Source organism: Tachypleus tridentatus, chromosome 13 (genome assembly GCF_004210375.1).
Source record: "Tachypleus tridentatus isolate NWPU-2018 chromosome 13, ASM421037v1, whole genome shotgun sequence".
NCBI lineage: Eukaryota > Metazoa > Arthropoda > Merostomata > Xiphosura > Limulidae > Tachypleus > Tachypleus tridentatus.
Window position 1 is genome coordinate 77456970 of NC_134837.1, and position 60948 is coordinate 77517917.

General features: G+C 33.6%; 1 protein-coding gene across 3 annotated transcripts; it reads right to left on the bottom strand.

Annotated features, from left to right (window-relative positions):
• Positions 1-18659: 18659 nt before the first annotated feature.
• Positions 18660-45485, bottom strand: LOC143238568 (uncharacterized). 3 transcript variants are annotated; one of them, XM_076478916.1, is made up of 8 exons: positions 45410-45485; positions 34153-34359; positions 31849-31954; positions 31039-31245; positions 26926-27204; positions 25449-25568; positions 24311-24458; positions 21466-21604 (listed from the first exon to the last, which is right to left on the bottom strand). In XM_076478916.1, the coding sequence occupies exons 2-7, from the start codon at positions 34168-34170 to the stop codon at positions 24367-24369; spliced, it is 822 nt and encodes a 273-aa protein (XP_076335031.1). In that variant the 5' UTR covers positions 34171-34359; positions 45410-45485; the 3' UTR covers positions 21466-21604; positions 24311-24366. The 3 variants fall into 3 exon arrangements, with proteins under 3 accessions (XP_076335030.1, XP_076335031.1, XP_076335033.1); XM_076478918.1 differs by lacking the exon at positions 45410-45485 and adding an exon at positions 40249-40355; XM_076478915.1 differs by lacking the exons at positions 26926-27204; positions 31039-31245; positions 31849-31954; positions 34153-34359; positions 45410-45485 and adding an exon at positions 18660-20358 and having other exon boundaries at positions 21424-21604.
• Between the last annotated feature and the right edge of the window lie 15463 nt (positions 45486-60948).

Genomic DNA, 60948 nt, shown 5'->3' on the forward strand with positions numbered 1-60948 from the left:
AATGACATATTAAGAAAAAAATTATACTTTTCAAACTTATAATAAATAGTGATTTATAAACGTAATAAAATTAACCTCAAACATTGATTTCAAACGTTGTTTGCGTGTTTATTTAGAGCATCTTAGTTCAAGGAGAGAAACCTACATACAATCACTTGTAATGCCGTATTCATTATGAGATTAACAAGGTCTTTTTTATCTTGGGAGACGTATTGCAAACCAAGTCGAACATTTTGAGTATTGTTCACTCAAATTAACCAAGAATAAATATCTGCAAAAGCCACGAAACGGCTATTAGAACTGAAAATAAAAATCGAAACACTGCACAGTATGTTCTAAAAATCATATGTGATCAATCTGAAATGAAAATTGTACGTAAATAAGTAACATTTTACCGAAATATCAGACGTCAATTGTAGAAAAATATTATCGTGGTTCGTGTTTTAAAGTCTTTCATTTCACGGAATTACATCGATAGTATTGCCAAAACTAAGTTAAGCAGGAATTTTCTGCTGTAAAAATAACTTAACTAAAAATATGTTCACTTTACCTTAAAATAAAACAGAAATGCTCAATACAGCTAAGAATATCTACTTAAAATAAATTTATAAACTTTAGCAATAAAATATTAATAAACTGTGAACATCAGTAACCATCCCTTACAAATACGCTATATAGTTTTGGGGACGATTATTTTAAGTGAACAGTAACCACTCCTTACACATACACTATATAATTCTGTAGAGGATTATTTTAGGTAAATGGTAATCATCCCTTACAAATACACTATATAGTTTTGGAGACGATTATTTTAAGTAAACAGTAATTATAACTTACAAATACACTATATAGTTCCGTAAAGGATTATTTTGAGTAAATAGTAACCATTCCTTACAAATACACTATATAGTTCTGTAGATAATTATTTTAAGTAAATAGTAACCATCCTTTACAAACACTTTGAATTATTCTGTAGAGGATTATTTTGAGTAAATAGTAACCATTCCTTACAAATACACTATATAGTTCTGTAGATAATTATTTTAAGTAAATATTAACCATCCCTTACAAATACACTAAGTAGTTCCGTAGATAATTATTTTAAGTAAATAATAACCATCCCTTACAAATAAACTATATAGTTCTGTAGAGAATGATTTTAAGTAAATAGTAACCATTCCTTACAAAAATTTACATTACATACCAGACACGAACATGATAATCTCCTTGCATTAAACAACTTTCCTACTTAAAGACGTGAAATGTTAATAATTTATGTTACCAAGACCAAGGAGTTCTAAAAAAAATGCAAAATAACCGATAATAAACTCTAACAATGGTAAAAAGAAAGACAGTTTTTACGTTCTTTTAGAAAAAACAGGATCTATAATTATTGAAGTTGATAAGGGTAACTGCTGCATTGTACTCACCAGATGAACATCGAAAGATTGGTGAATCATAAAACATTATCTAAGACGTTTCGTTAAAACATGATCCTGCTTTCAGCATTGAATAGGAGCTTAACAATATTTTCGTGTAATTCATGTTAACAATAAAATCACAAAGATCTAACATCAAGATCCGAGTTCCCATAATTTTATCTCATCACAACTTTGTGGAGTATCAAACAAGTAAAATAATCCTGTAATATCTATTTTATGTTACATTTAACCTCAAACTTCCGAGCTTCTCGTCAGAACTTTCAAACTTTCTCCCCAAGTAACACATACACCTTAAAAACTTAATTCATTTCCTTTAGAACAATTAATCTCTAACTGTCTGTCAAAACGTTATTTTAATACGTTTCGTGGATCTTTGATAGATTGTTTAGGCAGAGTATTTATAATGAAACTTTGTAAAATGGACGTCAACTGCCTAATGTGGAGACACAAATGTAGAGGACGACGTTTCGAAAGTCTTCTACACTTGTGTCTCCACAACAGGCAGTTGCCGTCCATTCTACAAAGTTTCATCACGTTTCGTCCTTGTTTTAATTTTCATAAAAGTTCCTGTTCAAAAGTTAAAAACATATTTGCCATTTAGAACCATCACATCTATGTATCACTTCTTCAAATTCCTAGATATTTATCGAAATCCAATCGCTCCCAATGGAAAAACAAATTTTCCAGAATGCCTTACAATGTCCATATGAAATACCGTCGTTTCACCCATTACTGCAAAACGCTATACTCAACAACCTAAAGAAATGACTATATCAACATCTCTACAGTAACTCATTGATTTATAACATATATTTAGCTCTGTTTATATGGTCCTTTTGTCTGGACAGTCTTTATGACTTACTTCGTCTTACTTCTTAACAACCAAAACCACAATATACAATTCACGTCCAAACTGAAAACAACAATTAGTTATCACTCCTGAGTGCGAGGTGATCAAAATTTGATTTTATATAGGATTTCCAACATCATTTTACAGTAAGAATAATCATGATAACGGGTACAAACATTACATGCCAAACCACCCTATTCAAGTCAAGAGAAAGCATTTTAACTAACAGATAGGATCATCAACATCTCTTCAAAAGAAAACCTAATAACAGAAATCAACTTTCTTGAAGCCTGGCATGGCCCTATGGTTAAGGCGCTCGACTCGCAATATGCGTCAAAGAACATGCTCGCCCTTTCAGCTGTGGGGACATTATAATGGGACAGTCAATCCACACGTCGTTAGTATTAGCATTTTACTTGGCAGTAAGAGGTATTGACTAGCTGCTCTTCCTCTAGCCTTACGCTGCTAAATTAGGGACGGCTAGCGCAGACAGCCCTCGTGTCGCTTTTGCGCGAAATCCAAAAAAACAAACAAATCGAAATCATGCTTCTTCAATAAACATGCAGAAGATATATTTCTTTAGGTGATAATTAAGGACACAGTAAAATCCACTCTCAACATTATTTTTCCACCATCTAAACGTACAGATAAGGTTATTTGCCGTATATACTGAATATCGTGGAAAATCTAAGACATTTGTTTAGAAAATATAACACCATACTCTTGTCAAATGTCCTCTCTACCGTTACGATCATTCTTATCCAAGTCAAGACAAGCTGAAACCAAACAAAGACAATGTAGTTTATGACATTAAACGAAGCTACCTCTTCGTATCCAAACGTCTTAAGAACAAAGGATATATCAATAATTATTAAACATCTAATTAAGCGCTAGTAAGAAATTCTAGAGATAACAACATCACCAATTTTATAAAAAGATACTAAAGTTGTAGACGGGGAAACTAACGTGAAGAAAGATATATTGAAGGGGTCATTACAATTACATAACAATAGTGAGTTATCCACTGAACATCAAGAGACCATTACAATTACATAACAATAGTGTGTTATCCACTGAACATCAAGAGACCATTACAATCACAGAACAATAGTGTGTTATCCACTGAACATCAAGAAACCATTACAATAACAGAACAATAGTGTGTTATTCATTGAACATCAAGAGACCATTACAATCACAGAACAATAGTGTGTTATCCACTTAAAATCAAGAGACCATTACAATTACATAACAATAGTGTGTTATCCACTGAACATCAAGAGACCATTACAATCACAGAACAATAGTGTGTTATCCACTGAACATCAAGAAACCATTACAATAACAGAACAATAGTGTGTTATTCATTGAACATCAAGAGACCATTACAATCACAGAACAATAGTGTGTTATCCACTGAACATCAAGAGACCATTACAATTACATAACAATAGTGTGTTATCCACTGAACATCAAGAGACCATTACAATCACAGAACAATAGTGTGTTATCCACTGAACATCAAGAAATCATTACAATAACAGAACGATAGTGTGTTATTCATTGAACATCAAGAGATCACTACAATCACAAAACAATAGTGTGTTATTCATTGAACATCAAGAGACCATTACAATCACAGAACAATAGTGTGTTATCCACTGAACATCTAGAGACCATTACAATTACATAACAATAGTGTGTTATCCACTGAACATCAAGAGACCATTACAATTACATAACAATAGTGTGTTATCCACTGATCATCAAGAGACCATTACAATTACATAACAATAGTGTGTTATCCACTGAACATCAAGAGACTATTACAATCACAGAACAATAGTGTGTTATTCATTGAACATCAAGAGACCATTACAATCACAGAACAATAGTGTGTTATCCACTGAACATCAAGAGACCATTACAATTACATAACAATAGTGTGTTATCCAATGAACATCAAGAGATCATTACGATCACAAAACAATAGTGTGTTATCCACTGAACATCAAGAGACCATTACAATTACATAACAATAGTGTTTATCCACTGAACATCAAGAAACCATTACAATCACAGAACAATAGTGTGTTATCCACTAAACATCAAAAAACCAATACAATAACAGAACAATAGTGTGTTATTCATTGAACATCAAGAGACCATTACAATCACAGAACAATAGTGTGTTATCCACTGAACATCAAGAGACCATTACAATTACATAACAATAGTGTGTTATCCACTGATCATCAAGAGACCATTACAATTACATAACAATAGTGTGTTATCCACTGAACATCAAGAGACCATTACAATTACATAACAACAGTGTTTATCCACTGAACATCAAAAAACCATTACAATCACAGAACAATAGTGTGTTATCCACTGAACATCAAGAGACCATTACAATCACAAAACAATAGTGTGTTATCCACTGAACATCAAGAGACCATTACAATTACATAACAACAGTGTTTATCCACTGAACATCAAGAAACCATTACAATCACAGAACAATAGTGTGTTATCCACTGAACATCAAGAGACCATTACAATTACATAACAATAGTGTGTTATCCAATGAACATCAAGAGACCATTACAATTACATAACAACAGTGTTTATCCACTGAACATCAAGAAACCATTACAATCACAGAACAATAGTGTGTTATCCACTGAACATCAAGAGACCATTACAATTACATAACAATAGTGTGTTATCCATTGAACATCAAGAGACCACTACATTCACAGAACAATAGTGTGTTATCCACTGAACATCAAGAGACCACTACAATCACAGAACAACAGCGTGTTTCTCGTTGAATGTAGTTCTTACTTCCTTTGTTAAAAATAACAATGAACTGTTCAAGAGATGATTCACACACATATATATCCAGCGAACGATAGAAAATAACAGTAACAAGATCTTAGCTTTTAATCGTTAAGCTGTTTAAATGTTTTTCTTCCTTATTTTATGTGTGTGTTATTGTTTGTTAATAAGCACAAAGCTATACGAAGGATTCATCTGCCTACCACGTGTATGAACACCCCGTTTCTAAAGGTGTAAAACCACAGACATACAGCTGTGCCACTAGAGGGCCATGTTTTATATATTATTATTATTCTGTCAGTAGTTCCACTTGGTATAAAGTATTTTCTCAGTTAACTACATTGATCTACCTGCCACGTTTCTAATGTGCTCTGAGCTACAAAGATGCGACCTTAATATTTGTCTTAAGATCAAACTGTCTGCCAGTTCTTAACGAGTCTCAGTCACTATCACAGCCAGTCATGTCTTAATCACTGTCATCTGTTTGTTATATCATGTCTTTCTTTTGCCAAATTGTATGATTATCAATCAATTTAATTTATCTTATTTAATCTCTTTTATTTTTTGTGCCAGTCTATGTGTATGTTATTTTATACAGCAAGCAACCTGATTTCCATCGTGCTCCATGAGGTCGAATATCCGGTATCATATTATTCCTATTGTAGACGATAACGTGGCTCGAGTATCAAATAATTAAAAAAAAAAAAACTAATTGTATTGAAGCAGCAGGCAGTAGAAAAGCTTACTTTCAGAAATCTCAAGTAAAATACAGACAATGCAACAAAAACTTATCGAAAGTGAAAGAACTTCTGCCTTTTCAATATAAGACTATTACTGTTGATATTGAAACCAACAGTGTTCTCGAAAAGAACTACTCTTTTGTTTTTATGGGGTACCATATAGCCACAACCGTATATGTAAAAGCAGTAATTAGTTACTGGTAGCCAATTAGTGCTAATAAGGAAGAGAAAAAAAAAGGAAGTTCCGTAACTCAAGTGTGACAGGATTCTGCTTTTTAAGGTTATTATGGAGAAAGTCTTGCTGGTCTTGGTGTCTATTCAAGACTAAAGCATTGACGTTGAAAACGTGCACCAAATAGACTCTTAGGCAGCTGACAAAATAACATCTGTATATATTGTTTTATTTTGAAAAACAATATTATTGGTATTTCAGGTACACAGTTTTCACGTTGATCGTTGGTAAGCCGAGTAAAGCAGAGTTATGCCTGAAATAGTTAGGGAATATTATTTTTAAAACAAATTTATCTTTCTATGAAAATTTACGCTTTACTATTTTTATGATAGTCTTGAATGTGATTACAGGCTGTTTAATAATTCTTAGTTCATTATTGCAATATATTATAGTTAAACTTGGCACGGAAAAAAATTTACTTTGTAGAGGGCATATTATTTAGCTCTCGGTAAATCTCTACTAAATGTTCTATTTAAACTGTTTCCTACAGTTAGTGTAACACTCAGGTTTTTAACCTGACGATACGAACTATGTGAAAGAACTATACAGTTGCAATTCACAAACGGGAAAGGCTTAACGTAGCCTGTTGGTTAGGATGGTCAATTAGCGAACTGTAGGTCGTTGGACCAAAATCCGCATTTCAATATGTTCGCCACTTCACCCGTGGGAGTGTTATGTTGTTATAGTTAATCTCGTTATTTCTGGTAAAAGACAAGTCTAAAAGTTGGCGGCGGTTGCTGCTGGCCATTTGCCTTCACTCTGATAGGCTGTTCAAAAGTGGAAACATGAATATAGCTTCAGTAGTTTAATTACAATACAAGAACAGTTCGTTCTATAATTAAGGTCAGCTGTATCCTGCTTGAAACAACATTGTCACTACCAATGTAAGTTATCAAATGCACCAGCTTTATCCTGTTTTAAACAGCATTATCACTGTATAAGTAAGTTATCATGTGTACCAGCGTTATCCCGTTTTATACAACATTGTCACTATCTAAGTAAGTTATCAAGTGCACCAGTTTTATCCTGTCTTATTTGACTTGAAATGTTGAAGCCTGGGTTTATCTAAGTGATTATTATGCTCTGCTGAAGGACAAATTCAGCACGACATCTTGCACTTCAGTTCCATCTTAAGTTCAAGGTTTTCTACCGGAGATTTTCTAAGAGATTGAACTATTCTTTACATAGGTATTGAAATATGGTAATCACCTTTGTACCAGGTAGCAGCGAATATTTTTATATCGTTGGCTGTGATTTAGTGTGCTACCACATTGTTCAGCGAAACTGTGCTAAAGTAACTCAAACTAGAATATATCTCTGTCACCTTCACATTTCAGTCATTCATTTCCATAATTAATTAATTAAAGTAACGACGCTTTAACAAGATCGTGAAGTAAACATTTGACAAATCCCGAATTTTTAAAATGAATTATTTGTATGACTAATTTAAAGAATGTGATTTTTTACACCACGATTCTTTATAAACCGAAATATAAAAAAATCTTTTTTGAAATTATTTTAAGTTTCTTAAATAAAAAATTAGCTTATTAAAAAACCTAAACCACGATAATAGCAATGAATTAAAATAACCTGTCGCTAAAAAAGTACAATCTCATAAAAACCTATTTCTATCACTCGTTCTACTTGGGTAAACATGACCTGGTAAAGCACTTAAACTGGAATGTTAAAATTACAATAACTTGTAGTTTCAGGACAAAAAGGTTTGATTGGCTGAGACGGTTTAAAGTTAGCAATTATAAATATTTCTTAAATTTCTTCTACTCTATAACTAGCAATGCTAACTTTATTATGTACGCTTCATGTTGAGCATTCTTTAACACATGCTTACCTGAACTATAACTATATCTGGACATAGTAACACTCATCAGATTCATCTCATAAAGTTGAAATTATTACGTACAATTGAGGCTGTGCATTCCTCAAAAATGGTTACTTGAACTGGAAGCCGAATATTTATATGCAAAAACGGCTCGTTTGGGCTGAGAAAACACTTTTACATAGAAGAGCGAACAACGTTTCGACCTTCTTCGGTCATCTTCAGGTCATCGACGATGACCGAAGAAGGTCGAAACGTTGTTCGCTCTTCTATGTAAAAGTATTTTCTCAGCCCAAACGAGCCGTTTTTGCATATAAATTTTCTCAACAAGTGGGTTTCTCGTCATCACTGGAAGCCGAATAATTATAATTATAGATATGTTTTTAATTAGGTAATAAAAATAGCCAGAAATATAAAAGATATCTAGAACTATCGTATTTCCAGAAAGGTTTATCATGCTAGTTTTTAAAATTTTCGCATCTGATAAACATAAAGGTTTAGTTTCATACTTAAGTCTAACCTGTCACATTTGAAGTTTTTATACGATAAAATAAAAGTTCAGTTTGACACCTGAACTTACCAAGTTTTACTTGAAGTGTTGATATTATCAATATAAAATATCTGTTTCTAGCCAGTCATGCATGAAAAACACATTGGAGCTGATTGTATCAATTTATAAACCCATTAAGAAAGTTTCAATTTCAACTAAATGTTATGTATTTCTTATATCATCTTATGGTATAATACAGTGAAAACAAAATAAACAGTAAATACATCGTGTGAAACAATTCTTAAAAAAAATGAACCGCGTGTTGCTTTATCATACCGGACAGCATAATAAGAACAGAATGAACAACATGTACTTTATCATATAGAACAATATTACATAAGCAGAGTGAACCGTGTGTTACATTATCTATAGAACAATACAATAAAACCAGAGATAACAACATGTTACTCTATCATGCAGAGCTGTTTTTAAGTAAATCAAAAAGCTACACAATAGGTTACTGAGTTCTGTCCACACCGGTTTTCTAAAACCAGCTTCTAGCGTTGGAAGCCTCTCGGACATGCCGCTGTGCCCCTGGGGAGCTATCATACAAAATAATATTATAAAAACAGAGTGAACCACATGTTACTTTATCGTATAGAACTTTGTGCTAAAACAATGAGAACAATATACACGCACATGATTCTCCGTTTCATGGTAATTTATATTTATTTTGACAAATTAACTGAAAAAACGTTTTGTTTTTTACAATCTCAAATCTGTTAACTAAACAAATCACGAGAGCTGGTACCTGTTAGTGACCGAGATAAGTTCAAGGTCACATTTAGAGTGAAGTAACACAAACACCGAACTCAGACAGCCTCAATCATCTTATTGCTTTCTGTGCCATAGGAGCCATCTTGGAAGAACCTACAAAGAGTTTCCGCTCTTTCTTTTATCTCAAGGGATTGAATGATATATGAGACTATTATATATGGCACTATTCTCAGGGTTATTCATGATGAGAGATGTAATTAGTAAGGAACATTATTTTGATTTCTTCCTATTAAGAACGTAAAAAAAGAAGTAACTTGTACATACCTGTATGATCGATTAATGATATATAAGACTACACTGGTTTGTTTTTTAAATTTCGCGCAAAGCTTTGTTTTTTTTTTTATTTCGCATAAAGCTACTCGAGGGCTATCTGTGCTAGCCGTCCCTAATTTAGCAGCGTAAGACTAGAGGGAAGAGAGCTAGCCATCACCACCCACCGCCAACTCTTGGGCTACCCTTTTACCAACGAATAGTGAGATTGGCCGTCACATTACAACGCCCCCACGGCTGAAAGGGCGAGAATGTTTGGTGCGACGGGGATTCGAACCCGTGACCATCAGATTACGAGTCGAACGACTTAACCCATCTGGCCGTGCCGGGTCGACTACACTAGTTAACGACCTGTTATTTTTGTTCAGTGTCTTACAAGACACATTGCGATGTGTATTGCTTCTAACAACTTCAATCCTATTGCTTCTAACAACTTCAATCCTATTGCTTCTAACAACTTCAATCCTATTGCTTCTAACAACTTCAATCCAAAGAAAAACTAATTAAAAGTTTTCTATCATGTCTAAATTTCCAGAAACGAAACACATAATTTTGTTTTTTGTAAAAAGGCACTTGATTGGTTAGTTTAACAATTTACTGTTGATATCAAAAGCAAAGTATAAACGAGGATGACTACGTTTGCTTTTACGATGTATATCGTGGTATGTAGTCGTGGAGAGCAAATTTATTAAGCATAACGAACTGAAACTACAGCGTTTTCTCCTGAACACTGTGTATTCACTCAAGACAATTCACTGTCTGACAAATACTTATAAAATGTTATAAATTTGTATTGGCTATAATATGATTATACATGAATAAAGTATATTAGAAAAATAATTTATCATATACATTATTATTATACATGAATAAAGTATACTGGATAAATAATTTATCATATAATTTTTTGTTTTTTTAATTTCGCGCAAGTCTAAACTAGGGATATCTGCGCTAACCATCCCTAATTTACCCTGAAGCATTTCAACCTTTCATAAGCAAGAATTAAAAATTATGAAAATTGTTATGGTTGGCTAACACTGAAGAAAATATTAGGACAATACATTAAGTAAGCCAAAGATTTCTAATATTAAAGGAATGTTAAGCGCAATGTCTAAGGTTCTTGATGTCAGAAGATGTTACTCGTTATAATAGCTTTGTAAAAGGAAGGAAATAAAACAGACTAAATTATAGGTAATAACATCACGTAGCCATATAAATGTCCAATCTGAGGCTTTACTGTAGTCAACGAACATTCCTATGCCTTTAGGGTAAGCTAGTTTCTGGGAGAACTTTCCTTATGGTGCGTGAAATACATTTCAGGTACTCTACGATCATCGCTGCACTTGTCTTTCAATAAAAAAAAAAATATATGATTTAAAAAATTAAAAGTGTCAACCATTTATTCACGTTATTTCACTGACTGCCTCCGAGAAAACACGAAGTTTTCTGAAGCATTTAGTTTCGCTAGTAATATATCATGGTAACAATAGCGAAGCAATATTTGTAACAGCTTTATAAAAAGTGAAAAGATATTTCGTGGAATTAGAGCTTAGAGCCAGGACCTTTAGCCAACATGGTCATTGTTTTGTCACTGAGTTATCTAAGAATTAAAACAATTCCCCATCTTTCTTCACAAATAAAACATTTTTTTTTTATTACTGTGAGTGTAAACTACACGCTTCGCTGAGTAGGCCAGATATTTAGTGGGTTGATTTACCACAATACAACTAAATTATACAAGTTTTCCTTTACAAAAATGTTTAAGTAAGGCGATTTCCTTTAAATGTAACAGTCTCGTTGGATTAAGGCGGACCTACATATCCCTATCACACCAAACATGCTCGCCCTTTCAGCGGTAGAAGCGTTATAACGTGAAGGTCAATCCCATTATTCGTTAGTAAAAAAGTAGCCCAAGAGTTGGCGGTGGGTGGTGATGACTAGTTGCCTTCCCTCTTGCCTTACACTGCTAAATTAGGACAGCTAGCACAAATAGCCATCGTGTAGTTTTGCGCGAAATTAAAAAACAAACATATTCGTTGTATCGCCAAAAAATAAATCCAATCCTGGCACACCTGAATTGTTGAATAGCAAGAATTTAAAAATAAAATAAAAATAAGAACGACCTTTAACACTTCATTTTTTTTAGTTGCAAGTCTCGTTTTCTGGATAGTTCTGATGCCACAGCTTAATTCACATTCTTCTGTTTACCAATGAAATTAGGCCCGGCATAGCCAGGTGGTTGAGGCACTCGACTCGTAATGGGAGGGTCGCATGTTCGAATCCCCGTCACACCAAACACGTTAGCCCTTTCAGTCGTGGGGGCCTTATAATGTGACTGTCAATCCCACTATTTGTTAGTAAAAGAGAAGCTCAAGAGTTGGCGGTGAGTGAAGATGACTAGCTGCCTTCCCTCTAGTCTTACACTACTAAATTAGGGACGGGTAGTGCAGATAACCCTCGTGTAGCTTTGCGCGAAATTCAAAACAAAACAAACCAAACTTACATATTTGAATACGAGTGTATTATATTATTGGTTTCCTTGGATACCATAGATAAGAGAAGTAAGAAACAAAACTGTGTAAGATCGTTTGTTCTTATGATTTACACTTTTATCAAAATGTCTATCACACTATAAATTTTGAAAGTCATCAAAGAAAAAAGTTCGAACCACACACTTCTTACTAAGCTAGTGTGACACCTAGTTGAAATTTTAACAGAATTATAAAGGTTACACCGTTTTTTTCAGTAGTAGCACGTATTCTACTACTGCTTTTAATGGTAAAAGGCCTGTAAGTATAACCACTAAAATCTGTATGACTCTTAATATAACAAAGAACCTGAAACTAACTGTCAACAACATACAACTTTGTAACTCAAATAACCTTTCATTTTTAGGACTTTTCTTTTAAACTATAAATAAAATTGAGGTCCCTGAAAAAAATCGAGTGTGACCTATATGTCATTTTGCGGGACTATGAATCTTCGATGCTGTTTCCGAAAAAAAAAAAAGAAATCGCGCGCTATATTTTATGACTGTAAGCGCACCTTACGAGTAACAATCAAGAGTTCACACGGATGTTATCGAGTAATTACCATCCATCTAGTGTAGTCCTCCGATGGTAAGTCTACAGAGTTACAATCAGAGGTTCGATTTCCCTCGGTGGATTCAAGAAATAGCCCGATCTGGCTTTTCTATAAGAAAAACACGCAGCCCTCTGGTGTATCACTTCAAAGTTAAAATGGCACTTGTGAGGGTTATCGTTAACACACAAAACGTTCATAAATATCTATTATATTTATTTTTTAGTGAAAATCCAAAACAAATATATAAAGATACTAACCAAAAAAATATTTGAATTCGGGGATTAGATCACCTTTTTATAGCTATTTAAATGTTTTATTTAAGGTTTATAAGCATTCTTTAACTTGAAAATTAGTTACCATGAGCGCCCACAGAAATATTTTTGATGTGAGCAAAACGTGAAAGTAAGTCAACAGACTACATATAACGTGTTATGTGTGCCTGAACGTAAAGACATATTTACAGTTTTTATAAATACTTACTTTAACTACAATATTAAGATTACAATTTTTAGCGAAAATAAGGGGTCAAATTACCCCCTCTTTCCCTTTCCTGTGGGATCTTGTGTCAATTTCATATTAATGGTATAGTTGAGGTTTTGAAATATGTAATTGACTTTACTCTATCTTTTCAGATACATACATTGTTCTGTGATTTTTTGTGTACTGTATATCTGTGTTTCATTAGTAGAATTTGACAATGTATATAATACATTTGATCTGTACTGTATATCTTTGTTTCATTAGTAAAACTTGACTATGCATATAATACATTTGACCTGTGTACTGTATATCTTTGTTTCATTAGTAAAACTTGACTATGTATATAATACATTTGATCTGTGTACTGTATATCTTTGTTTCATTAGTCAAACTTGACTATGTATATAATACATTTGATCTGTGTACTGTATATCTTTGTTTCATTAGTAAAACTTGACTATGTATATAATACATTTGATCTGTGTACTGTATATCTTTGTTTCATTAGTAAAACTTGACTATGTATATAATACATTTGATCTGTGTACTGTATATCTTTGTTTCATTAGTAAAACTTGACTATGTATTTAATACATTTGATCTGTGTACTGTATATCTTTGTTTCATTAGTAAAACTTGACTATGTATATAATACATTTGATCTGTGTACTGTATATCTTTGTTTTATTAATAAAACTTGACTATGTATATAATACATTTGATCTGTGTACTGTATATCTTTGTTTCATTAGTAAAACTTGACTATGTATATAATACATTTGATCTGTGTACTGTATATCTTTGTTTCATTAATAAAACTTGACTATGTATATAATACATTTGATCTGTGTACTGTATATCTTTGTTTCATTAGTAAAACTTGACTATGTATATAATACATTTGATCTGTGTACTGTATATCTTTGTTTCATTAGTAAAACTTGACTATGTATATAATACATTTGACCTGTGTACTGTATATCTTTGTTTCATTAGTAAAACTTGACTCTGTATATAATGCAAATTGATCTTCTTAACGTGATAGTAAAAACACAAACAAGTTCTCACAGTTGTGATGGCATGTTTTTTTATCCTTCTTTTATCATGTGGATATTTTGAAGTTTAAAATTCCTCTGCATGTTGAAGAGATTTTAAATTGTCGTTTTAGTGTTCGACTTTAGATATTTCGAACAAATTAATACTTTACGACGATTAAAAGACGTTCATGAATCAATCCAACGTAACATATGTATCGAAAACAAACATCTCAAAATATAGTTTGGAAACGTTTCAGACAGATAATGGGTGCTTGAATGGTAATAAGTGACAAACAGTGTAGACGTTGGGAACTGTAAGTTACATAACCCAAATACCTTACTTTATCTGTCTAAAACTTTAACGTAAGGGTTTTAAATACATGCTGGATTCCAGTTTTAAGCCTTCTTCCAGTTGCAGTCGCGAAAGTAAATGTTATATGTTTGGTTATTTCGTAGAATACTGAAATGTTTTACCTCTAGAATAGCGAGTTCTTTGATATTTTGTTTATCAATATCACACCTAATATATAACGATTATAATTACACAGTGTCTCTGCAAACTATTATTTTGCTTTATATTAAACGTGTCTTAATCTATTCAAGAACTGCGTGACGGTATGTTATATTGTAACATTGATTACTGACGTTTTGTTATCATCGTATTCTGCGTCCTTACGAAGTTTTATGCTGCTCTGACATATTTGTCCTGCACTATTTTATGAAATGTTAGAATCGTTGAAAAAATATTGAAATTGTTCGACATAGAATATCAAGGAATGTAATCATTCCCAGACCGAATATCAAATCCATCTACCAAGAAACATAAGAATCTTCTCTCAGTACAAGTAATGGTTCTTCCATGTTCAGTGCATAAAGCTTATAGAAATGTATTGTTTTGGGTAACTTATAAGCCTGCCATTAAACATTTTGAAATTCTTTGATTGTTATCAAGCACAAAGCTACACAATGGATCATTTCTACTCTGCCAACCACGAGTATTAAAACCCCCATTTCTTAGCGCTGTAATCTGCAGACGTACCCCTGGGGAGGTAGCAACTTATTGATTTGCATATTTTTAAAGAAAATAATAGTGTTATAATACGTCTGAGGCAGGTCCCTATATATATGTGATTAATACAATTAAATTATGGCCTATGTAAATTATTTTTAGTATAAATATCGTTGTTTATATTTGTTTTGGTTTTATACATAAAATATTTTTTAATACAAATGTGGAACGATTGCGTATCCAGATTGCATCAGTAGTTTTTAAGTTTATTTGAAACGAATTTATTAATGTTATGTTTACATGAACAGATATTCTAGGAAATCCCCGAGCCATTAGAACAACATTGAATTATACGTTACTATGGTTACAGATAATGCCAATTATACTGCTGGAATGAGTAAACAACAAAACTCACCATCTCTTTCTAAACACCTGTTTAAATTTATTAAAATTTTCTAAATACGACTTTGTGAGTTGAGCTGGATCAAATATCTTGTACAGATCACGTGTCAGTAGCACGTGGTGTGCCACTTCGAAATTAAGAAAAAGAGTAATTTATTTTCCTATTTATTTATCTACAAATTTACAACTCTAAAATAAGGGGTTCGATTCCCTCGGTGGACTTAGCAGATAGCCCGTTGTGGCTTTGCTATAAGAAAACACACATTTAATTAGCATTAAAAAATCACGATAATTTCAATGGTTTCGGAAATCTGTTGATGAAGTTTCATTCTCTTAACTGTAAGTACTATGGTATTTACTGAAGTTATCTGGTAAATTAGGAAAAAAAGATTTAGTGAAGAGGTTAATGATAAAATTTCCTTCAATTCAGATCGAACTTAACATTGATCCTTGTACCACTCAATGACAACAAATTTCTCCCAGATGTTTCTAAGTTTGAAAAATTAATAGCATAAATTAATTTCTTCATAATGAGTTATGCAGACATTTTATACACGTTATAGTTACAGAAAATAAACATTAAACATTACGAAGTTAACGTGTAATTTAGTTCAAATACGAAAAAAATATATATAAAAACATTTAAAGCACAATTTGTGAAGCAGTATTCTGTTTTCACGTGAAAGGTGAATAAAACGCTTTATTCTTTGTTATAAAACGTTCCACTAAGCTATACAAGGCACATAGGTTTGAAGTGAGAAACTAGAGCAATGTTTCCCAACCTTTTTTATGCCCCGCACCCCTAAAAAAATTTAATATGTCCTCGCACCCCTCACAGTAGCTATTTATTTAAGAATAAAGGTGAAGGTGGCCAAAACAATTTTTTATAATTAGTTTTCAATGATATATAAACAAAAACGAAACATTTGCAAAAGAAAAAACATGTTTCAACAAACTAAAAGTTGAATAAACCCTACATGGCCTACAAAAAAATTTATTTTAATCCATGCATGACATGAAATCTCGCACCCCCGAAACGCTATCTCGCACCCGTTGGGAGTGCGAGCACCCCTGGTTGGGAACCACTGTACTAGAGGGAAAACAGCGTATCAGTAACATCTAACGCCAACTTTTTTACCTAATACTGGGACTTTGACGTTAATTATTACGCACTCACTGCTCTTAAAGTTCAAAGCGCATGATCATGGCGAGCAACTGGCTACAAACTGTGAAAAACTGACTACAAACTGTGAGCAACTGACAACAAACTATGAATGACTGACTACAAACTGTGAGTAACTGACAACAAACTGTGAGTAACTGACAACAAACTATGAACGACTGACTACAAACTGTGAGCAACTGACAACAAACTATGAACGACTGACTACAAACTGAGTAACTGGCTACGAACTGTGAGCAACTGACTACAAACTGTGAAAAACTGGCTACAAACTGTGAGCCCCCTTATTCATGATCTGAACAGAACAGTTTCAAGTTCAAACGTTTGCACTTTGTGTTTATTTTATGCGGAAACTTCTTTTTACAGCAAGAATATCATAAAATATATACTTATTTATACATATATATATTTATATATTTATTACAGCATAGTTGTAGGTTGGATCATATAAACCTTTCTTTGTGTGTGTGTGTGTTTTGGTGAATAAGAAAGAAGGTCCCTGGACTGATGCTGCCCGCTGACAATGCCTTTCAAAGAAAACATATAATTGTGAGGCTAGAAACGCTTATAAAATAAGTTTTGACCGAGTTATTTATTAAGATATATCTTCTTCTGAAAGCTGTTTCCAAACCTCTGATGGATTTTGTTATTATATTGTGTTCTAAATTTTTTTTTTCACACTTAGAGGCTTCTGTTGCCAATAAGGAAGGCGGCAGTTTTCACAGTAGAAGAATACACTATTTTGTTGTTCTAATGCTAGTATCATGTATAGATTCAACCAAAACATTATCTTTATTCAAAAAAGATTAATGGAACGTAAGTTTGAGAGATGTGAAAGATGTTAGCATGTCATAAAATTATTAAATAATCTCCAGATGGTTTGGAATATCTTTTTCAACATACCGTTCCACACATTATACATAGAAAGACATTACGATTCGAGGCCATTCTAGTCTCTGTTGTTGTGCCGTTTCCTTGAATAAAACTTATTTTGAACAAAAAACCAGTTGGTTCTCTTTTATTGTTCAGTTTGGATCTGACTAGTTTTAATAAAACATTTCCAAGAGAGTACAAGTCTTCACCACATGACACAATTCTCTTATATTAAAGCATGGAACGTTCAATAGGGCAGAAAAGGATTTTTGCTAGGAGGAAGGCTATCTTGCTACTAATATTATTGGTCGTGATATAAAAGTGGACGGTACTTTTAATGAAAGGTGGTAGTCAAGGTGAGCTGTTTTACGTTATAATCAGTGTCGGTTGAAATGTTTCCTGTTGGTAAAATAAGATTATCAAAAATGTTAAATTTATGGAGACAGTTGTTTGGGTGAGAATGTCATAAGTGTTAGGCTTACAGAGACGGTTTGGGTAAGAGCGTTTATAGTGTCATAATCAATACTTTATCTTTGGTACGTGTTATTTAATCCTTTTTGGTTGTTTTTTGTCAGTACTCGTAGCAACTCAGATATAAGATCTGTTTAATCTGGATTATACGAGTTATTATCTACTTAAAATAATGTTATTCCTTTTATCATAGTTCATGCTTCACTTCCTTATTTATATGCGTGTTTAATTAAACCATTTTATCAGAGTTCTTGAACACTTCGATTTTCTTCAAAGCGTTTCCTTTTATTCCATTTTAACATCATTATTTCTTCCACATTATACAATGTTTGTTTACATCCTATTATTGTGTCCATGTTATTTTCACAATTTCTCAACAATGTAACTTTTCACGCTCCCCAACAATACAACTTTTCACTCTCCCCAATAATACAAGTAGTACGTAGCACACTTTGGTTATTGTTTGGTTTACTAGTCTTTCCCATCCCGTACTGATTCTTTTCCTGAGTGGAAAAAAATACTATAATTTTTATAACCCACTTTGTTCTGGGTAAAACAGTGATTGCTATTCGATCTCAAATTGTTTAAATATTTTTTATTAATTTCCTCTATAATTACATTCTTACATGGATAACTCAAATATCATCCTTTTTAAACTGTACAACTCAAGATCGGTAGAAAAAGTTTATTTCTTATTGCAACTAATATAATTTAAATTACTCTTAAAATCTCTATCTTAAATGCTTTTAGTAGTTTACTGCGGAATGTTTTTACGTTTCGTTTCATAAAATGCTAATGTCTTTGTTTTAAGCGCAGAGCTACGCAATGTATTATTTGTGCTCTGTTCACTTCGATGGATCGAGTTCTGGATGTTAGCAAGTCCATAAACTTACCGCCGACTTATCAGGGAACTTTCTAATAATCGGTTACATATTTAAGTAAAGAACTTTCAAAAATGAAGATTGTTAGTTTGTTGTTTTAAAACAAGGGGTCGAACGCAATGGATAGCGAATCTGTGAATCCATCGTTCGCGATCTGCACAAGAAATGGTGGTGGGTGATTTTGAATAGCTCCCTCTAGTCCCTCAGCTTAAAACTAGCGAAGGCTTGGACAGAGTGTTTTAATTTGAATATTCCAGAGAAAGAACGAATTAGAAGCAAGGGTTCTGGCTATAATAAATGTTAAAACCAGCAGCTTTCCAATGGTGTCGTAAGCTCTTCAACTGACAGATGTGCCTGCATAGGCCAGTCGTTATTTCACCACATTCACAGTCACACTCTAAATCTTCATCCATGTCACATACGCGAAAGCATTTTCTAGGGCAACTGTTCTTACATTTTCTCCGACAAAGTATTTTTTCAATTTTATAGGGAAGATCACTGCAAAAGTTATTGCAGCGACCCCTGCAAAGAGTTTCACAGTTCAGCACACAGAATCTTTTCGTCACGGGACTCGAACGTATCTCCAAATTCTCGGCATTATTTTCTTTAACATCGTCATCACTAGCTTCGACGCCTTCACTGTCATCATCGTCTATTTCATTATCATAATTTTCGTCGTACATTTCGCTATTATGTTGTTTAACACTGTCTTTCTCACACTGCTTCCTGCAGTTCTCTTTACATTTGTCACTTGCAGTTCTATAGCAGTTTCCTCGACATTTTCGTATATCAATATCGGCTTCAAATTCATGGTTGTTACAAAAATTTATACATTTACCTCTGCAGCCATTGTTGCATTTATCGTCACATTGTGTTACTTCATTGATTTTATACGATAAAACATAATTGATATTATAAAATGTTTCACCCACTTTGATGTCGTCTTTTGGCTTCTTGACGACGCTATTAATTAATCCATGTTTAGTAAAACTAGTTTTATTATCTAATTTAGTATTGTTGTAAGAAAAGCTTCCCTTGTTTTCAGTATTGGATACGAGCTTCCCGGTTTGAGGCTTCTTCAGATCCTTAAAGCTTTGTCTTTTTGAAGTAATTTCCATGCTCGACGTTTTTATATCATTTATTCCTAGTAAGGTGGTGTTTTTATCGTAAAAATGATCACTTTCCTCATCCGGGAACCACCTCATAAACTTAGAATTTTGGGTTCGTTTTCTTTTACTTTCGGAATTATTTGTATGATTTCCAGTACTTTCAATGAATCCTGTCATCTGACGACCACTCACGAAACGTCTGTAATGTCGATCACTTTCTTGAGTGAAAGGAGTTTCATCCATGTGAATAGTACTCACAAACGATATTTCAAACGGAAAAATCTTGGCTGAAATTAGAAATATACATAGACATGGTTATTTAAATCAAGAACCTTCACGCAAAGTAATTATGTATTCTAAAGTAAAGTTCAGAACAACTTTTCGGCCTACTTATGTCATCTTCAGGTTAACAAAGAGAGTTTGCAATTGACCGTTGCTGGACACATGTTTTACAGTTGCAAATTCTCTTTGTTAACCTGAATATGACCTAAGAAGGTCAAATCGTTGTTTTGTACTTTATTTTAATTAAAGTTTTAATACCCATACCAGCCATCTTTAGAATACAAAAATCATCAGAGAAAATATATCTAATTAACTATATTAGAATTTGTCTGTCTCGAGTCTAGCGCTTGTTTATGAGGAACTACTCTCATTAAATTTGTCACATCGAGCGTAAGCAATTTCAACAGAGAATGATAAAGATTCGCTGAGCTCACGGGTATACCAGCATGAAAACAAAGCCTAGACTCAACTTTGCTCTGACGTTTTTTCCTACAAATCATAAAGCAATTAACCTTTATTTAACACTTCATGGACTGACAACTACAGATTTACTTTGTATTCATAATAACGCTGTCTGAGCATTATAAATATGTTATACAACGTCTGTAGTCTTACATTCATCTGATTCTTAATGTATCCTACATCAGTTTACGTTTGTTTAATATTATATAAAGCTACGAAATTAAACACAACTCTTATAAACATATAATATTCTTTCCTAAAGGTCGTTTTAAGTGTGTGGTTTTCTGTTGCTGCTAATTATCTGTTTATTTTTGTTTACAGTCGCAATAACTATGAGTATTTCAAGTGTAAAATTTCAAGAGATACGTTCTTAAAAAGACCAACTGTCTTCTTGATCTAACCAGAAACCTTCAGGTTTGGTATAACTTTTTTTTTGTTGTTGAGCACACAGTTATACAATGGGTTATTTGTGCCTTGCTCGCAACAGGTATCTAAACCTAATTTTTAGCAAAGTAAGTCCAACTTCTTACCGCTGAGCCACTGGGGAGGTCTATATGAGTAGAACACAACCAAGATACAAAGTATGTATGAACTAATACGTTACTTACAGGATACGACTCCGGTTGGAGACAATCCTCTGCCACAGAATCGATCACCAACGTTTCCTAAGCCTTCACTTCCTGTTGACCCGGTAGGGATAAGCAGATACGCTAATCTGCAACAATGGGGTCCTGTAGCTGGTTTACTGTGGGGACCAATATCAAATCCTCCTCGTTCTCCTTCACTGTACTGTAAGATTTGAAAATATGTTATCACAAAATCTAAATTAAATGAGCTAAGAGTTTATGTTACTGTTACAAGTGATATATTTTTTTGTTTGAAACGTTAAAACTTTTATTTCCTAATGAATTTTCTCCAGTTGACTATTCACAAAGTACTAATATGGATACGTAATTTGTTTCATATTGTATATACAACATTGCTGAAAGAGTACAAAGGCGGTTCCTTTGTTGATATAAATGAATATCCTGTGGTGCATTATTCAAGAAAATTATCGTCCATGAACCACCAAATCAATATTGTTTGTTCTTTTAAAGTTAAAAAAGAGATACTGATTGTAATCAACTTTTAGCTTATATTTAAAATAGAGGAATCAAAATTTAAGAAATATTTAATTTCTGCATCAGCAAGACTACTAAATACAGCTTCACTAGACAGATATTGAAAAATGATATTGAACTGATATCTGTTTCTAACAATGTTGCCATTGTTCAGCGTTACTTGTTAAACATAACCATATTCTAGTCAAAACTATATGTTCATTACCAAATCTCATCAACGTTGGAATAGACCTCCATCTCTCACGTTCAAGTATATTTCTGACTCATTTGATGTTGGAAAACCTTTCACTTCTACGTACAAGTATACCGAGGACTCATCTATTGTTGGAACAAACTTCTACTTCTCACTTACAAGTATATCAAGGACTCATCTAATGTTGAAACAAACTTCTACTTCTCACTTACAAATACTACAAGAATTTATCTAATGTTGGAACAAACTTTATTTTTTCATGTATAAAAATACTAAGGAGTCGTCTAGTGTTGAAACAAACTTCTATCTCTAGATACAAATATACCAATCTTGTGTGCATAGCTTAGTGAGATATGTGCAACTTGTTAACAATCACTTTCTGAGAGGTGAGAGAAGGAAAGGCTTTGTACAACCTGTGCTTTTAACTTTGCGGTTAGTAGTGTTCTCTGTGTGTTGGTAAAACAATAATTAAGGAGTTTTATATTCTCTTATGAACGTATACTGATCTTTCCATTCAAGACTATTCAATGGTCTTTCAATCTGATGTGTCTCGAATGTTGCATCTGTATAAATGTACTTATTCCCGTCCCACTAGACATGCAACTTAGCCGTGGGGGTGTTATAATATCCTATTATTCACTGGTAAGAGTAGCCCAAAAGGTGGCGGTGGGTGGTAATAACTAGCTACCTTCCCTATAGTCGTTCGCTATTAAATTAGAGACAGCTAGCGCAAGTAGCCCTCGTGTAGCTTTGTGCGAAATTCAAAATCTAACAAACAAATATACTTTGTTAGCAAAACCTGTGAGATATTTTACAGATGTTAATTGAATATGTAGACTCAAAATGTTTTGCCACGGCTGGTGTATGCAAATCTATCTGTTACAATACGTTTACCTCCTTGTACAAGTTAAGCTATCAGGCTGTTGAATATGAAATGTCGAACTTTCATGTGGAAATGTGAAACTCGATTTTTAATGGCTGAAAAGGAAGTATTATCATAAATTTGTCAGAATAATATAGAATATTGTCTGGTTCATTTCAACTCACTTTATTTTTCTGATTTCAGAAACTAAGTCACGTTTAAGTTGATTTTCGTTACCATGGATAAAATTGACATCCATGTAATTTTCTTGTACGAGTTCAAGCTTGGTCACAATGTTGCGACAGCAGCTTGTGATATCAATCACGCATTTGGTGATAGCACACCTAATGAGCACACAGCACAGCGTTGGTTCAGGAGATTTTGCTCTGGTAACACAAGCCTTGAAATTGAGCCTCGAGGCCGCCCTCGGACATCGATTAATGAGAAAGATTTTAAGGCCTTAGTTGAATCAGATACCTGCCAAACCGTGACAGAACTTGTCGACAAACTTGATGTTCATTATTCTAAAGTTTTCCGTCACCTTGAAGTTATTGGTAAAGTGAAAAACTCTATAAATGGGTACCTCACGAATTGACTGAAAAAAAAAATCAAACAAGACGAGCTGACTCCTTACTAGCAAAAAAAACGACACATTTCTCCATGGAATTGTCACCTGTGATAAAAAATGGATTATTTATGACAATTAACGACGATCCGGTCAGTGACCTTCCTACAAAGAAGCACCAAAATCGGTTCTTTACCCTAAGAAGCATATTGTCAGTGTTTAGTGATCGTCAGCAGGTGTGATTCGTTATTCATTATTAAACTCAAAAGAAACAATCACAGCAGAGAAATGTTGTTGACAATTTGAAATTATTCATCAAAAGTTGTCAAGAAAACATCCAACAATAGTCAATTACTGTGAACCCATACCACTACATGGCAATGCTTAACCTCATGTCTCACGCGTTACTGTTTAAAACCTAAAGGAACTTCATTACAAAACTTCACCTTATCCATCATATTCACCAAATCTTTCCCCTACAGATTATCGCTTTTTAAATATTTGGACATTTTTAAAGAAAAAAACAAACCAAAGGCCAATTGAAGATGCCTTCGAAGACTTCATTACTTCAAAGAACTTTCAATTCCTTAAAAATGGTATTTATAAACCTACAATTTATTGGCAGGAGTGTATTGAGTGCAAAGAAGCTTATTTTGATTAAATAAATTAACAACAGAAAGATGAACTTGTTTCATATTTTACTTTAAAAATCCAACACTTCATATGCAACAGCCTGACATCACAGTATACTCACAGAGATGGAACAGAATCCAAGTTCACGTCGAATACACATCGTATAGGACAGATCGTTCAGAAAATGGATACCGGTTGGCTGCGGGCTATAGTTGAAGCTTTTATTACGTTAGAACTACCAGTGAAATACTGTAAACATCCAAAAGGTGCTATAAAGAAAAAACATTTACCTTCATGCTTATATATTGAATTACTTAATAGAAATAAATAAAAAACAATGTGTTTTTAGACAAAAACACCTTTTAAAAATTAAGTGGAATGGGCATAAATTATTCAATGTTGCAATTAATGTTTAAAAGGCAGAAAATTTAAAAATATAATTCAAAATTTAAACAAATATTTTACTAAACTTTTACTGGAAAAGTATAATATTCATAAGTCTATTTGTTTATTATTGAGCAGAAAGCCACACAATGAGCTATCTGTGCTGTGTTAATGGTGGGCAAAACACGGGTAGCCTCTTGTATTGCTTTGTGCTTAACAAAAATAAAGGCCCGGAATGTCCAGGTGGGTTAAGGCATTCGACTCGTAATCTGAGGGTCGCGGGTTCGAATCTCCGTCGCACTAAACATTCTTGCCCTATTAGTCGTGGGGGCGTTATAATGTCACAGTCAATTCCACTATTCGTTGGTAAAAGAGTAGCCCAAGAGTTGGCGGTGGGTGGTGATGGCTAGCAGATAGCCCTCATGTAGCTTTGCACGAAATGTATAAAACAAAACAAAGAAACAAAAACAAAACAAGCAAACATTTCCCCTCATTAATGGTTTACGGAGTATAAAGCAGTTCCAGTACTCTGGCTTACTCCTATAATTATTATTAAATAATAATAAAAAATAATAATTCCATTCGCCTTAGGCTTCTACTCGAATAGCTAATAAAACATGAAAATAACTACAATCCTGTATTTTGTGTTTTTTTTAATTGTGTCCTCTTTAGTTTGTTCTTTTAAATCAAAGACACTTTAGACTAACTGCTGTGTCCACCGCGGAGAACAAAATTGCTGCTTTTTAGAGTTGTAATTTCATAAGGTGTCCCAACTGGGACGCTTTTTACAGAAAATTATTCAAATAAGAGGAAGTGATAATTACACTTACAAGTTTGTTTTTATCAAATGGTAGTTTAGAAAACTAACAGCTTACCACTTGCCGGAGATCCACATGGTATCTGTAAAATCTGAATTGCCCACTTCCTGGAGAAGTGAATGGGAGATATTTGAACATTTAAAACTGCTTGCTTGCTCAAGGCTACATCCACGTACACTGTCAGTGAAAACACTTTGGGTGAATACCATACTATAACTTATCTCGTCGTAAATGCTACAATAAGAAACTTTAAATTGTATATCTAATACAAGTTTATTGTTTTACCAAATTAAAATTGTAAATAAAGAAACAAATATAATCATATCCGCTTGTTTGTTTTAGGTTAATTTTGTTTGTTTTGAATTTCGCGCAAAGCTACACGAAGGTTATCTGCGCTAGCCATACCTAATTTAGCTGTGTAAGACTAGAGTGAAGGCAACTAGTTATAATCACCCACCGTCAATTCTTGGGCTACGCTTTTATCAACGAATAGTGGGATTGACCGCACATTATAAAGCCCATACGGCTGAATGGGCGAGCATGTTTAGTGTGACCGAGATTCGAACCCGTTACCCTCAGATTACTAGTCGAGTGCCTTAATCACCTGGCCATGCTGGGCCTTTAGAAGAGTGGCGTTTATTTAGCCATACCTTATAATCCTTACCAATAGATACAATAGAACATACAGCAAGACGTATGTAATATAGAATAGTTGCGTTTATTTAACTAGTCCTTATAATTCTTGCTGTGTTTTTCGGATTTATCTCCAAAATGCAGATAAAACTTTCTTTTAATCTCTCAGCAGTGACTCTGGACACGTCATCTAAACATTTAACATATTTTCCAGAACTGTTTACAAACAATAGAAAAACTTAGATTCCATCTCTTCACCAGCGACTGGGCCCCGCATGGCCAGGTGGGTTAAGGCGTTTGACTCGTAATCTGAGGATCATGGGTTCGAATCCCCGTCGCACAAAACATGTTCGCCCTTTCAGCTGTGAGAGCGTTATATTGTGAGGGTCAATCCCATTATTCGTTGGTAAAACAGTAGCTCAAGAGTTGGCGGTGGGTGGTGATGGCTAGCTGCATTCCCTCTAGTCTTACACTGCTAAATTAGGAACAACTAGCACAGATAGCCCTCTAGTAGCTTTGTGCGAAATTTAAAAAACAAAAAAACATTGAACAGCGACTGTAAGATTGTCAAATAAACAACGTTATTCGGTGTTGTCTCCACACACTAGGGAAATGCTGTTTTCACCTCTGTCAATAGTGACAATAAATAGGTCATTTAAACACCATATTTTCTGGAGTTATCTCTAGACAGTGTAAAAGCTGAAATTTCACTTCTATCAAGCTATTACAAACATATCATATAAGCAGTGTTTTAAGGTGTTATTATCTCAATATTGCCCGGTATTGCCTCCACACAACTAGAAGACACCTGTAGATATGTCTGCTGAACATTTACCATGTTGTCCTGAGTTATCTCCGCACAACGAGAGGACCTCTGTAAATACATCATCTGAACACTTACCATGCTGTCCAGAGTTGTCTCCACACAAAGAAGGAATCTTGCTTCCTCCTCTGTCGGCAACGACTGTAAAAACGTCATCTAAACACTTGCCACTATTTGGACGTTCACTTCTAGGTGGAGCCAAGGTAAAATGGAGGAAATCGATACGCAGCTGGCAAATATTGTAGCCAACATCGACCCTCGTCTGACAATACTCTGGTTCCAGGAATTTTTTAGGAAAACCTGGACTTACGAAAATTGTTCCATTATGGGTAATCTCATCCCCGCAGGTGGCGCTAACTGAATTAAAGAAATTTTTGTTATTAAATACTACACCGAAATTTCATTATAATAAGCTTCAATATATCTCTCGAATTGAGTCGATATAAGAGTAATAGCTTATTCTAATAATCAAAACAAGGACTCATATAGTAAAATCACGAACTGATAATGGTTAAAAGAAATACGTGGCTTCCGTGTTACAGCATGTTGAACAAGATTGGAAAGTAGAAATTATAGTATTAAGATTTAAAATGTATAAAAAGGCAAACTAAAATAACCTTTTAAGTTAAGATACAGTCTGATGTATTATAATAATAAGATTATTGATAAAAATAGTCACTAACTTCAGTTGTTCTTTATATCATTTTTTTGGTGTCACAAAAATTTAAACACACTTTATTGAATGTCATGCGCATATCTATAGTAATTTTCTTCATGTAACCATTTATTTAATAGTGTGTAAATTAAGATGTTTTTATTTGTCTTTCTTTATTTCTTTATCTGATCACAAAACTTATTAAAATACAGAATTAAGACCAAGAAATCGCGCGAAACTCAATGGGTTATATGTAGCTTCTTGATTAGTAAAGCAAGGGATAGGCCCGGCATGGCCAAGCTTGTTAAGGCGTTCGACTCGTAATCCGAGGGTCGCGGGTTCGAATCCTGGTCGCACCAAACATGCTCGCCATCCTAGCCGTGGGGGCGTTATAATGTGACGGTCAATCCCACTATTCATTGGTAAAAGAGTAGCCCAAGAGTTGGCGGTGGGTGGTGATGACTAGCTGCCTTCCCTCTAGTCTTACACTGCTAAATTAGGGACGGCTAACGCAGATAGCTCTTGAGTAGCTTTGCGCGAAATTCAAAAAACAATAAGCAAGGGATAATAATTTTCATAAGATCTTTCATTAAGAAATGATATTAAGTAAAAATAAAACTTTATTCTATTTCTATAAAAAAACGAAACTTAAATTTTTGAAACGGTATAATTACTATATTCCAACAAGATCAGATGGGACAAGACCTCAATACGTTAGATAAAGTAACATCGCCATTTCAGATAGGGCAAGACTTCTGTAATGTGGATACAACAGATCACACAATAAAACTTATGTAATATAGATACAATAGAAACTATAGCAAGACGTATGCAATATAGATACAACAGAACCTACAGCAAGACGTAAGTAATATGAATATACCAGGACATATGTAATATAAATACAACAAAGCATACGGCAAAACTTATTTAATATGGATAAAACATAACATACAATAAGGCGTATGTAATATGGATAAAACGTAACATTCAGCAGGACGTATGTAATATGGATAAGACGTAACATAGAACAGGACGTATGTAATAAAATACCAATGTATTTCAGGTACAGTGGGAACACGAAATTTAGATCATGCGAGACTACAATACCTTAGATAAGGTAAAATAATATTACAGGTACAGTAATATATCTAAAACTCGGATACAGAAAAACCACTGTATTCTGCATACAGCGGTATCTACAATGTATTCAAATACAACTGGTTTACTACATTCTAGATAGAACATAAAGTCACTGCTATTCACATAAAATAATACCACTACATTGTTAGTATTAGTACATTATAGATAGAGTGTATTACACTAAATGTATGGTCTCCACGTCTTTAAAGCGAAAAGCATATGGCACCATTCGGGTTTTCCTGGTCCTGCTGTATCTAGTACTTAATAATTTTACCTTATCTAGAAGGCAATGCAATAGGTATATATTGCTTTTGTTGTATCCAAAGCATAATGTATGTGGAATTTAGAAAACTATGTATTTGGAATATAATAGTCTTTCGGTGTGTGGTGTATAATCATTCTTTAATCTTTAAAGACATATGGGGAAACAGTCATCTTAAATGTACTAATACGTAACATTGTTTGTATAAACGTGCATATATACTCATGTACAAGCGTTTACAGACAGTATTTGATCTTTCCTACAGCATCAGTACTTAAAGTACCAATTATGTACATTATTCTAAAGTAAACCCAAGGGATAATCTAAATTTAAACATTGGGAAATGAATGTCTCCATCATGATGTCTAAACTCGCTAACATACTAGTAATATAAGTTTTTGAACATGTTAGCATTTGAATTACTCAAACTAAAACTATTTTTTCGATATTTCGTATAGAGCGAAGTTTAAACACAAACTGTTTAAAAAAAACACTTAAGTTTTATCATTTTTATACCCGTTTCTTCTTATATCGCAGTCCTTCTAATATACAGATCATTTAGTTCATAAAACAACAGTCCATACTGGACCAAAAGTTAAGATTTGTGATCGAACTTAAATGAAGTGTTGTTTTTTATATCTTACGTCGTCTGTACATATGCATGAAGTAACTGTTTTATAAAACGACTGTATGAGTTAGAAGGTACTAAACAACTCCAGTTGAAGCGCGCCTATTCTCAGGTGGAATAATTTATTCCTTGTTGATCTGTATATAAAAAATGAAGTTATCTGTAAAATTCGACGAAACTGTCGAAATCATGTGGGGTTTGTTTTTTTCTAACCTCAGGGCTTAAAGAACTGTTTTCTATTTGTATGTAAGATTGCGTACTGTGATTAATGCATTGTAGTAATAAACATAGCAAGGAATGTAGCGAGCTGTGACAAGCATATTATAGCTTTAAGCGATCAAAAATTATACAACCAATTTTTTAACAGCCTCCCAAACTATGAATTATTGTCTTCGAGAAACAAAAATAAAATCCATAGAATTTACATTTGAGGTTTTTAAAAAAATCTAAAAATATGTAATGTTTTAGTTTAATGTTTTAAATTTGAAATATCTTCTGACTTTAGGGTTTTTTTTAAACAAAGACATATTGGGCTGTCAGTTGTATTCACCAAAAAATGAAATAGAAGCCCTTGTTTTAGCGTTATTATACCGTAAACTTACTGTTGTCCTACCGGCAGACATCAAGTTTAATCGCATTCATCTGATAGAAATCAGTTTCTAAAAGTGAATTTGTAAAATATTTCATATCTCAAAATAAGGTTATACTTGATTTTTTGTTTCTTTGATTTTTCTTCAGGAAAGTTTGCTTGTAGTTAAACTGAAAATTACAACGTGCCCAACACAAGTATCGAACTTAGTTTTTTAGCATTATAAGCCCGCGGTCTTACCGCTGAATCACTGGAGATTTCGCCAGTAAAATAATTTGAAAGTGTTTAATGTTTTAGAAATATTCGGAATAACGCACGTGGTTATATGGTCATGTTTCTATCGATATATTTATGCACTTATATGTAGATTAATGTTTGTATCAACTTCATTGATCAAATCCACTAATTTTCTTTCTAAGGATCATTTAGAACTTCGAAAATTAGCGAATACCAAAATCCTTAGCTAATACTTTATGTCAGAATTACACGAATTTTTACATTTACGATTGGGTTGTTGTTTTTTTCACATTCCTCTTTATTTGCCTCTTACGGATATCAAATGAGAGAAGTAAAAAAAGTCCTAAATTCCGTCTCGTACAAGTCACTTCCCGTGTGAGATCCGAACATGATCTAGTGCTAAATGTATCAAATTGTAAACCAAAATGTCTCGTGTTCGAGGCATGATACATTTTCAACTATACTTACATTATGAAAGCTAAAATCAAACTCACTGTTCGGTTAAGAACAGCCGTTTTAGAAGAGGTTTATTTGCTTGGTTTGGCGTTTTATGACGCAAAGCATCTAGGCTATCTGTTCCTTTAGGAGAGGAAGGCTGCCGATTTGTTGCCTTCCCTCTGATAGAGACACGAAACATTTTTGTATATTTGTTGAAGTTAAATTTTTAATATACTTACAGGTACAACATTTAAATCCATGAATCACGCTTCGTTCTCTCCTACAGTCTCCGCTCACTTGACCACCTTGTTCAAGGCAGTAGTTGGTTGTTGTACAGATTCCAGATCCGTTCAGGTCAGAAATACACTTAACGTTTTCCAACTTCAGTGATTTCTTTTTAAAATCGTTATGACCCAAAATGGAAAGATATTTATCCAGACCAAATACTGAAACAAGCAAAGAAAAAGGAAATTACCGTCTTTATTAAATCATTATAAGTTAATTAAAAAGTTATTCAGAAGAGTTTCACACGTTCAGCTTGTCTTCTTCCTTACAGAGACTACTGGGAAGATATGTATCAGTGTAGGAATTCTGAGTGACTTCATAAGGATGGATTTATAGTCCAAGCTTAAATGATGTAACTCTTTTATCATCTACTCCTGAATGTTAATCTTGTAAATTCTAAAAAAAAAATTCATCAGTATTTTCTTGAGTGAAACCGACCTGATCTTCTTAATGAATGACATATATTTATTTTTGTGGACGAAAATATATCATTTATTAAGATCAGTAAACCATGTATGGTTTGTCAACTAGATTTTAGCGAATTACTAAGTAAACGAATAAAGGTGTAAAACAATTTGGCATCTTGACTCAGCTGCTTAAAATCTCAGTACACTTTAAGTGGACTAAATAGTTTAGTTTGTATGTATTTTAACCTGTGGTATTAAATTAAATATTTCTAGGAAAAATTAATTCATAATTATTTTCATAAATCTACGTATATTTCCACACAAACACACATGAAATTAACAAGTTAAACTACTCACATCTTGATAGAAATCCAAATCTACCAACAGGTCTCGTATTTCGATAGTTTTCACTCACCACTTCTGCCAAACACACCAGTGCTGTTAACACGATGAAAGTTACTTTCTACCAACAGAGAAATATTAAACATCACTGTTTTATATACGTATATTAGAATTCGTAATTTAACTTTCTAAAGCATAAATAATCATATTCGGTTTCCAGTACTACAGAAAATTGGGATTTACATTTATTTCAGTATTTCGTTAATTCTGTTATTTTTGTTGTTAATAGTTGTTAATCATCAAATGGAAGCTAAGTTTGGACTGTACGTAGAGGATTTTGTGTAACAGAATGAAACAGCTCAAACTCTAACAAGGATGTATTCTAAATATGTTCTGAATTAATCATTTTGTTTTTCCGTAAACTGAAATGGCAGTGTCTGACATATGCATTCGTCTAATAATTGATGCATGAAGAACTGATCCATTATGTAAAAACTCAATATTCTAATTTATTGTTACATATTTTCAATTTGTTATTGTGCTGAATATACTTTACTGTTTTCATGGCAGAAGTTTGCTCAACTTACCACATATGCCAATATAGTGTTTCGTCAATACTGTATTTCTTGTGTTTTCTGAATTTAGGGTTAAGGTTTATTTTTGAGACAATTTATCAACCACTGTTAAAGGATTGTAGTAATAACAATAAAAACTAAGTGTGAGAGACTCGAGTTTCACTTGGTATCAAGAATAAGAGATCAAGTTTTTACTTGGTTTCACAATAGATAAGTGAATAAGGGATTCAGTGTTTAATTGACATAACAATAGCTAACTAAATAAGAGATCCAGTTCTTACTTGGTATCACAACAGATAATTGAATAAAGGAACTAGTTTTTACTTAAGATAACAATAGATAACTAAATAAGGGATCCAGTTTTATTTAGCATCATAACATATAACTGAATAAGAGGTCCTAGTTTTTACTTGGCACCACAATAAATAACCAAACTGCCATTTAAAGACTTCGCATCATTTGAAATACCTCATATAGATGGCATATCGTGTATACATTTGGGTTTGCGAGATTACGACATAAGAAAAAATTGTAAGATCAATAGAGAGGTACAAAAGTTGATGTAATAAATAGATTGTAGATGCTTAAATAAAATATCAGTGGAATTCCTACCTGAAAGTTAAAAATGAGGGAACAGTGTTGATCTATTTTTCTGTAGATTCATTGATTCTACAATATAGTTAAGCTTTGTTACTGAATAAAAAAGCGAAACATTTTGCCAATGGTGACGTAACACCACGAGATAATAATCAACTGCCACCTATAAAACCCGACGAGGTCTTATACACATTTGAAGAGTGACGTCCATGTTAAATCTAACTCCATCAAGAAAAATTCTCCGTCAAAAATAACTACTGAAGTAAGTGAAGCGATTATCTAATGAAGATGCTTTCAATAAAAATAATAGTTCTGTTTCTTAGAGATGTTCCCTTAAACAACAGCTCTGTAGATACGTTCATTAAGATCGTTTTAACTTTTACTCGTTTACTCTTTAATAAAGGCCTGACATGACAAGATGGTTAAGGTAGTCGATTCGTAATCCGAGGGTTGTGAGTTTGAACCCCCGTCACACCAAACATGCTCGCCCTTTCAGCCGTGAGGGCGTTATAAAGTTACGATCAATCCCACTATTCGTTAGCAAAAGATTAGCCCACGACTTGTCGGTGGGTGATGATGGCTAGCTGTTTTCCCTCTGGTCTTACACTGCTAAATGCGCAAATAGCCCTTGTGTAGACAAAAAAACGCTATCAAACTTTGAACCATTACACATCTTTGTGTAATATAACTGCATAATGTTAAAAATTCGCCTTCGCATTAAATATATTGTAAACTGGGTTCGCAATACCTGTGACAAATGTCTCTTAGAGAGAAAGAAATGATACAAAAGTAATTAAACTACACATATGTTTTATTATATCCTAATTTTTTAAAGTTTTAATAATTAATAAAATTGTTTATTAATATCATGTGTAACAGTCGCTTTATCATCTGTTTGTAGAACTTAATTTATTACATAGGTTGTTGTTTACTGTTACAAATTACATAACTGTTTAATATTAAAACAATAGAAACATGAGAAATATACAACGAATATAATATATCTATTACATAATTATATAACGTATTTATCTTTCTAAGCCACATTTTTGTTTAGTTTCTAAGTTATCTTTCTACTTGGACTTAAATCAGTTGTCTTCTTTATTCCTAAATGAAACTAACGTAATAAAAGAGTGCAAAAACCCACCTTTTCCACAATAACCATATTTTCCTTCTCGTGTATTGCACTTTACTGAATTTTCAAGGTTCTCCTGCGAGCCTCACTTTCCTTACACTTGTTCGTAACATTAAGCCATCGTGAACACTGGCTTTTGATTGGACATTTCCCAGGCAGTGTTTGTTCACCAAGTTTAAATTGTTTCAAAGATTCTCGTAGTGTAATGCTACGAGAGGCCTATGGAAACACAATGAAAAGCTGTTCTTGAACTTGATTGGTAGTCCTTACTATTACATCGCTGGTACTCTAAGACAGGTTTAGCTACAATTGGTATGCACATGCATAAGCATAAAAAGTCATTAATTTCTAATTCAGTACACATAAAGCAGATAAACGAAAACAACGATGAAGCTGATATCTAATACTTATTGTATAGATATACAATATAAATATATTATTTTAAAATATAATGGTTTTACGTTGTGCTAAAATATAATTATCTTACATTTCGGACGTTGCTCAGTAATTGAATCGATTTTGCAGAAAACATCCTACACGTTGCTATTCCTTCTCAGAGACAGGTTAAACCAATATATTTTAAACAGGTAATAAGATAATGAAGACATACTGTTCTTCATGTCATAAAACATTTTAATGCAAAAAAAACAAAAGACAATATTTTTTATTCATTTTTTAGACTAAACTAGAGTTTGTTTGCTGAATTTCACGTAAATCTACTCCAGAATTATCTGCACTAGCGTTTATAATATAAAAGTAATAAACTAAAAGGAAGGCAGTTAGTCAATACCTTTAACTACCAACTCTTAAGCTATTCTTTAATGACGCAAAGTGGAATTGGCTGTAAATATATAACGCCCACGAAGCTAAAAGGGTGAGCATATTTGGTAATGGTATTCGAACACACGATCCATTTAGCGAGTTTAGCACCTTAATTACCAGACCATGCCAGCTAGCTCTAAATATGTTAGTCAAGATTCAACTACAAACCAAATATAATGCTACGTCAGCTTCCTGATATTCTAGTTATTACTATGGACCAATATCTGTCTGAGTATATAGCTCCCTTAATAGGAAAGTTTTTTTCAATCCCCATAAATATATTAAAAAAATAAAATACATTCTAAAGTGAAACGCACTCACATATGAACTTTTAAATGTTTTGTTTGATCCGATAAAACGTAAGTATTTATATTTTGTTTAAAATAATTTTATAGTGTATTATATTCAAACTTTCGAAAACACTAATGTTGCGAGACGCATAAAGAAAGACAACAACGTTGGAAGAGTTCCATACGTGATGTTTTCACATGTAACTCGATAATGCAAGTTGAACAATAGAGCCTATTATTTTTACAATCTAAACACGTTATATCTTCGAGCAATGTTAGCACGATAAGCTCCAGAACATATGAAATACCATTTCTTTCATATAAGTCAAGGGTTCAATTACCCTCTTTGGGTTCAGCAGATAACCCGATGTGGCTTTGTGTAAAAAAACACGCTATTTTGACCCAGCTAGTACAGTGGTAAGTCTACGGATTTATAACGCTAAAATCAGGGGTTCGGTTCCCCTCGGTGGGCTCAGCAAATAGCCTAATGTAGCTTTGCTGAAAGAAAACACACACAAACTCTTTTAAAAAATATGTAGTGGTACTTTTTAACATGCCAAACTGCAAGCTAGTCTACACTAAATGGATAAGTGAAGTAGATTCTTTTAATAACTGTATGTCGATCAGTTATAACTATATGTTGATTAGTGATAACTGGCTTGTGATTAGGGTTAACTCTATGCTACTCAGCTTCAAAGTACTTTTTAACCAAAACCAGCTACGTGTGGAAGTCGTAATGACTATTACATCTGTCAGTTATACCATCTTTATAATTGTGGTTGGGAGGTACCATCCCATCAGGAAGTAAACAAACAGTTCAATATTGTCATATTGACAATATTAATTGTCATCAACGAGTCACACTTCAAGATTAATATTGTTTTGCTTTGTTACCTTTCATCCTGACTGAGAAAACAAGTAGAATTTATCAGTTATATGAGACTGGTTTCAAATCAACTTATTTTCCTGAAGATAACGTAGCCTTAAACAAAAGCAGGGAAGGTTACGTTAAAGGTTCATCACCGTGTTTCTCACGAAAAACACGAAAATCATACCCACTTTAGCTGATAGTTTTCTTTTTATAATTGAAACATATTTATTTTCGTGTCAACTTTGACAAGCAATATTCGGAAACAAACTCATGGATAGATTTTCTAATTATTTTGTTTCGTTTTATTGTTTATATATATATGTGTGTGTATATTTTCAAAAGCAGTATGTGGATTAGCAAACACATAATCAAATATTATGTATTGCCTGACTTAAAACCACTAACGAAAACAAGGCTGTCGTTATTTCGTGCTTAACATACTTAAGTGTTCAAGTTATTTTGATTTGAACAAATTTACGAAAAATCAAAATCATTTTAAAGGAAGTTTAGAATGAACAAAAAGATTTGTTTTGCGTTGCAAATATCCCTGCTGGGATTCGTAGACGATTGAATGATGGATAAGAATCAATTTTTTAGGTAGAAGGAGAGATATGATAGCATATACAATTATATATATGTATATACATACACACACACATTGCACAGAAATCGACAGAAGTATATGGAAATCTCTTGTTACAAACGTTACAGCTTTGTTTACTTATTTCTCAATAGGTCCAGCAAATGCTTCTATTATTTCAGGGTCGTTAACCCTTGTGTTCGTGGTAAGAAATGTGCTTATTGTGTGTTCACTGTACGTTTCAAACTAGCCTGAATCATGTCGCACCAGGTGAAACAACCGAGGTCACGAAGTGGGAGTTGGTAACAGAATGGCTTTAAACTTTTCGTCATTGCATTTCTTATCGTAAAATTAAAATTCAATCTCCATCGAATTTTCGATATCAGGATATGCCGTACATACGTTTGTACAGGATACATTATAACAAAAAGCATCTATAGCCTAAATCTAACATTTACAACGACTCAGCGGCAAGTCTGAAATCTTATAACGTTCAAAATTTGGTTTTGATACCGCAATAGCTCATCGTGTGATTTTACGCGTAGTAACAAACAATTTCATTGAACTAAACTTGCCAGATTTTATGAAATAAAATATATAGCTGAATTATTTTAAGTGGTTTCTCTTAAATCGAAATTTTTAAAATCTGTTATTTGATGAGGAACAATCTGCAGGATGATAAAAATAAGAAAAATAAATACCCATGAAATCACAAAACATAAAATGTGGAACTCAAAACTTGGGACCCTCACATGAACCTAATCCATCTAAACCCTGCGAAGTTTTGTTTGTTTGTTTTGGAATTTCGCACAAAGCTACTCGAGGGCTATCTGTGCTAGCCGTCCCTAATTTAGTAGTGTAAGACTAGAGGGAAGGCAGCTAGTCATCACCACCCACCGCCAACTCTTGGGCTACTCTTTTACCAACGAATAGTGGGATTGACCGTCACATTATACACCCCCACGGCTGGGAGGGCGAGCATGTTTAGCGCGACGCGGGCACGAACCTGCGACCCTCGGATTACGAGTCGCACGCCTTACGCGCTTGGCCATGCCAGACCATGTCCTGTGAAGTAGTTACTTGGACATACAATAAACGATAATATTACATTTATGTAAATGTGACTTAAGATATTATTTTTATTATTTATAAGAGGGGGTGTTATTCATCCTGCAGTATGCTTTTGATGTTTTAAGTTATTATCATACAAAATAATTACGTGATAATTTGAGTTTAAGACGAATAGGATGAAAGCAGTATCGGATTTTATTTTAGGTGTAAATACAAAGTGCTAAAAGTGCAATGTTTGTTTGTTTTGAATTTCGCGCAAAGCTACTCAAAGAATATCTGCGCTAGCCGTCTCCCATTTAGCAGTGTAAGACTGCTAGTCATCACCACCCACAGCCAACTCTTGGGCTACTCTTTTACCAACAAGCACGTTTGGTGTGACGGGCATCCGAATCTTCGGATGCGAACTTCGGATTACGAGTCGACAGACTTAACCCACCTGGCCATGCTGGGCCCAAAAGAATAACAATTAAGGTTTGATATAGTAAGTAGCATGGAATTAATTCTTTGGAGGCAGAATTCGGACTTTCTGGACAAGGTAGGGATGCCTAAAGAAGAGTTAAGGTCTACGTTGAAACAACAGTCGATTGGAATCGATTGTAATAATTAGGAACATTATGGGACTTAGGAATTTTCTTAAGTGTTAAATATTACTGAGTTAAACCAATAGATAGCGCTAATGCATTAATACGTATCTTAAGTTCAACAATACATGAAGCATCCCATTGTAACTGAATTATATTGAAACGATTTAGTAATAAACATTTCAACTTAAGATGTGAATTACCAAAATGGTAATTTACCAGGTTGGTAGGGTGCTTGACTGAGGGTCCTGAGTTCGAAATCCCGTTATATCAAACATGCTCGCCCTTTCAGTCGTGGGGGCATTATAATGTGCGGTTAATCCCACTATTCGATGATAAAAGAGTAGCCAATGAGTTTGTGGTAGGTGGTCATACACTGTTAAATTAGGGATGGCTAGGGCAGATAGCCTTCGGATAGCTTTGCGCGAAATTAAAAAGAAACAACAGCAAACAAATAAATGTATAAAGTGCACACTAGTATATATATATATATATACGTGTGTGCGCGTTTATCTGTAGTTATTAGATTATTCAGACTTCCTTTTGCAACCTCTTTATGCCTGAACATCACGCGAAATCCTAAGATAGTTCACACTGGTAAAATAAGAAACGTTATTTGGAAACTAACACTGTAAAACTTAATAGCGGTGAGTAACAAACTTTGTGGAATACAGTGGTCAGCCAGTCTTTTGTAAAATACGTTGGTAACTTCTTCATATGTTGTTGTTTTTTAACCATTGAAATATAGTTTCCTGTCTTAACAATTTGAACGGAGAGTGCACTTATAAAATAACGCGACTAAGTTACTCTATTACTAGAATCGACAATTGACAAGTCGTCATGTTAGTGTGAAGTCAAAACCGTCTTGATAAGTATCGTTGCTTATCTTTGATTCTTCTGACAAAAACCAAGTCATTGGGAAATGTTAAGTTCATCACAACCATAAATTAACATTCAAATCTTTGTGCTCACAAGAACCAAGTCATGAAATTTTATTTTTATTGTAACTCTCTGCTGAGAACAGCATTTTTGGTTATACAAGACTTATCGGAATAGCTCAGGTAAACAAATCAAATTTATTATTACATATTTATCTTGGTAGTAATTTCAACTTAAGATCACGCGGAGTTTACTGAAAACATAGGGAAACAACCGGATACGTTGAGAAAAAAATGTTTTCTTCATCCTGTACGCGATAGCAAACTAGGACTATATCCAAAAATTAATGAATTTTGAGCATAAGTAAGTTTTGAATTGACTGAAATGTGATTGGAAGTAAGTAAGTCAAAAACGTTTGTTCGTTATTTTTGTTGTATTTTTTTTTAGTGGGGAAAATAACTTACTCAAAATGGAAACCAACTGTTCTTATTTGACTGGATCGGCATGGTCAAGCGTGTTAATGCGTTCGACTCGTTATTCGAGGTTTGCGGGTTCGAATCCCGGTCGCACCAAACATTCTTGCTCTTACAGCCGTAGGGGCGTTATAATGTGACGGTCAATCCCACTATTCGTTGATGAAGAGTAGCCCAAGAGTTGGTGGTGGGTGATGATGACTATCTGCCTTCCCTCTGCTAAATTAGGGATGGGTAGCGCAGATAGCCCTCCCTCGTGTAGCTTTGCGCGATATTAAAAAAAAAACAAGCTTAACACGAGTTATTTGCTACTAATACTATGAACTTTAGAACCAATTATTGTTATTATTTATTTTTATTTTAGTGATTAACTTTATTCATCATTCAGTAGAACCGGTGAACCAGAAAGCTTGTCTTTTTTTCCGGAACGGATCAAGTGACCACAGCGTTAACGCAAAGAGACCAGATTATCAATTCCAAGAACTTAGGATTCGAAGTAAAGAGCGGTTATAAATATTTTAAACTAAAACAGGAGTAATACCTTCATTCGAAATCAGGACTTGTATGTGGCACAGCAAATAATGTCCTAGCCAGCTTGATGAGTCCTTGATTTGCAGGATGTGACACTTTCACACAGTGACTCAAACTGAAAAAAATTCACTATAAACACAAAGCATTCAAATAGTTATTCATATGCCAACACTTCTTACTTCCTACTTTGTATAAGTTTTGTCTATTTATCAAAACCGTTGCACAATTTATTGCCAAAATTTTATGTGAAGTATAAAGAAGTGCAAAGGTTACTACGCTAAACAGTTATACTTAAAAAAAACACACACAAAATTTTTTATGCTAAATAAAAATCAGCTTTGAAATTCATAATCCTAATTCATGCGCAAATGATTTTATGTGCAATTTTAAACGTTATTAATGCATGAAAATAATGGGCGAGAAAATCAGTGCATTAATACTTTTGGTGTTATGCAAATATTTTTGGTTTTGTTATTTCTTTGTTTTCTTGTTGTTTTGAATTAAGCACAAAGCTACACGATGGGCTATTTGTGCTCTACCCAGCCCGGCTATCGAAACGCGGGTTTTAGCGTTGTAAGTCCGCAGACATACCGCTGAGCCACTTGGGGGCGTTGTTTTCATCATCGTGTTTCTCATAATTTGTAAACTATACGTTAAGCATTGGTGCTGCCCTCTAGTGTTACCTAATTAAACTACACAATAAGTTATTGCTCTTGTTTGATTCAAAATTTAGTGTAAAGTTGTGCTATACACGCATAATAGTCTCCAGTTTCAAGACTTGAGTACTATAGAAAAAAACAGTTATTCAACAACACACACTGCAAATTCTTTGGTTACTCTTGTCTGCCTAAAAAGATTGATTTGACCGTCATTCTCTGAGTGCAGACACCGTTTACGCAGCAACGGGCCCTAAACCGTAAACCAGTAAATCCATAGTCTGAGTATTCTAACCATATGCTACGTCTGGTTCTGAATTATGGCTCGTAAAAGACAAAATTTGCTTACTTTCATCATAGGCAATAGACATATTTTTTTTTAAATAATGGATGAATTGATATTCTAATACATAATTTCTAAATATAAGATTACTATGGCGATTATATTTTGTATTTTAAAAAATATAAATTTCATCACACGCATCACATAAACAAAGGCTGAATAGATTGGAATATAGATTATTGGTAATAACAATAATCTGCCAAATAAAACTAATGCATATCTTATTGTTATTATCTATTATTTATTTATTAAGCAGACATACGTTTATTCCTCGTTAAAATGAAGCACTTCCTTTACATAATCGAATTATCTAAGCCAGTTTAACATAATTACATATTAGGTCTAATTAATAAATATTAATGTAAGTGGAGCTTGAGTAAATTATTAATAAGCAGTTTTCTTAACTACATTTTCTTCTGCTACTTGATGGATTAAAATACAGAATACGACGTGAAAATGAAAAACCTTTTGTTTGTTTTGAATTTCGCGCAAAGCTACATGGGAGGTATCTCCTCTAGCCGTCCCTAATTTAACAGTGTAAGACTAGAGGGAAGGCAGCTAATCATCACCACCCACCGGCAACTCTTGGGTTACTCTTTTACCAACGAATAGTGGGATTGGTCGTCACATTATAACACACCTATGCCTAAAAGGGCGAGCGTGTTTAGTGCAATAGACTTAGGTTAGGGGTCGAGTGCCGTAATCACCTGGTCATGCCGGATAAAAAAGTACAGGTACATTTTTTACTACTACCAGACCCTTCACGGACACACTTAGTTCTTTGATGCAATAATCTGTCTATTTTGTTAACAAAACTATTAATTTATCTGTTGTTAGACAAACTTACAAAGCTTTGAAGCTTCTTTGAAGTATTGTTATGAACCTCTGAAAGAATTCTTCGATCGCTTGATCTTTAAAAGGATTAATTTCGTGTGCTCAAATATTCTACTCCATCTTCTGGTTAAAAAAAAACAACAACAAAAAACTGGATTATTTCCACGCATTAAACTCAAGATATGAGAACAATTAACCATGTTAGTTAAAGGTGCAAATAACTAAAATAATGAAGCTTCCATTGTACTCAGAACACTTCGTTAAAAAAATGTCTTTCGCTGGAGTGTCAGGCGTTAAGGTTGTGTTATGTTAGCCAACTGTCAATTAGAGGCTTGCTTTTATTTATATTTCATCATAATACATATTATGTTGTTGTTGGGCTTAGAATTCTTCTCTGGAAGGTGACTGTGACTTGTTGACGATAAATTTCCAAAAATCAGCGAAAACACTCACCTTGCTCATTTTCAAAATAAAGTATATATTCAGAACTAGTTAAATATATGTACAACGCTACAGAGATCACAGGCATATCAAAAGCACTGTATAGTTTTCTTATTGTTAAAAGTCCGCTTAGACCAATTCAATTGGTCTAGAATTTCAGTTGACAAGCCTAACTACTTTTCTCTAATTCTATCAAACTCTTATTCTGTTTCTCATTAACTTACAATTTCCGTGAGTTACCACAGTCGCATACTGCCCTTCCAGTAGCTGTTTTCTTTCTTCAAAATATCCTCTCTTCTGCCCCCGAGTAGCACAGCGGAATGTCTGTGGATTAATTCTAAACAAATATTCTGTTCCTTTTGTTAAAGTGCACTCACGCTGATTCAATTACTTAAGATTCACGTTTTGACAGGATAAATTATTATTCTTTTTTTACTGTTAGTTTTACTCTAATATATCTAACGTTAGGCCTGTGTTAATTGTTAGGCCTATTACCTCTACCGTAGTTAACTTCACGCCGAACAGGAGAAAGAAGGGACGTTAAAAATTCAATGTGTTTTAATTATTGCCAACAATATAAACAGGCCATTGCTGACGAAAGTAAATCCTTACATACATTTCAAGTAGCAGGTGATTTTTCAAAACCTAAATACAATACAACACTCGATCATCGAATGAACTACAAAAATATAATTAAGGTCGTCAAATTCTAGAATTAGTTTGTTACATCTTGTGAAATATACAACTTATATCTTATTTAAAAACTTTTTATGATGGAATTTTCGTTAATTTTGTGCAAGTTTACAGAATCCGTCATATGGTTCCTACTAAACACTGATGTCGCATCTGTCGTAGTTTAAAAGACTTTTGAGAAACTTAGGCTTAAAGATAAAGCAACGATCTAAGCGCCCGACAGCGAAAAGTATTGTACACTGTCTCTTCCAGCACACATTTTTTAGCTACGGGCTGTTTCTTAACATCCATGTAATGTAAATTCGAAGTTTCATGACTCACGTCCTGTTATCTTTAGAACGTACTCCGCACATTGGTGTCGTAGGCTACTCGAGGGCTATCTGTGCTAGCCGTCCCTAATTTAGCAGCGTAAGACTAGAGGGAAGGCAGCTAGTCATCACCACCCACCGCCAACTCTTGGGCTACTTTTTTACCAACGAATAGTGGGATTGACCGTCACATTATAACGCCCTCACGGCTGGAAGGGCGAGCATGTTTGGCGCGACTCGGGCGCGAACCCGCGATCCTCAGATTACGAAGCGCACGTCTTACGCGTTTGGCCATGCCAGGCCCACTTGTAGATAAAAATATCTTTGTGAAAACGGCTGGTTTGGGTTGAGAATTTTTTTTTATGTAGAGGAGCGAATAACGAAGAAGGTTGAAACGTTGTTTGCTCCTCTACATAAAAAAAAAATTCTCAACCCAAACCAGCCGTTTTTACATATATATTTTTTCTTCTCTCTGTTTTTTTTTCCCAATTCGAAATTAGGAAAGGTCGGGCACAGTTAGCTCTTTGTGAAAAGAAAATAAAACAAGTTGAAGATTTTACTGTTGTATAATACTAAAATATATACGCACGTTTTCTCTTATATAAATTCTTTTTGAAATTTCTCATTTTTCTCTTTAAAAAAAAAGTATTTTAATTTAAATCACAAATTCAATGTGTAAAATAGAAAGTCATTATTTCAAGGTTTGTTCTCAATCTGGCAAAGGATCAGAAATGCTCTGAATCTTATTTTCCAGGATTTTAAATCTAATATTCTCTGGGGAAATAAATCTACTCTGACGTTATTTACTTCTCTTTAATTTTGTTTTGACAACAACCTAATGAGCAGCGAGTCCCACACAACAGATTATTTGGTATTTCTACATTAGTCTGATGAACTTCTTTTCTGCGGCGTACATAAAACACGAGTGTCAATATATCTATGGATAGACATCTTAAAATGTTAGAAATATTTTGTGAATTAATGCACCTTGGACATTGTTCATATGGTTACATCATATCAGGGACCATCTTGTAAATCAATCAATTTCCTAACAGCTACCATCGATAATCATTAACGTGTAACAACGAATGTGAATAATCAGGTAAACATGGATTCGAAATCAGTAACTCACTGTATGCTAGGATAAAATTTCACTGCTTCTTCGGTAGAGGGTGTTCAATTCATACTGAGTATATACATTCATGTCGTGTTTACGAAAGCTAAAAAATGAAACGCTTCATCTGAAGCGAAAATAAATATAACTATGCATAATCGAGACTTAGATATGTCGTCAAGTTATTAGAAAATGTTGTAATGTTGTTTTCCAATTTCAAACATTACCTTATATTTACACTCGCCCACCACCAGAGGGCTTAGTGTTAAATGCTAGAATTTGAAGCTCAGTAGCTGCTGTGAATATAGCATGAATGGCTATCTAAACAGTTTTTTTTACTTAAGAACATTAAAATAAATATATATTATAAATACATATATATTTATAGAGAAAATTAATACTGATAGAGTTAAGTAAACTCAATTACTTTGAAGAGCAGTCACCTTCCTACAAATATCTGCAGGCAGTGAAAAGTGATATAGATGTGAGACGTTGTCAGCTTTAGCACCCACATCTCGCTCTCCTAATTTCTAATTTTCTTATGTGAGACTAGCGAACTGGAAGTTAAGACTGACAAACGGTGTATCGCCACCGCAATATGGGCCCTACTTTTTCAGTCACCTCCAAAACCATGGATATATTTTATAATCCCACGTTGTAGCTTGTACTCTAGGATACCCTCTTTTTAAAAAAAATTCATGTTAATATGTTTTTGGTTTATGGCTTGAATATTTTATGGAAATAAGGTAATACCATTTGGGGGTAAGTAAGATAAAACTTACCTCTTGAAGTTAGCATTCCTGCTTTCAGTATTGCAGAGGCACTTCTTAACACGACATCAGCAAAGTGATAGTTTACTGTGACTGTTGTGCTTTATATGCAGTAGCTTATTTTAGAATGTACCTTATTTTATTATTCTACTTCGCCCACCAATGGCGCAGCTGTATATCTTCGGGCTTACACCGCTGAAAACCAGGTTTCGGTGCTGTGGTGGGCAGAATACAGATAGCATATTGTTTAGGTTTGTGTTTAATCCTAGACAAAAAAAAATTCTGTTTAATAGAGGCTTGTACTATAAGTTAATTAACACAAGTATTGTGTAATTTCACAGACTTATGTGAGCTATAACATGGTATTTGTAGCTATTTAGACACACAAATGGTAAATGTGGTTTGTTTCAATGTACTGTTGTGTTGCGAAAACACTTTTTATTATTTACTTGTATAATGGATAAAATTCAACACCGAGTTTGTGCATCAGCCGACACATTCGTGTTATGTTTTATTAGTCTACAATGATCATATCATGTTAAACTGAAGTTGTATTGTAGCCATTCAAACGAAGAACGTCCTGCTTCGGTTTTATTTTTTACAGTGAACTGCCAAAATAAACAAAAGAGCTTAATTTATTTTATTTCTCATTAAACAGAATTAAAACAATATCGAAGCAGTTTAAAAATAAAGTTATTATTGGAGAACAGTACATCACCTTGATCTCCATGTGTTGCGTAGTACATAGCTTTGAGCTTAATATCTATAAAAAAATATTATTTAAAAAACAAATCGCTGTGTTATTTTGATAAAAAACTTAACGTTTTTCTTTTTAATAGAAACTTTGTTAATGAATATATTTTGATGAACGAACATTTTACTGAATATCAGAAGTTATTTTTATCTCTTAATGAATAATACAATTAATAAAAATTAAATACTTGATACCAACACATTAAAGATACATGTAGTTTTCAAGTACTTAAGGAGAAGCTTATAATGTTAAAATTATTCTTTAATTATATATTAGGATTAATCACTTTGTTTATATTTACTTTGGCTTAGGATCACGAATTCGTTAGTAGCGCCATCTATAAGGAATAAGTTCTATTTTTATAGAGTTTAGGGTTTGAACTATATGCGCTTTGTTGTTTGTTTTTTGTGTGTTTTTTTAAGAAAGTCCATTTAAGCTTTATTCAAACAGCAACAAAAAACAAAATTCAAGAACTGAATTTTAAATTCAAGTGTTATACAGGATAATTACATTTGATAGTTCACACTACCTGCTTTATCTTAGCATTTATATATTATAAATTTTGTCTGTTTATTAGCAAAAATATACAATACAGTATAACTTCATGCAAGATTCAACATGGCTTCTGTTTTATGATAATTAAATTCCAGTAGTTCAGCGGTAAACTGGAGGGTTTATAAAGCTAAAATTGGGGTTGGGAACCCGCAATGGACACGGAGTAGATTGCTCAATGTGTAGCGCTTAAACACAGAAACAGCAGCACATATAGCCTTTTGTGTAGCTTTATGCTGAATTCCAAAACAATCAATTAGTGAAGACCTTTGAAACTTTAATTAAAAAAGAATTAATAAAAATGGCTGGAGAAACATGGTAGATTAATCAGGTTATATTTTAGAACATTTTGATATACAACCATCGTTGTACATTTAGATTACAACTTTTACGCAACTTTATAAATGAAATCAAAATGATACAATCGCTCGTTTTATATTTTTATGCCACATAATATTATTTAAACAACGGCAAGAAACTGACTCCGAAACATTAATTAACCAAATACATTTTTAACTTTTAAACCATTGTCTTTTGACGATTTGTCTTTTATAACAATAGTTATACATTGTTTGTTGATTGTTCTAGTGATATTTAAAACTTATAAAAGAGTAATGAATTCAAAATATCGTCTTTCACTTGAACACAATATATTGACTTATTACGTTTTAGGCCAGGTGGGTTAAGGCGTTCGACTCGTACTCTGAGAGTCGCGGGCTCGAATCCTCGTCACACCAAACATGCTGACCCTTTCAGCGGTTGGGCGTTATAATGTGCAGTCAATCCCACTATTCGTTGGTAAAAGAGTAGCCCAAGAGTTGGCGGTGGGTGGTGATGACTACCTGCTCTCCCTCGAGTCTTACACTGTTAAATTAGGGACGACTAATGCAGATAGCCGTCGAGTAGCTTTGCGCGAAATTCAAAAACAAACAAACAAAACAATACGTTTTAGGTCACTATACCACTTAGAATCAAAACTGGTTGTTCACCTGTTTGACAAAAAAGTTGCCTATAGTGACTGGCAAGTAAATTCCTCTACTTTAATAATGACTCAACAAGTCAATAAGTTAAACATTTGTTTACATTGGAGCTCGTTCTAATTAACAATTAAGTAAAAATATTCAAAGTGAATAGCAAACAATTGCTATTCTGTATATCACACGTCTTAATTTATAATCTCCAGTATAAATAAAATAAGCTTAACAAAATGGGACAGTACAAATGATAGATTTACCAAGTACAAGCATTTAAATTGCTTTTAGTGTTTTTAAAGTTTTTCATAATAGTTGTTTTTAATATTCCAAACATGAAATATAATATAATATAATACTGAGAAGGTTTTTTTTTTTTTAAATTCACGTATTTGTTAATTTCCTCCGTTCAGAAAATTCACAGGTATTTAAATACGTCAACCAGCACGGTAGCTGAATTTATTCCTTTGAAGTGAAGCACAAAGCTGCACAGTAGACTACCCGTGTTCTCAGCACCATGGATATTGAAACCCGGTTTCTAGAACCGTAAGTCCGCACACGCAACACTGTGCCACAGAGGAGCTGATCACTGAGTGCTTGAACTAGTTTGATAAATAGCTATTAGAATAAGATATTACAACGCTAAAATCAGGGGTTCGATTCCCCTCGATGGACTCAGCAGATAGCTCTATGTGTCTCCGCTGTATGAAAACATACACCAAACCCTTGACCTTTTATTTAGTACCATATGAATGATGTGTTTTAGAGACAGTATTATAAAAATTCAATGATCAGTCTATCATATAATATTTTTAATTTCAGGGATGCAGTAATATAACTGACTGCAAGTTATCGTTACGCTAATTTTTTTTGCTATTTCTTTTTTTAACTATCATATAAAAATTTCATTAGAAAAATTAATAACGATATCACATGAAAGACCGAAAATAATTTTTAATATAAAAACGTTATTTTATTTTATGTTGTCACCAAACCTGGTATACAGTCTTTGTATTCCCGTTGGATGATATTGGGAGTTGAAGGTCACATCCGAACACCGACTCCCCAGTGTTTCTCTCCAGGAGCCCTAAAAGTGCATGCCTAATTTGGTGACAATCAGTCCAGCAATTAGCCAGTTAAAAGTAGACACATTTACACACAGACTTTTTGTCAAATAATGGTTTAGGTACATAAAGAGTCACTTATTAGTCGTTTTGCATATCGGGGAGATTTAGTCTTCTAAACGTAGTCATCACCACTATGTCAGTTCTAAAGTGCGATTGAGAGGTTTCTTTTGTTGTTGTTGTCACCCGCTGATACAGCGATAAGTTTACAGATTTAAACCACTAAAATTAGGGTTTCGATTCCCCTCAGTGGACTCAGCAGATAACCCGATGTGGCTTTGCTAAAATAAAAACAAACAATATTTTTTGTTTTCAAACACAAAACTATACAAACGGCTATCTGTGTTTTATGGATCAAACACCAATTTTTAGCGTTAAAAATCCTTCATGCTTACCGTTAAGCCATCAGGGGATTCAGTTGATAAAAACTAACAGCTCACAACAATGTTCAGTCCCACATTAAATTAATTAATTATTTTCTAAAATGTAATTAAGTGTTAAGTCATGAAATATCTTACGTTAGGCTGCTGATTTAGAAGTAGTTGTCAAGATTTAAAAACTAACGATTGGCTAACATAGTTTTTATGTTAAAATTGATACTTGTTTCTATCGGAACTAGCTCTTAGTGAACAACACGAAACCTGTAATAAAGAGATAAAATCTCTTCTCAGAAGGAAAAATACAGTATGTCATCATAATATCAATCATTGTTGACCTATTGGCTGAATTACTAGGAGTAAAACAGCCGTGGAGTTATGTCAAAGGAATACGTTTACGTTGAACGAAAATACAGTGAAAGTAAACGACTTTAAGAACATGTTTCTTGATCTGTTTTTCTCTTCTTTTTTCCTTTTTTTCTGTACTAGGACAACGATAGAAGTAATTAGTTAGGACATATCAAGTTATGTAGGATTTATACCAGTACTTTCCACTTAATTAACTTCAAGTACACCGCTACGAATTAATGTGCAATATAAAAATTTTAGTTATAACTTCAAGATATTTCTAGAGGGAGAAAACAAAATAGACGAGTGTACAGAAAAGTTAAATAGTAGAGAAGATTACCGAAGTTTGTAAGAAAGTTTATAGAAGATCAAAAAGGTGCAGAGTATACTACAGAAAATCAAAAATATATGGAATAGTAATGAACTTCAGATAGGTGCACAGGAGAGTGCTAAGAAAATCGATAGCATATGTAACAGATTAAATAAAGCCATGGTTTGTTTTGAATTTAGCGGAAAACTACACGAAGGCTATCTGCGCTAGCCGTTCTTAATTTAGCAGTGTAAGACTAAAGGGAAGGCAGCTAGTCACCACCATCCACCGCCAACTTTTGGGGTACTCTTTTACCAATGAACAGCGGGATTGACCATAACTTCTAACGTCTCCTCGGCTGAAAGGGCGAGCATGTTTGATGTAACACGACCCTTGGATTACGAGTCGAGTGCTTTAACCACGTGGCTATGTCGGGTTGTAAAGCCATGGAGATACACAGGAAAGTGTAGAGAAAAATCAAATACGTACACAGTAAAATTTAGAGAAAGTCAAGCAGTTACACAGAAAAGTGTAGAGAAAGTCAAGCAGCTACACAGGAAAGTGTAGAAAAAATCAAATAGCTGCATAAAAAAGTGTAGAGAATGTCAAGCAGCTACACAGGAATGTGTAGAGAAAATCAAATAGTTGCACAAGAAAGTGTAGAAAAAGTCAAGCAGCTACACAGGAAAGTGTAGAGAAAATATAATAGCTGCACAGGAAAGTGTAGAGAAAGTCAAGTAGCTACACAAAAAAGTGTAGAGAAAGTCAAGCAGCTACACAGGAAAGTGTAAAGAAAAATCAAATATGTACACAGTAAAATTTAGAAAAAGTCCAAGGAGCTACACAGAAAAGTGTAGAGAAAATCGAAAAGTTAAAAAAAACGAAAAAATTTAGAAAAAACAAAAATCTACATAAAAAAATATAGAGAAAATCAAAACGTACGCAGGGTAACAGGGAAAATAAAAGAGGCAGTGAAATAAATGTTAAGAAAAAACAGTACAATGTACAAAAATATTGGTTAAAATATGTTTGATGTTAATGTAGATAAAAAACATACATTTATTCACATAAAAAATTCAAACAATATGAAAAATGAACGAGACTTTACAAAAAATGGAAAACTGACAACGAACGGTGGCAGTCATTGGAAAAATCTCTGCAGCTAGTTAGCAAACTCTAGAGCTCTATTTTTCTAAATATACCCATTGCATCGAAACCCAAACTTCCCTCCAACAATGCATTTCAGTCATTCTCTTACGTTTAAAAACAAATACAATGCAACATTTTTTAGGGAAATAACACATGGAATGTCAAAATAGGATTATCAACAACACTGGACAATCATGTTGCATACACGCTCTTATCCATGGCATTGGGTTGAATGCACATTTTTTATTTATTCATCACCATTTTTAGTAAATTTACCATTGATATGTTTCAACGGGATTCTGCTAGTTCATATATAATACAACTGTAAGTACTTAAGAAACACAAAATTAAGAACAAAAGTCTCTATTGAAGAATAAACATGTATAACATAAAATGATGTAGAATGAAAGAGCTAAAATAGCGGCTGGATTAGAAAAGAACGAATAACTTAATAAAAGGCCCGGCATGGGCAGGTGGGTTAAGGTGTTCAACTCGTAATCTGAGGGTCGCGGGTTCGAATCCCGGTCGCACCAAAACATGCTCGCCCTTTCAGCCGTGTGTGCGTTATAATGTTAGGTCAATCCCACTATTCGTTGATGAAAGAGTAGCCCAAGAGTTGGTGATGGGTAATGATGACTAGCTGCCTTCCCTCTTGTCTTATACTGCTAAATTAGGGACGGCTAGCACAGATAGCCCTCGAGTAGCTTTGTGCGAAATTCAAAAAACAAATAAACAAACTTAATAAAAATTGTTATCATCTGTTATCTTACAAGCAGAACTATAAATGGCAAAAAACTGGATATGGCCCGAGTAATTACAAAAATATCGTGACAAAAATACTGACCAAACGAAAACAGGATCTGGAGGATTTGTTTTTTTTCCTTCGAGAGCCAAGTGAGCTTTGTTCATGTCTGATTGTGATCTTGTATTTTCTGTATTTATTCCCGTGTTACTGATAGAGAAATTTAGTGGTTTTATAGTGATAGTTTTACCTCAGATCATTTCCTCTGATATTGTGACCACAAACAAACGCAGGGATGTAACCCTTTCTCCACTAGCTGGCTTTTGTTTAAATCTATAAACTATTTTCCTTACTTCAAATACAGTAAATCACATAACTTACTACTACCAGCGGTACCCGAAGTTGCCTATGTTTAAAAAACCCTACTTTCTCTGTATTCCTATTCTATATTCGATAGGTAAACATATTTTTTTAATTTATAACAGAAAAACAAACAGTAGCCAAAGGTTTGAAAATAAGCTACGAACCTGATATAAATCAGGGTTTCATTATGAATAGTGTTTTGTTTGTTTGTTTTTATTTCATTTGCAAGGATAAATAGTCCCTTGTGGAAAATATTTAGATTTTCTTACAGACGTATAAGTACCCGTTTTGACGAATAGGATAAGCCTAGCTCTATTCCTCCCGGCCCGGGGTATGGCCAGGTGGCTGGGACTCTGAAATTCAAAAAACAAACAAAATATTTCTTCTATCCTCCGTCATCCCTTCTCAAATATTAAAACTTCAAACGCAAATAAGTATGTAATACCATGTTGAATTTGCTTTCATATAAATTTAATATATTTTTATTAATATGATACTGTATTTATAATATGACATTGATGTTACAAAACGTTTAAAAAAAGAATATCCACTTCCAGGTATCGAACCACTAGAAAATTAAAAAGTAGAATAAAATACGTTTGGTCACTTAAATTTAATCCTATTTTACACAATAAGTATTACAATGTAAGCCTAACTTTTGTTTTTCTTTCACGTAGCCTATTTTGTGGCAGACGACATAATTTTATTTTATAAGCTAGGCCTACTGTTATTTAGGTCAGTACAAAATACAATACAAAACTGATAGTCATAAATTAGTAACTTGATTCAAAGGAAAGTAAAATACATTAACTTTCTAAAAACCACAACGAAACATTTTTTGTTTGTTTATTCCACTCTAATAAAAAAAAAAGTACAAATTTAACATTTAAATCTATTTGACTCTGACCACTAATATTTGTCTGATATCAGGTTTTATATAAAACACCTCTCGGACCCATAGATATGGGTAGAGCAGAACCTTGACTAAATCCTGCCCAGCATCTTCTTTTTGTTTGCGTTGTTAGATTACGCTATGTAACACAAATTTTGTTCCTGAATAGTATGTGTTATTTCTTAATTTCTTATGTTATGAAAGTACAGAAAATGACCATTATTTCCTTCAAACTTTGCTTTTGTGACCTGGATAATGTAATTTAAAAATTAACTTATTTTCTATGTAAAAACGGGCAAATTTGTACATTTTTATTTACATAAGGTTTGAATATAACAACATATGAATCAAGGTATACATGTATTTATACTAAAGTTATACAAAAATGAACAAAAATGTTTAGAAGTGAGTAGTTTCTCGAGATTTGCGTCTGTAATGTAACTCACTTTCACGTATCAGCCCTCAGATATAGTCTCCTATCATGTTTTCGTTATATGTTCCGTGGCAGCGGCGTTCAAGGTCCAGTACATCTTGGTGGAAGCGCTCGTCTTGTTCCTCTGAGTATGCTTCCATGTTCTCCTTGAATTGATCAAGATGAACGTCAAGAATATGGACTTTCAGGGACATGCTGCTCATTTTGCCGTAGTTCTTCACCAGAACCTCAACCAGTTCCAGATAATTTTTCGGCCTTATGATTGCCCAAAAAGAACCGAACCACTGCAACAAAGTTGCCCCAAGTTTTTTCCTTCCTTCTGAGCTTCTTAGGAAATTCTGTACAATCCAGAATCTTCTTTGTTTGTGGGCCAACGAAGACACCAGCTTTGACCTTTGCCTCAGGCAGCTTAGAGAAGAAGTCTCAAAGGTACTTGAAGGCTGCAGACTCCTTATCAAGAGCTGTGACAAATTGTTTCATAAGACCCAGTTTTATGTGCAATGGTGGGAACAACACCTTTTGGAGGTCCACTAGTAGCTTGCACTTGACATTGTGCCTTCCCACAGAGAACTCGTCCATTGTGGCCAGTGCTTCCTGTCCTGTTGTAGTGCGTTGCAGAGTCCCTGCTGTCCAAAGGGAAAGATAACAAGGAAACTTGGTAAAGCCACCTTGGAGATCCATCAGGAATGCCACCATTCTAAAGGCTCCAATAACCTCCCAGTCATATTCATCATATTTCAAGTCTTTTAGTAAGGTCTTGACGCTCTTGTATACCTCTTTAAGGTGCACCGAATGAGCCAGGGGAAGAGACGGATACTTATTTCCGTTATTGAGCAGCACAGCTTTGAAGCTTCTACAACATTCTAGAAAGTTCTTGAAAATGCTTGTAAGTTCGAGAAAATTCTCTATCAGCTACTCAGCACTGAATCTACCTAAAATGTTCTGGAGACGGGTAAATTTGAAAATTTCATTACCCATGTTACAAAAGCAAAGTTTGAAGAGAAAAATAGGTCTTTTCCATTTATTTTAGGCGTAAGCAATTGAGAAACAACACTTTCTGCCCAGAAACAAGAAAAAGTAAAAAATTTGTTATATAGTATTATAAATCCTTAATGCTATTTGGTTGAGACACCAGTTGTTATTCTAAATATAATAAAGCTTCATTAAATATTACTCTCTAACCATATGTCTTCTACACTCTAATCACCATTCTCTTCCCAATAAAGTTCCTGGCCCTGTGAAATATGTCAACTCTGATAAATAGGCGTTCCAGCTCTGGAGAAACAACCTGCTAGACTTGTCTTGCTTCAGCATACAAGTTTTTATGAAATGTTATAGCAAGGTACTTTTGACGATGTTTTAGGGTAAAATCTTTATCCAATATTTTTTATGTATTTGTACAATATGTCCTTTCCTGGTGTCAGGATCATGGCAGAGAAGCCTAGCTGGGTAGGCTGCATTTGCATTGCCTTCTTACCAGGGTATTAAATCCACTAAAATTGGTTCTGTTTACTTCAGATATTTTTGGTGCATTTCTTACAAAACTTCAAGTCATATCACGTTCATGACGAATTTTTCATTACTATGCACAGTGTATGAAAGGAAAATATTTGACCTGACCTTTCTGACACTTGTTTGATTTGTTTTCTTATCTCTCCAGTTTCTATCAGCTTGATGCCAGTGGCGTCTCAAACCCGTTTCCTGACATCTGCAGTACGTAAAGAGTGACGCACTAGTTTGTCTGGTGACACAGCATGCCCTGTCTGATAAAAGGTAATTCTTATCACGTGAACAAAGTTTCTTCCAGTAGATGTAAAGTGTCTATAACGTCTGCAACACTGGTAATATGTTAATAGGTATAACTATCTTATAACAGTGATCTTATTTTGAAACACTTTCCTTATATCAATAGTACATTGTGTATTAATTTCTTCACACTTTCAATAGTTGATAACAACATGACGCATGAGCAGTGTGATTACTTCCTTCCCGCAAACCTTTTTTCTGAATGCTAATTTCAATCTAATATCCATTGGCATTTTGTTACAACCACGTGAATGTTGTGTATATATATCTAGTGCAATATACAACAACTTTCGCCCAATACTGTCTTTCATATCATTACCTGAGAACTCAACCAAGTCATCCTGTTCAGCAAATTGACTCTGGGTTGTGTCAACCAATGAAGAAATGCCTCTAGCTTATTTGAAACAAACATTTATCCTTCGTGTAGTCAGCAATATTCTTTTAATACCAGAATGGTAGTACCATGTTTCAGTTCCTTGTAGTAGTATCTGTAATTTCAATACTTTAATCTGCGGTGTTTGCAAAATTGAACATCATTTCTCGTAATTCTACTGTAGAATTGATAAACTGAGAAATGTCCAAAATTGACTTTTGTTTTCTCGATTTGGAGATAGATGGCACCCCATTTGCCGATTTCTTGTCAAGTATTATATTTTTCAAATTCAAACCGATGTGTTACTCAGCACTTTTTTTGGTTACTCCTTTCTCAGAAGAGCGCTTTTAGAAAATTTCAAAAAGACTTGACTTTTTTATAATCCCATTTTTCCTTAGAATATAATGTATTAAATTTGTTTAATTAATCTATCAAATGATACACAGGACGAGAGACTTTCTATAGCAGATATTAACATAGGTTTATTTTTTCATCTAAAATTTTCCTAACCATAACATCATTTTCCCCACACTTGGTTTGTCTTTTGGATTTCAATAAATAAATTAAGAACTTGATTTATTTGTCAGTCCTGATTACACCTTTCCAGTTGCCATATTAGGCATAGCGACCACTTTATTATTGTCCGATACTTTCTAGTTTGCTTCAGCATCAACATATGTATCTAACAAAAAATGCTATGTGCTATTTCATATTGCCAACAAGTTCGTTGTAAAATATCATCATTTGAATATAGATTCATCAGATCATGTCCGTAGCTTCTGGCTTTTAGTGTGCTTTTGACGACACACATCTTAACATTTGTTAATACTTACACCTCTCCTTCGCCCACTCTTTTCTCTTGTATTCTTTGTAGGTTCAGCCTACATCTAACAAAAACTACAAAGCAAGCTTTACATTTTATAGCCTTAAAAATAAAATGCCTCCTAACTCAATCAAGTTGATCTCAGTTTTAATCTGTGAATCAGAAAATTATCTTTTATACGGAGGCTTTTTTCACGTTAGGCTTAGCTAGGATCTTAAACAAATTGGACGTGACGACTATTTCACAATGTCTTAGAACATGTTCATTTACATTAGATTTGGTGGGTGATCTAAAATTGAAGTATGCTCTTGCTACGTATTATATATCATGTTTTCGTAAGGTCAATACGACTTTGCTGACATCGAGGACTAGTAAATTTATAAACCACTAAAGATAAATGTAACATAAAATATAGTTTATAAATTTGAAAAAAAACAAATATAAAAAAGGAATCCTTAATAGATGCAGCACTTGAAATTCTTTGAGACAAGATTAGACTAAATTAATCTATGAGACCTTGAGCATGATCAAATACATCAGTCCTGAGTCCAAAACTGTAATTAAATCTCCAATCGATCACGAGATGACGGAACTGTGAGCTAAAAGTTTGTACTTTAAAAAAACAAAACGCTCAGAGTCATTCTGTGAGCCGTTATGCCGCGGCTAACTGTACGTGACAATTATATTTTAAAACACATCTTAACCGTACTTGTTGGTATTTCCTGTGAATGATCTATCTTAGATGTTCTTAATTGCTTCGGAAAATTTACCCATAATAGTAAACAGCAATAACAGGGTACATAGATACTTCTATTGGAACAATAATACAGAGTTTTCTCTTATTTAAATATTCACGAAATATTTTGTCAATCGTTTCAATGAGAAACATTTTTTTCACGCACGGAAAAATCATTGATGTTAAAAAATTATTTATGCATATCTTCGTGCGTACTAGATATTTTAAACATGTGATGAATTAATATTTTAAGTAAATTTGCTCTATAAACATTCGGAATAAAACTTTTAAAATTAAAAAATAAATTTGTAAATCTATTTTATGATATATTTAATATTATAACTCCCCATCGTTGTTACAGATTAGAGTTCCAAAAATAGAATTTTATGATGTCGTACACTCAACCTCATGCTGTTATGTCTATTGTTTAACCACTCTAAATATTGGAAGACTTGGTCAGAATTCCTAAATATGCTTATGGTAGTAAAGAGGTCTGAACTGTTGAGGTCATTTTTCCAGTCATTGTTTTAAATGCTGACAAAGAAACAAGCTAGATAAGAATGGCGTAAGTCTTGAAACCATAGTAACTTCATCGATCTGACCATAAAGATGACCATTCAACATAAAATGTGAATCTTTGATGCCTAAATCAATCAGTTTCAAGAAGACCAATGTTGATATGTATACAGCGGTGAAGTTGTTTTTCAAAAAACTATTTTTTTCACTTAATTGTATTGTCTCTTCCAGTGGAATATTGTTACATCAGAACTCGTACAATGCACATCACTATAGAATTTCGATTGTTGAATTTCTTGGGAAAATTCAAAATTATCTTTCAGAGCGTATACATTCGTTGCTGTTTTTTAACCCACCATAAAAAACAGTCAAGACATGATTATAAATTCCAATGTTAGACACGATAAGTTTTAAAGGGCATACTTCTTTATGGACTTCTAGCAATCCATAAAAAATAACAGGATAACTACACAGTGGCCAGCAAATTTAATGATGAAGTTAAGGCGCTCAAAAAGTTAAGTAAAAACAAGAGAAATCAGATAATGGTGATATTTTTGTAATTTTGGACAAAGACTATTGCCCCCTCCCCAGTGGCACAGCGATACGTCTGCGGACTCACACCATTACAACCCGGGTTTCGATACCCGTAGTGGGCAGGAACACAAATAGCCCATTGTGTGGCTTTGTGTTTAATTCTAAACGAGTAAAGACTATTACGTAAAGAAGGGTAATTTGAGACTCGCGGGTTCGATTCACCATCACACCAAACATGCTCGCCCTTTCAGTCATGGGGGCGTTATAATATGGCGGTCAATCCTACTATTCGTTGGTAAAAGAGTAGCCCAAGAGTTAGAAGGGGTGGTGATGATTAGCTGCCTTCCCTCTAGTGTTACACTGCAAAAGTAGGGACGACTAGTGCAGATAGCCCTCGCTTTGCGCGAAAATTAAAAAACAAACAAACGTAAAGAAAGTTGGAGAAATTGTTTGTCATAGCATTAAATTTGTGAAACTGAGTCGTGATCCTACTGATATAAGAAGGTGTCCCCCCGCTGGTACAGCGGTAAGTCTACGGATTTACAACGCTAAAATCAGGGGCTCACTTCCCCTCGGTGGGCTCAGCAGATAGCACGATGTGGCTTTGCTATAAGAAAAAACACACTAATAAGAAGGAAAGCTAACTACAGAAGTCTTTGTTAAAATGACAGAATAAAAGTAATCTTAGTAAAGATATTGAATCATCGGATATTTAAAATGTCCAGTACGATCGAACCTGCATCTACAAACAAGGAGTAATTTTTAAACAAAACTAGATCAGTGTTCATGAATGGATACAAAATATGTTCTAGTTAAAGACTGAGCAACAACCTCCATAAAACAGATTGTGAATGGAAAATATATGTCTTGTTGGATTGAAAAAAATGGTAACGCACATTACTGACAATACTTCCAATGGGAAACATAGAACAGATATGATAAATTGTATTCAAATGTGTATTCAATTATTTGTTTTCAGTATGCTGGCTAAACTGCTAGTGAGTTTACAAAAATATGTTCTTTGGTTGTATTTCTAATGTTTCTATGTGAATTGAAAGTTCAGGACGATTACTGAGTTATACACATACTTTAATTGTAAAATTAAGTAATAGCTGAGTGTTTTTGTTTCTCATTAATTGGTAAAAAAAAAGAAGAGCTCAGAGTTCTATTAACAAAAACATAATAGTTTAATTTCACAAAGTTCTGCAAATTACCTTAAGTAATGCTTATTAACAGGCCTAACTTCACAGTGTATGGATGTTAAATTGTTATTCACTTGCTATCTGTGAGACATAGTCAAAACACAAAACCAGTATTCACAAGACTTAACTAATCTGAAAGTAAAATGCGAAGTGACAAACAAACTCCATAATTCATTCATCAATGATGTATCAGTGTCAGAGTTACAGATTACTGATCACACTGTCTCATCTGATTCACTTTTTAATGCTAAAATCATTTCCAAAACTTTAAATAATGTTTTAATCATTAATGAGCCACGCCTATCATGTGACGTCAAAATGTCCTCTGGATCAACAATAATATAATAATAATAATAAATAATAAAAGATAGTCTACGACAATATTTTCAACTGAAAATAGTGTGGAAATACTACTCGTAAACAGTTTATTTATTTACCCAAATTTGTTCAATACTGCACATTTAAATTCATTAGGGCTAAAAATAGTTCACTTCCCCAAATCAATCGAACATTTTTTAAGCTTTTTCATTCTGATATATATATATACATATTTACAAAGAATATTCAATTTTTGTCGTGATGAAATATCTTCCTGTGTTGCTTTTATTTACTAACATGTTTAAGATAAAATCTTGAAATATCCTTTTCTGTGTGTATTTCCAAGCTTTTTCGACTTTCTCTCAAAGGACATTTACCCTCAGTTTATCTACTTTCTGTCGTCACTGGATAACTTACCTATAGCTAGCTAGCTTCTCACTGAAATTTGCTCCAAGTTGCCAGACAAGTTTTGTCGCTTAAGGAAAGAATAAAACGACTTATACGTGATGCTCGTCTTTCATTTGGAAATTTAATGGATTATTTGAACCTTAACACTTGTTCTTTCAACCCAGAACTATTTAACATTCATTGAATACATTTTAAGCATTGATGAAGTTGACCTTTAAAGTGCCAATCGTGTGGCTTGTGTTTAACACTCAGTGTCCATTATGTTTAGATAAAAATTTTGCTGAATTGTTTCTAAAGTCGCTTATTACTGCGCAAGTAATTAACTACTTGTAAGTAAGCACTATTTAAGTGATAGTTATAACAAGTAAAATAAAACCAGGACATAAGCTATTAACTTTTAACTTTGTTTATCTGTGAACTCTGCTCCGAATGGTTCCACCTTTCAGTCATTAAACGTATTTCACTAAACTTTGTATGTGATATTGTCTGTCACTTGCGAATTTTACTTTTTAAAAGCCTGATGCTTACTCCTAGTAATAAGAAAATAGAGCTAAATTTTTTTTAAAGAATTATTCTCCAATGTGTTATTTTCTAGGATAAATACCTTTTTCGTTTTAGCACAAAGCTAAACAATATACCATCCGCCTCTATCCACTGAGAAGAACTTAACCTCAGAGTATAGCTTTGCGAGTCCGTAAGCTCAAAGCTGATCCACAGGAGAACAGTAACAGATATAGTGATGTTTTCGTAAACTGCACATCGGAAAGCTTTTCATTTATAAAGCGTTTTGAATATTTACAATTATAGACAAGTACCTATG

Excerpts from the sequence above, each read along its gene's own strand:
- LOC143238568 (XM_076478915.1), bottom strand. The coding sequence starts at position 24,349 with ATGTGTATTCGACGTGAACTTGGATTCTGTTCCATCTCT. Across the intron at positions 21,605-24,310 it reads TTGGATTCTGTTCCATCTCT|TACAGTGAAGGAGAACGAGG; the intron begins GTGAGTATACTG and ends CAAATCTTACAG. Across the intron at positions 20,359-21,423 it reads TCCAACCGGAGTCGTATCCT|CCAAGATTTTTCCGTTTGAA; the intron begins GTAAGTAACGTA and ends TTCTAATTTCAG.